General features: G+C 51.7%; 3 protein-coding genes and 1 long non-coding RNA gene across 4 annotated transcripts in view; 2 read left to right on the top strand and 2 right to left on the bottom strand.

Moving 5' to 3' along the window:
• The first annotated feature begins 8,390 nt into the window (after window positions 1-8,390).
• On the top strand, window positions 8,391-22,433 carry LOC127221650 (uncharacterized). The gene is made up of 3 exons (XR_007834461.1): window positions 8,391-9,387; window positions 10,147-10,222; window positions 22,271-22,433. It is a non-coding gene; the product is annotated as an uncharacterized LOC127221650 (long non-coding RNA).
• Window positions 22,434-32,388: 9,955 nt separating this feature from the next.
• On the top strand, window positions 32,389-39,081 carry Pak6 (p21 (RAC1) activated kinase 6). The gene is made up of 8 exons (XM_051183705.1): window positions 32,389-32,609; window positions 33,363-34,016; window positions 35,307-35,804; window positions 35,941-36,074; window positions 36,336-36,462; window positions 36,556-36,681; window positions 37,170-37,304; window positions 38,296-39,081. The coding sequence occupies exons 1-8, from the start codon at window positions 32,406-32,408 to the stop codon at window positions 38,461-38,463; spliced, it is 2,046 nt and encodes a 681-aa protein (XP_051039662.1). The 5' UTR covers window positions 32,389-32,405; the 3' UTR covers window positions 38,464-39,081.
• Window positions 39,082-43,461: 4,380 nt separating this feature from the next.
• Ankrd63 (ankyrin repeat domain 63) lies at window positions 43,462-44,900 on the bottom strand. The gene has a single exon (XM_051183704.1). It carries the CDS (start codon window positions 44,817-44,819, stop codon window positions 43,659-43,661), a length of 1,161 nt encoding a protein of 386 aa, XP_051039661.1. The 5' UTR covers window positions 44,820-44,900; the 3' UTR covers window positions 43,462-43,658.
• A 4,568-nt stretch (window positions 44,901-49,468) lies between these two features.
• Plcb2 (phospholipase C beta 2) overlaps window positions 49,469-67,824 on the bottom strand; it is a 19,558-nt gene continuing 1,202 nt past the window's right edge. Inside the window, exons 2-32 of the mRNA XM_051183703.1 lie at window positions 65,320-65,397; window positions 64,640-64,708; window positions 63,877-64,017; window positions 63,662-63,741; window positions 63,507-63,560; window positions 63,322-63,397; window positions 60,896-60,996; window positions 60,577-60,743; window positions 60,338-60,484; window positions 60,016-60,173; window positions 59,667-59,749; window positions 59,304-59,388; window positions 58,531-58,705; window positions 58,353-58,465; window positions 58,166-58,262; window positions 56,713-56,797; window positions 56,475-56,599; window positions 55,841-55,995; window positions 55,128-55,292; window positions 54,463-54,562; window positions 53,692-53,796; window positions 53,429-53,523; window positions 53,223-53,298; window positions 52,955-52,999; window positions 52,607-52,817; window positions 52,362-52,527; window positions 52,198-52,274; window positions 52,013-52,108; window positions 51,474-51,531; window positions 50,879-50,965; window positions 49,469-50,520 (exon numbers count right to left, since the gene is read on the bottom strand). Coding sequence (XP_051039660.1) covers window positions 50,317-50,520; window positions 50,879-50,965; window positions 51,474-51,531; window positions 52,013-52,108; window positions 52,198-52,274; window positions 52,362-52,527; window positions 52,607-52,817; window positions 52,955-52,999; window positions 53,223-53,298; window positions 53,429-53,523; window positions 53,692-53,796; window positions 54,463-54,562; window positions 55,128-55,292; window positions 55,841-55,995; window positions 56,475-56,599; window positions 56,713-56,797; window positions 58,166-58,262; window positions 58,353-58,465; window positions 58,531-58,705; window positions 59,304-59,388; window positions 59,667-59,749; window positions 60,016-60,173; window positions 60,338-60,484; window positions 60,577-60,743; window positions 60,896-60,996; window positions 63,322-63,397; window positions 63,507-63,560; window positions 63,662-63,741; window positions 63,877-64,017; window positions 64,640-64,708; window positions 65,320-65,397 — 3,474 coding nt within the window. The 3' untranslated portion in view covers window positions 49,469-50,316. The remainder of the gene's footprint in view (window positions 50,521-50,878; window positions 50,966-51,473; window positions 51,532-52,012; window positions 52,109-52,197; window positions 52,275-52,361; window positions 52,528-52,606; window positions 52,818-52,954; window positions 53,000-53,222; window positions 53,299-53,428; window positions 53,524-53,691; window positions 53,797-54,462; window positions 54,563-55,127; window positions 55,293-55,840; window positions 55,996-56,474; window positions 56,600-56,712; window positions 56,798-58,165; window positions 58,263-58,352; window positions 58,466-58,530; window positions 58,706-59,303; window positions 59,389-59,666; window positions 59,750-60,015; window positions 60,174-60,337; window positions 60,485-60,576; window positions 60,744-60,895; window positions 60,997-63,321; window positions 63,398-63,506; window positions 63,561-63,661; window positions 63,742-63,876; window positions 64,018-64,639; window positions 64,709-65,319; window positions 65,398-67,824) is intronic.

Raw genomic sequence — 67,824 nt, 5'->3', positions numbered from 1 at the left:
CCTTAATTCATAGTACTCGGTGTACCTAAACTTGGACTGTAGTAGACAGGTCAAGAAACTGTTCTGGCTGGGCAATGGTGGCATACATCGTTAATCCCAGCCCTCAAAGGCAGAGGCAGGTAGATCTCTGTGAGTTCAAGGCCAACCTGGCCTACAAAGAAAATTCCAGGACAGCCAAGGTTGTTATACAGAGAAACTGTGTCTTGAAAAACAAAACAACAAATTGTTCTGAAATCTAAAGGTTGGAAGTAATGTTAAAAGAAACATAAAGCAGATAATCAGAAGGCTATATCTGCTCCTCTGTTTCGGTCCATAAGTCTGTTTGGATGTGAAGTGTCACTGCTTGCTGCTGCGGGGCTTCTGCGCTGTGTGCAGTGCAGGAATCTTTTTCTCAAACCCCATCTACCCTCATATACCAGGCTAGTGTTGCCCGCTAGCCACGCACAGGCATGGTGCCTCCTCTCTGGCCCTTCCTTTTTCCTACTGGGGAAATCCTGGCTGGCTTAGGGAGCAGGAGCCACTCACATCACACAAGGCAAAAATCCTTGGCCTCCTCCTGTTTGCATTTGAGCGTTTGAACCTCTTCTGTTTTGTGCTCTGCCACATCCCTTTCTGAATGCAAGGCAACCGGTTGCTTCATCTGAATAAGTCAGAGGAAAATAGGAAGTTCCTGAGCTTGACTCAGGAACTGGAAAAGTAGCCCTGCTGGTGACTAGTGGCAGATCAGAGCGAGCCTGTTGTCCCTCTTCACAGACCTGTGCTTCCTACCTCCAGGTCTGTGAGAGCGAGCAGGAGACAGAGGGGCAGGACCATCCTTGGGCTCACAGGGAGCCAAAGATTCATCTGCTTGCCCAGCAGCCAGCACTGAGAGAGCATGGCTGAAGCTGCCCCATCATTGACTCCAAGCCATGAGCGAGAGATGCCTCACATGCTACTCACTCAGGCCTCCAGCTGCAGTCATTGCCTCCTGTTTTGCTGCTTGTTGAAACTAGTTCGCGAACCTCCTCCAGGGCAGCAAATGATGTCTTGGAATGTGGTTAAAAAAATTGGCCAATAAATATTTATTAAGCTCCACCATGGCCTATGATGGGATTTAAAGAAATGGAAGCCCTGCTTATTCCCTAGAAGGAGTTTATAATTCTGAGTTAGCAGGGTACAACAACAGAATATCTAAGGAAGTACACAAGAGATAGCAGTCATAAAGAGCCAGCATACGCACCCAGATGCCTCATGGGTAAAGGTGCTTTCCACACAAGCCTGGCAATCTAGTTCAGTCCCTAAAACTTGTGTGGTAGGAGAGAACTGACCCACAAAGTTGTCCTCAGACCTCCAGATAGCTCCAGATAGCCATAACATAGGTGCTCCTCATCCCCCACATCATGCACACACAATAATAATAGAGAGGAAATGTAAAGGCTATTTTTGTGTGTATATATATTGCCACAGTATATGTATGTTCATCACGGGCATGCAGGAGCCAGCAGAGGTCAAAGGAGGGTCTTGGATCCCCTGGCATTAGAGTCATGGGTGATTGTGAGTCTCCATGTGGGTGCTGGGAACCGAACTCAAGTCTCCTGAAAGAGCAGCAAAGCTGTTGACTGCTGGTTGAGCCATCTCTCCAGCTGGAGGTGGGAGTGGGGAGGCGTTTTAGAGAGACATTTCGAGGAATGCAAGAGCCAGAGAGATGTGAAACCCATCGTCTATGTTCGGACCCTCAAAGAGAAAACCAGTGGAGAGGGCATCCAGGAGCCACTACAACTGGGCAGCAGTTGGAGCTGCCTTGAATTAAGTAATCTGGAACTGGAAAAAGCAAAAACCAGAAAGACATGACTGACATAACAAAGCCTGGAGCTTAGCCGGCAAATGGTAGTAAATGTCTTTTTGTCACCCTCCTGTCTGGTCATCAAATGCTGGCTTTTGCCTCAGACTGGTTCCCTTATGAGAACAGTTGGCTACCACAGTTTGGGAAACTTGAAGCTGGAAAAAGATAAAAGACAAAAACAAAACAAACAAACAAACAAAAAACTTGCAGAAACCCTCCCAGCCAGTGAATATCCCCATGTATCTCTTGGCCAGAGTGTCACATATTTGGGGCCTAAGCCAATACCTGCCTAAGGGAAGAAAAAGAAGTTTTCCTCAGACTGTTTTGGTCTAATTGACAGTCATCCCCAGGGCTGGGAAGGGACTCTTCCCTGGGCATGAGTGGAAAGTACATGTTCAGATAACCGGGCTTCATCTGCAAAGAAGGAGGCGGAACTGGCTTAAAAGGGCAACCAGCAGTGTCTGCTAAGGAAGTAGAAAAGGGCAGGGAGAAGAAAGGATTGTTTCTCAGATATGATCTGTCACTACCTGAGTGAGTGAGTTAGCCTTGGGAAGCCTTAGTTTCCCCTCTCTAAACTGGGATCATCGTTTTTGTGCAGATTGCAAATTTCATGCAGATGGGCACTTGTGGGCTGAGTTATCTCCAGCAGTTCCAGGCACTCGGTAGGTGTTTGTTGGATGGGTGGATTGATTCACTGAGGTGTTGTGAAGTTTAGGAGAGTCGGTGTTTAACCACGTGAGTAAACTATTCCCAGTGTGGGGAGAAAATCCCCTTTAGCTAAGCTGGGAGTTTTCTAAAGGTTCTGGGTTGAGGGTGGTGCAGGGCACCAAGGCTTGCCGCTTCCTATGCTGATAGGAGGGCCCTGCACATCAGCTTCTGTGGCTCCCTGGCTTCCAGCCAATCCCTACTTGGCACTTCAGTTTATAACTGTCCTCTGACTGGCTTCCTCAGAGTTCACCCCACCTCTCCCTGGACCAGCCTCACTCACTTCCAAGGCCACCTGGTCAGGATCTGGATGGGTGCCCATCATGACAAAAGGCTTTTCTATTTCATCCTTTTCGTACTGAAATGCCAGCCAGTTTTTCTTTTCTTCCTCCCTGCCCTGACAGCAGTGGGTAACCCCTCCTGGAGACACTGCTCTCTGTCTAGGTTCCTCTGTGGGGATAAAACACTTAGCGATCAATAAGCTAAGCCATTGCTGGGCCCTCTGCCAGCTGCAGAACAACTGAGGCCTGAAAGCCGCTCCCACCTGAGGTGGTGGTTTTCCTGTCCCACAGCGGTGAACCCTCCAGTCACAGAGGCAGGCAGTTCCTTACAAGTGACCCACCCCTGCGCCGCATCAACTAAAAAATGCAAACCTCCTCAGAAGACTTGCTTCTGTCCTGAATTGCCCCTGTAAAAGCCGGCTTCAGACCCCAGATCCGGAGCTTGCCAGTCCCTCTCGGACTTGGGACCGGTTCTTCAAACTCTGAGCTGCAGGCTCCTCTCTACTGTCTGCTGTAATTGCACTCTCCTTGGGGTGCTCTGAGGAGTCAGCACAGAAAATAGGTAGAAAGAGCCTCGCTTTACCGCCTGTTAGATGCCCCCCATTGGGAGATTTTGTCTGTGCAGCCTCCAGCACTTGAAGCTGTTCCAAAGAATTCCATCCCCTATTTACCTACTTGGAAATTCCTGTTCCAGTCGAAAGCTCCTCTGGAGGAGAGTTCCTTACCAGGGTCACTCCTGACCCTGTGACAGTCCGACTCAGGATCATTCACTCATCTCCCCCATAGCATGGTGACTGAAAAGTGGGCACCGAGGGAAGATAAAACACGGGCAGTGCGCTCCTGCTGTCCGAGCCCTGGGTCCGTGCTTATCAGCTTATCACCGTGTTCTTTCACTCCCAAGCTCCCTGAAACTGGGTGTTGAGGGTGTGGAGGCTTCTTGGGGAATAGGCCGTGGTCCCTCACAGTTCTTCCCGCCCTGTTCCTGCCCATTGGCAGCCAGGATTACAACCGACCCCCGATATGGGAAGCTTCCTCTTCCTCTACTTCCAAGAAGAGAAGCAACCTCATCCCAGGTCAAGGCTGGGGCGGGGAGAGGGTGGAGCAATTGCCTTTGCCAGAAGAGGAGGAGTTCCCGCCTACATTTCCTCAGCAGCCGACCTGGCACCCACTTCTAGAGTAGAGAACAGAGGCAGGCCTGCCAGAAGACCACAGGAAACGGGGAGCAGAGCTAGACAAGGGCACACAGGCAACCTATAGCATCCCCAACGATAGGACACTAGAGGAGTCCCCTTCCCTCTAGGAACACCTTGAATGGACCTAGTGAGCATCCCTTTGCGCCAACCCTCTATAGGGCCTGATGGCCTTTGCCTCTGGTCTAGCCTTGAAGGCCAGGGGTAGGTCAGCTCTGCGGTGCATGGGCCTCCAATGGCAACACCTGCTCTCGTGTCCAAGCTGTTCCTCTCAGGCTTGCCCTGGCCTGGGCTGGGCTCGCTGGGCGGGTGTGGCAGAGTCCTTAACTCTCTTCCAGGCACTGACAGTGTAGGCAGGTAGAGACAAGCCCAGCTCAGTCAGCAACAAGGTCTGTGTAAAAGGTGGGTAGGAAGAGTGAGGAAAGCACCACAAGACCTAGACATTTGGGGTGGTGAAGAGGACGCACTGGAACCCCCAGGACTGTGTCTAACATTTTGTCACTTAGTGAAAAACTTTGGAATTATCGGTTTATGACGACAACTTTAGATGTCATTGACATGGCTTTCCCACACACACCCCCAAATGACAGTTTAAAACCATGAACTGGGACAACGCAAGTACAAGGGGTTGTTCCTGCCGAGCCAACTCTGTGAAGTAAGGGAGGCTACTACCGAGTCCCTAAGCATATGTTCATTCACAAAAACAGAAGCCAGCAAAGGGAAAGACTTTCGTTTTGAAGTTGTAAGGACACTGGCTTGGCTGACTCACACTACAGCAGATCCCTGGGAGCTAAAATTTAAAGGCCAAACCGTCCACAGGGGCAGCATCGCTGCTGCCTTGCCAGTTTCTGAGATAGCACACTCAGGGCTACTGCTACGGTGGGCCTGTGTCAGCAGTAAGGGGAACACCTAGTCCTGCAAGTGGGGAAAGTTAACTTCTGGTCCTGGCTGCCTCTGATGCCCCTGGGTTTTTGCTGAGTCGCCTCCTCTCCCAGGGCAGCAGTTGGCAGCTGGTGTCTTTAGAAGGAGGGGTGGGGCTTCCTCCAATCCATTTGAGCCCTGAATCATGTGTTCTAAGTAAGGGTGGCTAGAGCAAGGAGCCTCTTCAGATGCTCACTCATTCATTCAATAGATGACACTAGCAGCCGCTATACCCCATCCCGAGAGCTCAGAGGCTACTGGAGTGAGAGAGGTGACCGACCCCAGGAAGATAAGGAGGGTACGGGCAAACCACTGGCCAGGACTTGGGATGGCTAAGACCTCTCACTTGCAACAGGCAGCCAAGCCTTTGCAGGAATTCTTATGGCTGGCAGATCTTTGTGTGTGTGTGTGTGTGTGTGTGTGTGTGTGTGTGTGTGTGTGTGTATGTACAGACCCAAGTTTACAGACATCTCACCCCAGCCATGCATCATAACAGAGTACTGAGTCTGTGTAGGCCATCAGCTTTCAGAAGTCCCTAAAGATATGAGGAATCTAAGAGACAGCAACTGCTGACTCTCAGGAAGTGACATTAGTTAGAAAAAGTGGTAGAGATCACACACACACACACACACCACTGATGTATTTGTTGTTGTTGAGGGTAATTCTTGGTAGCCTGGCACCCAGTTCCCTTTCCTTCAGCTCATATGTGTGACAACAGAAGCGCTGGCTCCAGAATCTCCCTCCCCTTTGTCAGCGGGAGAGGTGGGCACATGACCTGAGCCAGCCAATCAGAATCCCCTTGGTCCCAGTGCAGGGTTGCAGTAGGTGCTTCGAAGCACCTTTTGTCCAGGTGTGAGCATCTGTGTAAACTGGGATCCACACTGATGCTTAGAGGTCCTGAGGCTGCCCTGATTTCTCTATTCTGTTCTCATTCTCCGGGCTGGTATTTGGAGAACGTGGCTGATCCGGAGCAGGGGTGGGGTGGGGTGAGGGGGGGGCTTGTTTTGTTCTCTTGGTGTACTCACAGTTATCTGTGACTGCTGTAGCAGAAGGGAGATGTGTCTGCATTGGGGATGCTGACAGTTTCTTCAGGGTTTCTGCTACTTCTTATAAATGGGCAGGAACCTAGAAATATTACGTTTCCTAAAGAGAGTGACTGTAATTGTTATCTCAATCAATTATTCTTTCAAACTTAGTATAATAACCAACCCACCTCTTAACTCCTTCAATCTTTGTGTTGTCCTTCTTCTAAAACAGACCATTCCTGGAAATTTGAAAAAAGAAAAAAATGATTTTTTTTTGTATGCCCACATTGCCTTAAAATGGAATTGGGGGATGTTGGATTATATGTATTTTAATTATTCTTCATAACTTGTGGGTTTCCATGTTAGCTCTGTATTCAGTATTTGAAAATTTAAACTCTTGATTATTTATTTAGAGTTTTTATTTTATGTATATAGGTGTTTGCCTGCATGTTTGTCTGTACACCATGTGTGTGTCTGGTGCCCACAAAGACCAGAAGAGGGCATCGGGTCCCCCAGGATCAGGTGTCCAGCTGCCATGTGGTGCTGGCAAACAAAGCTGGATCCTCTGGAAAAACAGCCAGTGCTCAAAACCACTGAGATATTTCTCCAGTCCTTCTTGCTCATTTTTAACTTTATAATTTTAAAACTAGAAAAATATGATCAGTGAAATTTTCAAATAATGAAAAAATTATTTTTTAAGTCCATTCTCAGGGGTAACAGCATCAGAGTTTGTTGCTAAACACAGATGTAAAAATATCTTTTACTTTTCAACAAACTGCTTTCTCATTATCTTGCAGCAAGTTGGTGTCTTTTCTCTTGAGTTGCAGATACAGTTTTTACAGATATAATTTTTAAAATGTATTTTATTATTTTTATTTTGTCACACACATGCAGGAGCATAAATGTCAGGGCACACATATGGAGGTCAGAGGGTAATCTCTCTCCTCCCACCATGGGATCTGATGCTCCAAGGAGGCTTGTCAGGTTTGTGTGGCTAGCACACAAACTCACTGAGCCATCTTGCTGGCCAAGTCCATCCTTCTTAAGTATCCAGGTACTTGCTTGCATCAGGAAGTACCTACCGTCTTATATAAGTCAACCCTCTACTTGTGAACTTATTATAGCTTCCATTTTTTTCTGATCACAAACAATACTAATATATGTGGGAGGTGGCAAGAGAGAGACATCTGATTCTGGCAGGCCTAGAACTCTTTATGTAGCCTAGGCTAGCCTCAGACAAACAGTAATCCTCCTGCCTTAGTCTTCTGAGTGCTGGAATTGCAAGTATGAACCATCATAGATTTGCTCCTGACTAAATTTGCGTCTGCCTGGGTTTTAGATTCTGTGTAGATCATTTATAACTGTTTCCTCACAATGTTATGTTGAAGGACAAAAAGGAAACACAGAGCTCTCCAAAAGGAACTGCCTACCCAGTTAAAGGGAAAATATTTCCTGTTGACTCCTGTATGACGTTTGTGTTTTGATTCTATGACGTGGGACACGTGTGCAGCTTGAGACCTTTGCACAGGCAGTGACTGTTTTAGAAGATTAACTTGGTGACTGGGTAAATAAGAAGGATCAATAAATAACATAGACCAACCAAGAGGAAAGCAGATTTCACTAAGCTCTCAGATGAATAGTCCCTGTGCCAAGAGCTTTGTTCATCGAATTCCCACAGTCCTCAGAGGAAGGTGAAAATGTCTCCATTTTATAGATGATAACATTGAGGTTCAGTTAGTTAAACAGCATGCCAAAGCCACTCAGCTAATGAACTGTGGAGCTGAGATGTGACCTCAAGACTAAAAATTCAGAGCTTAGGGTGTTAGCCAAATTTTAGAAAAATTTTAAGAATGAATATTCAAAAATAATATGTACATCTTAGTGCCATCTTGGACAGCAGGTGACTTTTTAGAATCAACAACTCCCAGCTTCCTCCTGTGAACAGGTGTTGGCCAGTGTGGGGTGGGTTGCCCACAATGGGGCAGCTGCTACATAGGTTTGAGACCAGCCTTCAGCAGATTTTAGTGGAAGCCACAGAGCAGAGGTGTTTCAATGGCGTGATGGATGGGAAAAGAAAAAGAACTGGTCAAGACTGGAACTTGGGCACTTCACAGATGGACACTAGAAAAATGAGGCAGGAAACTCAATGGGATAGAGGGGTGGCCAGGCTCACGAAATGCTATCCAGGGTACCAGCAGGTGGGCATCCTTAAAGCTCATCTCCTTTCCAGCCAGTGCAATTGTTTCTAGTCGTGGGAGGGGCATGCAGAGGCAGGGGAGAGAGCGGGAGGTTGGTACCCACAGAGCTGAGTACCCCACCCTCCATCATCCTTTTTGCCCTCTAGGACAAAACCAGATGAGAGCTAGTAAGGGGTGTGCATCCCAGCAGTGGCCACGCCTGCTAGGGCTGAGACCCACAGCTGCAAACCAGGGGTAGGGGCGGGAGAGGCGTGAGGCTTGGCAGTGAGCCAAGAAGGTTTGGCTTCTGGGGAGCAACGGTGACTACAGTAGGCTCCCATGAGCCCCACCCCTCAGTCCTTCCTCGCCCTCCCCCTCAGCAAAGGAAAGCAGTGAAAAACGTGTTTTTATAAATAGCTCCAGCCCCAGCTGATTTGTAAATTCAGTGGGTTTTTTTGTGTCAATGACATCACCCTCCTCCCCATGGCAACCCCCGACGATATCAAAATTGCCAGGCAACGTTGGAGCTGCTCGCGCCCTAAAGGAGCAGGTCGCTGCCTGAGGATCTAATGGAGAAATCCCAAAGTGAGCTAGGGTGCACGGTGGAGGAGGGGCTCGCCGCGGCCGGGGCTGCCGGGCCCTGATCGATCGGCCAGAGGAAGGCGGGAGTGGCTGCTGCTTGCTCCGCAGCCTGGACCAGCCCGGGGCTCCACGCCAGCTCCTCCTGACAGCATCAGCGGATCACAGCAGGTGGGGGGAGGGCACAGCTCGGTTCCTGACGTACCGGGAGCAGCAAGCAGCCATCCAGGTGACTAAGCCTGCCCACTGCCACTGAGTCACACGCCCGCCTTGGCTTTTCTTCCTTCCCCATTTGCATCTGATTATTTGGGCATCTGAAAACTTGGAGGTGTACCTGAGGCCCGCCCCTTCTAACTCTCCCCTCCCTACCTCGGCTGGGAGGAAGATGGAACTCGCTGGGAAGCTGCCACTACCCCCTAAGGACATGGAAGGCACGGAGGGAGCCAGAGGTGCCCAGGGAGAGACCGCAGCTGGCAGAGTACAATAGCAGACATGGTGATCAGGCTGCCCATGTGTCCTCTGAAGGTGCTGGAAGAAAAGGGGAGTCTGGTCCACACCGACTGGAGACCTCTTGTGTTTGCTTTGAGCTCACCTCTCAAGGGGATCTTTCTGTAAACGTGTGGCTTCCAGAGCCGTTGGTATTTGGAGAGCAAGGCTGGATTGGCATAGGCAGGCCTGTGCAGGTAGGTGGCTCTGTACTGGGTGTGGACCCACGTGTGTGAGAGGGTGAGGGTGTGTCACAGTGTGTGCGCCCAGCCAGATCTAAGGACAGTGGCTGGTTAGCAGAGAGCTGGGGATGGGGACTTGACCGCGGTTGATCCTGACCAATGCTGGGCGGGTCTAGTCTTGAATGCATGCTGGGGAAAAGGGACACCAAACACATGGCCTGAGCAGACTGAAGAACACCTGCCTGCTCAGGCAGGCCCAAACCCTTGCTGGGTCCACAGGGCAGAGACATGACCGGATGCCAAGGTAGGAAGTGGTCCTGAGGCCTGGCCAAGTGTAAGAACTAAACTCAGAAGGCTTGGGCCTGCAGGTCCTTTGCTCCATCTTCTTGGCAGCCCTGGGCACTCAGGGAACACCTTCCTACAAAGATCTTGCCACTCTCCCATGCAGAGCTGGTCAGCACCTATGTGTTTCCCTTGCTGAGCTCGTAGATGCCTTCAATGAACAGGCTGCTATCAGCTGGGACCACCCTGAAGCCCCCGGGGTCCTTTTCCAGGCATGCCCCAGTGTGTGTCAGGCAGAGGGGTGTGGGCCCCCTGCCTCCCCCACACAACTGGCAGGCTTTCAGGCACACTGGTGAGTAAGCTGCAGCGGGGAGTGAGGTTGTGCCCACAGGGACAAGATGACACCAACCAGGAACCTTCAGGAGAAAAGAGGCTGACAGAGAAAATCACTGAGGTTTCTCTTTTTCTTTCTCTTTTCTTTTTTGCCTAAAGGTAGAGCAGCTTTCTGGGCTCTAGACAAGCACCAGCCTGCAGTGGGAGAGGGTAAGGCTCAGCTGCCCAGGAGTGCCAAGGTAAGGTCTCCACTGTGGCATCAGGTTCTAGACGTTTGAGCTGGGGATAGGGTGTCCATACATTGAGGCTACTCCTTACCTAGGACCAAAAAAGCTAGCTCCATGTTCACAAAGAAACTGTGAAGTCCTGGGCTAAAGATTCCCAAGGCCGCTTGCCTGCTTGCCACCCCTCTTCAGGTAGATTTTGAAACAGCTCTGTGGAAACTGGCTTCAGCCTCTGAGCTTGTCTCTGCAGTCCCTGAATTTGCTTCCTGGTCATGCTGGACCAAGCCAGGGCCACCAGGACGCCTTACAAGAAGCCCTTCTCACCTGCCCCTCATGTAGTCATTCCACAAATATTTATGGCACGCGTCCTCTGCCTACCGGGTTCCTGTTCCCGATTGGCGCCCTTTCCCTGAACTTAGCTGACTGACTCTGACTCTGAAGGTCAGCATGAGGCCAGGGCCAGAGGCATACCTGGGGGCATGCTAGTGCAACCCATAGTCTTGTTTGGGCTCCTAGCCTCTGCTCTGGGTTCTTGGCTGGTGGGTTCCCTCAGGCCCCAGGAACTCAGGTTCATAAGGCACAAAGCTAGAGACAGCGAGGCTAATGCAGTGTAGCTTCTGATGTGGAATGCCAAGGTCAGAGAATTCTGCATTTCTGCTGGGGGTTAGGGAGTGGGGTCTTTTCCCAAGTGGGTTCTGATGGAAACTGAGTAGTTCCCAGGATGGGCTTAGGCGCTCACCTAGTTAAGATTGAGGACTGGCTTTTGGACTCTGTGGGCAGGTTAACCCACATTTTTTTTTCGGGTGGTAATTTGGGGGAACTCTAATGATGAGGGCACCACAGAGGGGAGCTGGCACCAAGAGCAAACCCTTCCAGGAGTATTTATTTGATTTGGGTGGAAACTCTGAGCCCCTGCAGGGTATATAGGAACTGCATTACCTTTCTGGTGACCCCGCCCCCTCCACATATACACTGAGAGCATTTGGGATTTTCCAAGCACAGGGAAGGCACAGGCCATAGGACCTCAGTTAGGAGGAGACTATAGGATGTTCTACACCTGGTTCCAGGATGAGGGAAATTACCTGGCTCTGGAAGTGCTTCTTGCTTCCTCCCAGAAGGTGATGCTTAACCTTGGGAGCCTTCGGGTCTGCAGAGCTGAGCAGATGCCAGTGCCCAGCTGGGGACAGAGTGGCAGATGCTATCAAGTACCCAAGCAAATGGTGGACCCTCGGGGAGGCAGCTGGCTTGGCCAGAAAGAAGCCTCAGGTAGAAGCCAGGCTATCGGCAGATAGAGAGACTGCTGGGGCTTGGGGGTGGGGTTCAGTAAAGACTCTGAGCTGGCTTCTGACCGTACCTATCTCTAGGGGAGATTCTCTGCACAGAGGACTGGCAGAGACACCCGAGAGATGAGCCAAGATCCTAGAAGGTGGCATTCTGGACCCTCCTAGGCCAGTTCCTCCAGTGACCTGTGTCTCCCTTGAAGAGGCAGACAGGACTCCTGAGAGACCTGTGGCTGGAAGCAGAGAGCTCTTCCTAGTGGCTGCATCCAGACTCAAAGTGGAAAGACCCAGCAGTAGAGCAAATGGTCAGACCTGGGCAGTACTGGGGCCCTACAAACCTTATTATCAGTCATTTGTAGTCAGCCTTGAGAAAAGAGCTCATTTCTGTGAGTCTTCGGGTATAAATGGGCTAGCTAGCAGCTTGGAGAAGAACATAGGAAATGGAAATTCCTTAACCAAGGTTGGCCTTTCTGTGCTATGTGCATGGACCCCTCCCACACACACTCCACCTCCATTATAGCTTGGACTCTGGGTCCAGGAAATGATAAGCAGAGAATTGGGACCAGTGAGATGAAGGAGATGAGGCTGTGGTGATCAGGCAGGAGCCAGGATAGCACCCAGCACAGGCAAAGAACAAAGATCAGCGGGACATGAGTACCCGAGATGAGCAGTAATATACCGGAGGGTCTTGAGGACAGTCAGGGAGATTCCTTTTGTGCAAGGGCAATGGCAGCCACGCTTGTCTTTTCCGGTATCTCATCTATTGTGTGCTCCTACAGCATAGCATAAGTAATTCGTACACAATGTGTTTTATTGGTACCACAGTTCTAGGGTCTGGGAAGTCCATGGTCAAAGGGCCCACATTTGGCAAAAGCCTTTGTTCGATATTAATCCACTCATGAGGGTGGGACCCTGGTGACCCAAATACTTGTCAACCCTGTTGCTTTGGAGGTTGCCAGTAGACTGTGGCACCTGGCAGGCTGCAAGGTCCGGACAGTGCTTGCCCTTGCTCACTGACTTGCATCTAGTGATTGTGTGGCTACTAAGTACCAAATCCATTTGGCTGGAAGAGGGAGTGGGGAAGATAAATGGGACAGAGCTCTGAGCCTGGGGAAGTTTGCATGCAGTAGAGGGGTGAAGAAGGGAGCTTGGGGTCAAGGCTACCAGAAACAGCTGAGCCACAGAGCCAGGTTATAACTTGATGGCTTTGCCCTTATGCCCATGCCTCTGCTGCCCCGCATTCTCATCCCTGAAGATGTCACCCATGACTTATTCATTCGAAATACTTTATGAATTTGAGCCAGTACTGAACTAGAACTTTATAAAGTACCCCCTACCAAAAAAAGAAAAAAAAAAAAAGCCTTATGTTATGAGTGGAAACTGCAGGTGGTAGCAACTCTTACCTCTAGGTCTGGGCAAATAGTGTTCAGGGATAAGTCAGCCGGACCTGGGACAGTGGTATCACTGTGCAGAGCAGAGTCAGGAACATGTGTCAGGCCTCATTGCCACTTCTGGTAACTTGGATAAATTATTTCATGCCTCTCCATTTCAGTTTCCTCTCCTAACCCACAAAGATAATTAGCACTCCGTGGGCTAGGGCTGTTGAGCGGGTAACCACGATGCTTTGGAAGCTGCTGAGACCATCAGAGGGGCAAGGTGCTGGCAGGAAGAGACCCACCTTATTTAGGGGACCCAGGAGAGGCTTGCTGGGTGACTGTGGAAGACCCTCCCCCAGAGAAGCCAAGCTATCACAATACTGATGGATCCAGGCCCCAGAGAGCTAGAGAGAATAGCAATACCAGATCCATTTGCCCCATAGAGCATATTGTGTGCTTATGCTCTTTACAGGTCTCCAGGCTATTGATAACGGTTCCTTCTAAGGTCCAAAGTCGAGGGTCGTGAGGATTTGGAGTGGGTTATACTCGTGGAAGGGACGGAGAGGCAAAGTGACCTGGTGCCACTCCTCTCTGGCCTGACATCTTTCCTCACAGTGGTGGCTGCAGCTCTTGAAAAGCTGTTTACTAACTGTCCCCACCTGAAGGACAACGTTTGGAAGGCTGCATGCAGACAGCACCACTCTGACGAGTGACTTGGGGATGCTCAATCCCAAAGACTTTTTAAACTTTTCCTACTAAATGGTAGTCCAGCCTAGTAATTCAGGAACTGTAAACCCCCTGTTCTGACTTGACCTAGAAACAAAGGCAGACCCAGAATATGACAGGCTTTTGTAAGCTGGGAGAAATCATATAAGTTTCCTCTCTGGACAAGAGGCCACAGGGCCTCAACCCCAGCAAAGGAACTCTCATACTGGTCAGTAATGTCTACAAAAGCTCGTTATGACATTGTTGCCATACAGAGACCCAAGTATTTACAGAGGGACGCTGATGACCATTTTTGGGCAACTGGAACTTCTCTGGGGATTCTGCTAAAGTCCTGTTTAATCAGTAAATCAGACATTGCTGTCCTGGGATGCTCTGCTTGTGTGGCCATTTGTGTCTATATCCTAGCCACTCCCCCCTCACCCCCCCACCCCTCTGGCTAAGGAAGAAGCATCATGGCTGGGTTTTTCCTCCTCAGTGCAGGTTTCCCAGAGCTTGGAAAGGCTTCCCTGAGTGCTTAGAAGAGGAAGCACAGAAACCTTAACCTCAAGTCAGCTATGCATTGCTGTTCCAGCCTCTGATCTCGGTAGAGCAGGGGCCCAGCCTCCTCTCCCCTAGGGCAAATAGCAACAAACCAGTCACCTTGCTGAAGGCTGCCTGCATGGCACCAAGACTCCCAAAAGCCAAGCAACAGCAGAGTTAAAACCGGGAGGACTGGTCCTGTAGTTTGGTTTCCTGGCCTGGAGCATCTCCGGCTCCATTTGCTTTCCTTTGACTTCAAATGAGGCATCATAAGGAATTGTACAAGAAAGCCACAGGGGAGGAAAGGACTATCCAAATGAGCTGACCCTCTTAGAGGCTGCAGCACTTTCCAGACAAAGGTGGTTCTCTGACAATGTTTAATCCAACTCTCATTGACTTATAGAGGAAAGCAGGCTCCGAGAGGAGGTGGGCCCTGAGGTCACACAGGTAACTAGAAGTCCTGCCTCCCTTGACCAGCAGCAGTCAAGAATGGCTCATAGCTCAACCATTGAGAGAGGTGGTCCGGTCTGACAGTGTGAGGCTGGACAGGTCCCTATGCATCCTCTCAGCATGCTGTCCTCACAGGGCTTGTGCTCTGCCAACTTACCCTGCATTCTGCTCAACATGGGGCCTCAGTCTGGTCTGTGCTTATTAACCAAGTATTTCCCCAAGGGCAGGCATCATTCCTGGCACTAGGCTACTAGTCAATAAACAGATCTAATTAATTTGTAAATGGATTGACTCAAGTTCCGTGTGTCCCAGGTAGTATCACGGCCGAGAATGCCTTGGACCAAGAAGGGGGCAATGATCAGAGTATCTGGAAGTGAGGGAATATGGGCAAAGGGGAGAGAAAGCATAGAGGGAGGGGTATCTCCAGCAAGGAGTGTGTGTGTGTGTGTGTGTGTGTGTGTGATATATTGGTGCGCTCAAATGCATGGACCATGAGGAAGCCAGAGGTTTATATTAGTGTCTTCCTCAATTACTTCTCTACATTATTATTTTTTTTAGAGATTTAGTTCCATATGTAGTGTGTGGGTGCTGTGTGTGTGTGTGTGTGTGTGTGTGTACATGTCCACGGAGGCCAGAGGGTGTTGGATCCTCTGGAGTTGGACTTACAGGTAGTTGTGAGCCACATGATGGGTGCTGGGAACTGAACTTGAGTCCTCTGGAAGTGCCAAGAAGACTCTTACCTGCTGAGTCATCTCTCCAGCCCCTCCCACCCTATTTTTTTGAGACAGGGTATCTCACTATACCTGGAGCTCATTATTTCAGCTGGCCAGTGAGCCCTGGGGTCTGTCTCCTGCTTACTGGAAGAGCTGGGGATACCCTCTGTGCTTGGGTTCTGGTGGGGGAGAGGTTATGAGTTCAGGTTCTCATGCTTGCACAGCAAGTTCTTTACCCACTGAGCCATCTTTTTAGACCAGGAGGAAGGAATGTAAATATGTGGCTGTCACCATTAGAGGCCACCAGGAGGAGGAGGGTGGTCCCCTATCAGCAGATCTGAGACAGGTAAGAAGACTTCAGGGTAGAACTTGTTGGAAGATGGTGTGTCCAATGTCCAGAAAGAAGAGGGGAGGTAGCAATGTTAGCCCATGTGAGGGGTAGAGCCAGGCTGGTGGGGAAGGAGAGCAGATGCTCAGGACTCCATGGGAGCATGTAAGAGCAAAGTGGGGACATCATCCCACCATCCACCAGCTAAGCAGGGGCACCGCTATAGGTGTGGCAATGGTGTGACCGGGACCCACACTGACAGTGTTCACAGGAATGTTCCAGTAAGCAAACAGGAGCTTTGCCCAATATGTGGCAGAGAGTTGGAAGAGGAAATACCCAGAGAACAGTTAAGCACAGACCAGTCAAGCCATGTCTTCAAATATCAACCTAGTGGACAAAGCTCCCTTGAAGCCATATAGCCCAGACCCTGTGGCCTTCATGCAATTGTATCTAAGTATGGTCTTATATTCAAAGTGTTGGGGTGGTTCTTGGTGGGGGGGGAACATCATACTCCCTTAGAAGCCTTGGTCCTCATCTGGCCAGGCATGGGTCTCCCCCACCCCCATACCATCTCCATTTGTCCCTCCCTGAAAGTCAGATCCAAGGATTCCACAGTCATAGCTCTGCACTAACCTCAGACCTGGGGCAGCAGCTGGGTCCTGCAGAGAGAAAGAAGGATAATTAAGAGGTTCTATTCAAGGGGGCTTCCAGCTGCTAGTTCAGCCAGTAGCAGTGGCAGCCAGAGAGCCAAAGGAAGTGACAGGAAAAGGCATTTGGATGGAACTTTGGGGGCCATTAAGAGTAGAGCCTGCAAAGCAATTGTAGCAGGAAGATATTAAATGAATCCATCATGTCTCTAAAAATGAGTGTCCTTACTGGAGAGATGGCTTTGCTCCCAAGCCTTCTTAGGTTGGCTCAGCTCATCATCCATGTTCCCGGGAAGGGTGCCATGGTCTGCAGAGAGGCTTTTGCTCCTGAACAGCTCCTCTCAGGTTTTCGGGTTTTCAGTCCCCCTTGGAAATGTCTAGTTGAACCCCGGGTTCAGTCTAGAAAGGGTCAGAATTTGAGACGAAGTAACCAGAAAGACTATCGTGGATAAGGCTGTCTCCTGCTGAGGCTAGTATGCACCTGAGCTCTTGTCACACCAGCAGATGGATGGGTGGTCACATCCATCAGGTGGCCACCCATGGACTTTCCCAATACCGACTGCACCCTAGGCAGGGCTGGAGTTCTTTTTATGGGCTATGAAGTAGATAGATCTGATGAATCAGTTGAGTATCAGGCAGTAACATTGTCTTCTGGAAGAATCCTGGGATTCTGCTGTGCAACATACCACAATGGGCTAGACTGCTCTTTATGGATGGTGTATGTGTTTAGTCTCGTTACTCCTTTATTAGCTGTGTTCACTCTGCTTGGAGATACTGGTCCTAAGGACCTTGCACCCTAATGCTTAGACCTTATCACTTCACCTTCCCAAGGGAAGAGAGCAAAGATTCCCCATTATTCTCATCAAGAAGCCAAAGCTGGGGTCATGATGAACATCTAGACAGGCCAAGGCTCCAGTGCTGCAGGAATCCTTGTTTCTACAGCTAGACCCTGTCTACCTCCTCTTGCAGGAGAACGGGAGGATCTGCAAAGTAAGCTCCCCCAGCTCATGCTGCACTGTGCTCTTGCCGCACCAGCAAATGGGTGGATGGGCTGCCATGGAAAGGCACTAGGCAGGACCAATCCCAGAGCAGAAATGAACAGGTATGGAACATCCTGAAAGAACAGGGTAAAAACCACTATTCTCCAGAGTGCCTGATTCTGGGGTGGGAGTTCTAGGGAGCAGCCCACTGCCCCTCCTAGACCCCAGTCTCCACAGGACTACTCCTCTCTGGAGTGTGCTGGTATGGCAGCTGTTTCCCTCTCCGGTAGTCTCTGAATGTGGGATTCAGGTTGTCAAGCCCATTTTGGTCTGTGATGGACAGTTTGAGGAGGATGTGCAGACAGGGTGTTGACTCATGTCTAGGAAACCCAGTACTTGGTTCTTAAGAGGGGATTCGGTGACCATCTTTACTTTGCACATCCAGAGGGAGGTTCTCATGTCCTACTCAGATATGGGGTGGATATATCCATGCACTGGACTCACCCTTTCTACATAGCTGATTGACTTCTTCCCACTGCCAACTGTTCAGACTGTCCTTGGCTTCAGGGTCTTCTGAACATCAGGTTAAGAGAGCAAACTTGGAGTCATAGGCACGTGAGTTCTCCACTCGGTAACTGGCTTAGGTCACTGGCTGCTGTGCAGAGTACCACTGACCATACCCCTTATATACAGTGCTCTTTCTCATAGTTCTGGGAACTCAGAAGTCCAAGGTTAGCATGCTGGGCAATCTGGTGTTCAGTGAAGGCTCATTTTCTGGTTTTTAAGTGGTTGTCTTTTCATAATAACATCAGGTGACTAGAGACTGGGGCCTACTCTGGGGCCACTTGTGTAGGGCACTAATCCCATTCATGAGGTGTTATGGGGTTTTTGTTGTTGTTGTTGTTTTGTTTTTCTTTGTTTGCTTTTAGAGTAAAAACCTGTGCTCTGGCAGCCCCAACAAGCTAGGCTCTGTCACCTCACTGATTATGCCAATTAAAGAAGAATTGAGGTTGGGAGTGGGGCAAAACATATTTATTCATTATGGCCACATTGGGAACAGGAACAAAAGAAGGGATTCAGTGATACCCCCCCCCCAATCCATCTCCAGGAGTACTAAAGGGCTAATTTTAAATAGAAAACAGGACGGGGGGAGGGGATTATAACTAATAGTCCCAGTCAAAGTGTGCTTCTGCCATTAGCCAATCATCTTTGTCTCAGCAACATCCTGCAAGGTGGGTGGATAGGTTGTCGGAAGCGGATGAAGTCCCTTCCTGGGAGACAGGTTCTGGCTGGCACCAGAGCTTCAGCTTATCCCTTCCCTTAGAAAGGAATTCAAGCAGAAAATCAGAATTCTTTGTGGTCCACTATCTCATAGATTGGATACCTCTAAGGGAGGGGCACAAGTGTTTCTCTTTAGAATACTTCTCTGTTAACCCAGAGAGTTATTTTGATGGTAGTGGATGTTTGTTTTTGGAGACAGGGTTTCTCTGTGTAGCCCTGGCTGTCCTGGAACTTTCTATGCAGACCAGGCTGGCCTCAAACTCCCAGAGATCCACCAGCCTCTGCCTCCTGAGTGCTGGCTGGGGTTAACTACCAGGGTAGTTCCAAAGGGCCTTCAGGTGCTAATCACCTCTAAGACCTTGCCTCCTAATAACCTGCTCACATTGGTGATTAGATCTCAACATATGGATGGCTATGCGTGTGTGGGCAGAAGGACCCATACATTTGCTTTATAGCAGGAATTATGAGTCCTTTCTTAGCCACTCTGTACCTCAGCTTCATCACCTGTAAAGAATAGTAGCACGATGCTTCCACCAGGGTTATTGTGCAGACAGAGTGAGGCTGTAAACTAAGAGCTTACCTCAGGCTCCACCCACAGAAGCATTCAATAATTGGCAGGTGTGATTACTACTGTTGTTAGAAGAGCACAGGCATCCAGAGATAGCAAACGTACAGCAAGCAAGGGAGCTTGTTAGCAAGCTCCTGGTTCCTAGGAAGCTTTTCAAGTCCTGAGCAGAAAGGTGCAGGGAAGGATAATGTGTTTGTATTTCTAAACCACAAGTTGATCTGTATCTTTCCTCTTTGGCCCTAACCTGGGCTCTCAGCCCTGGCAGTGCTAGTCAGATGTTACAACAGGCCCGACAGCCACTGGCTGAGAGAGAATTGGGAAGTGCTCACCCCACCCTCTGTGTCACACACAGCAAAGAGCCTTGAAGACTGGGCTGGCTGGCTGGCCAGTACTCCAGGAGCCTTTTCTCAAGGTGCTATCTGCACTTCCTCCAAGGCTCCTGCCTGATGTATGGATGGCAGCACATGAACTCCTCAGCAACAGACCTATGTCAAAGAGCAGCTCTCCTCAGGGGAGCAGATGCCTGCTGTCCCGTGTCCTTGGCACCACAGTGCGGGAAACAGGCCTAGAGGGAGGTGTGTGCACATTGGAGGGGACAGTGTCCTTCAGACTGTTGCTAGGGCTTCCCACACTCTTACCTTGATCTCTCCTCTGAGAGAGTTGGGCGTGGATGAAAGGAACACAGAGAAGAGGGAGAGACACAAACAGGAATCAACCACTCAATCTACCCTGTATATTCCAGTCATCCCAACTGACAGGGCATCACCCAACCTAGTGAGCCGAACTTGTCTAGAAGCAGCAGGAAACAAGAAACATAGCTTGATGTGTGTGGATCGTGGGCCTGAGAGGCCCCTGGTGGGAACTTTTCTCTAGCAAATCTTTTGATACCGGGTTTGGTTAGGTTCATCAACAGAGGAGTCTTGACCTCCTTGGTTGGTCTTGTTTGGAAGCTCCTGCCTTTCTTGAGGGTCCAGGCCTCAGCACCTCCCAAGGAAGCTCCCAAGGAGGCCTACTGTTTTCTAAACTTATTCCCTGTAAGGAAAGGATGAGACTTGGTTATTAGTTACTCTGGGACGTGTCAACCTTGGTTCAACCCAAATCAGGTAGTACCAGTTAATTTCTGATATTATTCTAACATTCCTATTTTATTGTAGTTCAACAATTCAAATTAATGCTTAGAGAGCCATGGTTTTGACATATAAAGGTATCTTATTAGAAGATGATAATTCATATGTACACATGGATCAGTAAAAAGTAATTTAGGGTGTTGATTCTAGATTCAATGCTACATTTCATTCCAGCATTGGATTGCAGCTCATTTCAAATCCACAGCAACCAATCTCCTCCCTTCCTCCACACAACACAAGCTCCTTCTTATAGCCAACATCAGGCAAGTACCTAGGTCCAGGGGTTACTGAACTATGGGTGCCACTTCAAGGGACCCAGTCAGCTTCCTGGCTAGCCACAGGAGGTCAGGGCTTTGCTTATAATGTCCAGAGGAGAGAGAATCCTCTTAGGAAGACAGAAAGGAGACAGAGTAAACAGCCACCAGACATGGAATATCCATATGTGTAGGGCCTGGAGAGCCTGTGATCAGCTGCCAAAGCTTCTATCTCACCCTTCCATGGCACACAAGGCTGGCACCATGCCTTCTCCGGGACAATGGGGGCATGGAGGTCTGAGGTGCAACCACACAAGGCTGACAGCTTTGTGGGGCTGGCGAGCACACATGGATCACCCTTACACATGTTGGTGGGAGGCCTGGAGTAAACTCTGAGACAAACTGAGCCCACAATGCAGATGACTTATCCCGAAACAGCACACATTCGGGCGGCTAAAGAAGCATAATGTCAATTAAAACCCAAAGTTTGAGACACCCAGTAATGGAGACAAAAGAAACAGTCCTGTACTGATCCATCCCCTATCTGTGACACCAGCAGTCACCTAACCCCCATATGAAGCAGCCATTTGGGTCCCAAACGCCATGTATTTCTAAGCTAGAATTCTCTCGGCACTCAGTGAGTAAAGTTCTGTCCGAGGCCCAAGTGGAGGACAGAAAAGGTCTTTTCCTTGTTTGGGGAGGAGATAGACATGTGGCCACTACCCCTCCCCCCAAAAAAACCAGGTAGAGGGTTCCTGATGGGACGTCATCGTCCTGTTTCTGTGTGCCATGGTTGCTGGGAATGTTCTCTGCCCCCAAAGTCCCTTTCCTGTAAGTAAAGCCACAGAAAGTTCTCAGGACTAGGCCGGGGTGACTGGGAAATCAGAATCCCTACATATCTTGTACTCCTGCCTGAACTAGGAGACCACCCCGGGACAGTCGCAGGGTGGGGAAACTTGTCCAGAGTTGGCAAACAAACCAAGGTGCCCAGTGTCAGGACTCCTGATCAGGCTCTGAGAGATGTGCTTGTGGGCCCGGGGCATCTTGGAGCAAATTAACTAGTTGATTGCACAACAGCGGCTTAGTAGATAGTCCAGGTCCTGACTTTGGTGCCGCGGGGAGGTCGAGGCAGGCAGGCAGTGGCTGGTGGGGCTGGGACCCAGCTACTGAAGGGAAAGCATGGGCACGCAGTCGCCCCTTAGGCGGAGCCCGGATCCCCTGTGCCCTTAGTGATCTCCCGGGAGCTCCCGCGCTCGCGGCGTCCTACCTGAAGCCACACCCTGCAGTCCAACTCCGCGCCAGGTGAAGCGGGCGCTGCTCCGACGTGCCGCGGCCCCTCCTTGCCGTGCCCGCGCCGAGGTCCCTCCCGCGGAGGGCGGGCCCGGCTCCCGCGGCCTCTCGGGGTTCTCTGCGGCTTCCCGCTTGGCAGGTGGGTGCCCCGGACGCCGCGGCGGCCGGGGATCCCTAGGGGAGAGACTGGCCGTGCCCGTGTCCCCGGTTCTCAGACCCCGAAGTTTGGGACTGGCCGGCCGCGGGACCTCGGGGCCCTTGGGTGCTTGCACGCGGGCTCCGCGACCCACCTCAGCGTGAGCGCCGCGTGGGACCGAGCATGCGGGGACACTGGCGACCTCGGGAGCGGCGCTGCGCCTCCCCTCCCCCACCCTCTCCAGCCCCACGGTCCGCGGCTCAGCAGACACCCGAGTTCGCTCTGTCGCTAGGCGGGAGGGGTGCGGTTCCCAACGTCCTGGACTCCAGCCAGTCGCAGAATCCGCGGGGACACTTAATTACATTGATCACAGTGTGCTTCTCCCTAGGCCGGCAGAGGACTGGCCCTGGAAGGTCCTAGGATCTTCCCTTCCCTTGGTGCTCTACAGAGCTGACTGAAGACTAGTGAAAGGAGAGGAGAGAAGGCCACAGGAGGTGAGTGAGGGGACACCTGCTCCAGACCTTCCTGGGAGGTAGGTTGGGAGGGACAGTGAAAGGGCAGGGGCCCTCCTGGCGCTGGATCCTCCAGGTACTGTTAGACTGTGGCGGTGGCCTGTGGAGGTGCTATTACTCAATAAAAGTCATTTGCAACCTCTTCTAGCACATGGTAGGCCAGCAGGGCTTCAAATGGACCGCCCAGCCTCTGGCCCAGCCTCTGATGTCATTAGGTTTGATAACTGCAACCCACAGCCCAGGTTCACGGAATGCATGCTTAGGGGAGAGGCCCCAGACACGGAGGGTGGTACCAAACTCAAGTTTGTGCTGATCGGTGCAGGAAGCCCTGATAATACACTACAGCTCTTCCCACTCAGAGAATGGGGTCTCCTGCTGGGATCACCAGGGACTAAGACACACAGTTCCTGGTATTCAAGCTGTATCCTCTGCATTTTGCTATATTCTAGTGCCTCCTCTCTAAAAATGTTAATGTCTGTAAGTGGGGCTCCGTGTGAAGTGGTGGAGATAACGCTGCCCTCATAGGATAGTTGAAATGTGAAACTGGAATGGTTTTGGTCCAACAGGCCAGGGGCCAGCTCACCAGTCTCCTGCTAGGAAAGTTTAAGCAAGCTACCTTGAGCCAAGGGCTTTGGAGAACAGAGTGGTCCACTTGGCAAGATTATCTTTTGAGGGCATTAGAGCCAAGTGATAGGCATGAAGCCAAGGCAGAGGGGCTAAGGAGGATAATAGGAGACCCTAACTGGCCATCCCTAGCATGGGGTGGAGGGACTGTTTCTGGAAGCAGACCCAGCTTCACAGACAGGAGCAGGAAGGGCATCTGTACATGTGACATGCATCCTCACATGTTCACATCTTGACCTGAGATACTGTTTCCTTGGCTGCTTCTGGGACACCAGGAACCTTTGGCTTGTGACTTCTGAGTCCATCAAGCTAGCTGTATGATAGGACAGGCTGTTTGCTGTCTCTGGGGATGCCTCAGGGGGGGAGGAGCTTAGAATCAGAGAGACTTTATGATTTCTCAATCCAGGAGAGAAGATTTTCTTCAAACCTCAGTTTCTCCACCTATAAAATGAGGCCCAGAATAACTGTACCAAACATTCTATATATGCAAGAATCAAAAGCACCTAGGACACGGCAGACATTTTACATGTGTCACCTCTTTCTTCCTCTTCCCTGATGCTTGCCATCTTTAAAATGGGCCCAGGAGTGGGACATGGTGGTACATAACTAATCCCAGCAACTGGGAGGCAGAGGCAAGATCTCTGTTGAGTTCAAGGCCAGTCTGGTCTACATAGTGAGCTTCAGAACAGAAGGGGAAAAAGGCCCAGCAAAGCAGGATCCGCCTATCTCACGGTGGTTTCGAGCATAAAAAAGCAAGGAAGTGAACAAAACAGAGATCTGGAAAGTTGAGGGCTATAGAAATGTAAAGCCATGTCAGGCAGGGGTGGCCCACAACTTTAATTCCAGCACTCAGGAGGCAGAGGCAGGCAGATCTCTGAGTTTGAGGCCTACAGAGTGAGTGCCAGGATAGGCTCCAAAACTACAAAGAAACCTGTCTTTAAAAAAAAAAAAAAAAAAGTAAAGCCATCTTGTGGTTGAGGACTGCTGAGTTTCTTCTGGAAAGGTACTGAGGACCTGAACTTCTAAGGAAGTCAGTTGAAATCTAACAATAACAAGGACCCTGACCTGTAGCGCTCTTAAGGAATGTCATTCTTCAGCCTTCTTAGAGCCTTGTGCCCAGGTCAGCACAGTGCTGTGTGCCAGAAGCAGGATGAGAAAGGACTGGGATTCTAGGTATAGCACACAGAGGTCAGAGGGCTGGGCTGGTGTGAGCAGCTGCTGGACCACAGTACTGTTAGAATGGGCTGGAACTGAGCCCAGACAAGGCCCAAGTCAATATTGACTATCCTCAGCTGGCTAGCCTGCTCTTCGGCCTCTCGTTCAGCTGGAGTGTTGACATAAGCTACTGAATGAGCTTCATCGAGGTATTCTTTTAAACAACAACCCATTATGTATCCCCTGGGGTTCTCTGGGCCTGTGGTGTGGGAATGGTATAAGGGTTTAGACCCACTTCATCTCCCTGGATCACATAAATGAGGTAGCAGAACCTCTGTGTCCTGCTCAATTTTCTTGGGTCTTCTACACCTCAGCACTGTGGCCTAGGCAGCTCCACAAAGCCAGCAGGCCACAGAGCAAAGGCTCGAGTCTAAGGTCTCAACCCTGAGGGTAGCAACTGAGAAAAAAAAAAAAAAAAAAACATGAAACTTCCTCCGGTGTGGTTTGGGAAGTCAGAATAGGGTGCTGGGGTGCCACCTCATTTGACCTTCAGGGCATGTAAAGAGAAGAGAAGCAAATGGCAGGCCTGGATCCTCGTGGGGGCTCAACAGTGAGGGGATCTGACAGACCTTGGGAAGGAACAGAGCTAGCTCTTTGTGGCTGACCATGTTTGAGCAGAGTGCAGCCAGACTCTCCTTGGGAATACCATGAGGATAGAAGCCAGGCAGAGGTTCATGGAGTGGACATCTCTTCCCTCTAGGGCAGCTAACCCATCCATACCAGCGTCTCCTTGGAAGGAGCGAGCTTACCTTTGCCAAAAGTGAAGTCTTGTCTACAGGGTGTGCAGAGCCCGGAGTGGGGCTGATGCATAATAAATGATATTGTTTGATATTTAGGCAAATTCCAGAGAGTAAAGGCTGAGAAAAGTCTTCCTGGCCAATGATTTGGTGAAGGCCATCTTCTGTTCACAGAAATTTCCAACCAGGGGGCTGATGAGGCCCACCCTTCTTCCTAGAGGAGTGAGGTGATGGGCCCAATATGAGCTACAAGGAAGCCACACAGGCCTGCTGGAGATATCAGTGTGGGGCCACCTGGGGGAAAGGGCCCTCTACAGGCTACATCAGGCCCAATAGTAGCCAAAATAGGTACATTTCTAACGCTATAGAATCCAGAAAGTTGCCTCTGTCTTGTAAAGTAGGCCCTTCCTCAAGAAAGCTTGGGAACCACCACTTGGGTGGGATGGGGTCCTGATGACAGAGTGAAGCCAAGTTCGCCTCAGGGTCTAGAACAGATTCTTTCCTTGCTGCTGTACTTAGGCTAAAGAACTTGGTTTTGGGGGCTGGATTATTCCTTACTTCCATAAAGACCTTCCAGACCTGTGGATAGGAATCATATATGTGACAAGCTCAGCTTAGAGCCTGGTACTTCATGACTCTGCCTCAGGGTGTCTTACTAAAATCCCCCTAACAGCTCCCCGAGGACAGAGGGTTACTCTCTTTGCTGTGCCTGGAGAAGCTAGCCAAGGGGGATGACTCCTTTCTCTTGTCAGCAAAAGATACAGAGAGGCTGAGACCCAAATATTAGGTCAAGGCCACAGGCCCCAAGGTCACCTGCTGAGCCATCCTAGACATGAGTTGAGAAGCACACCCTGAGCCTTCTTGTGAGAAAGCTGGGACCTTACTCTCTACGATGTCACTGGCACCTGAGCAGGGGGGCCGTCACAGTTCTGTAAACCAGATTCCCAGGAAGCTTCCTTCCAGTATCCCAGAACTTACTTGTGTAAGTGACCTAATAGAACTGAACCCAGTCTCCTTCCCAAGAGCTGCACACCTCTCGCTATTTACTTTTTCTCAGCCTGTGGCCCATTCTCTGAAGCCCTTTGGCAAGCTAAGCATGTTTTCCTTGGAAGGCATTCAAGGTGTGGAAACCACAAGTCACCCAAAGCTGGGTTGGCAGGGTAAGGTGGGTGACCACACTGGACACTTGCTCCTGGTAAAAAGAAAGACTGACAGGCTAGGACAACAATTGGCATTGCTTCAAGGACTCAAAGGTGACTCTCAAATAGCAGAGCCCAGGGAGCAGATGGGCACTGCAAGGGCTCTGCTATATGCTTTGTGTCAGCCTTGGTCTCTACAGTTCCGTCTCGGGTCTGAGGAGCTGCAGTCTGAGAACTACCTTCTCATCCTCCAAGTGGACACTTGACCTGTTTTCCCTTGTCCCTGTGTAATGGTGGCATCAAACAGGGAACCCTGTCCACTGCCCTGTGATCCAAATCTACGTTGCCTTCCTCCTTCCCCAGGGGCTTTGTTTTTCATATATGTCAGACTCTGGTCATCAAAGCCCCTAGTGCAACCTTTCTAAAACATTTTGCCCACCCCTTACAGAGTAGAAGACATACTGGTTCCATATAAGGTAAGGGTCAGCCTACAGGTCAGGTTAGCCCTGTTTACCTGGGCTGATTCAGGCAAGTTCCAGGTCAGGTGGAGGGAAAAGGCCCTGTCCCTGTCACTTTAGTGGTTTTCATTAGGCCATTGGCAGGGCCCTGATCCCTGCTGGGGAGGCCTCCAAGAAGGAGATCATTAACAGCGCTGCTCACGGTGCATAGGTGGGCACAGGGACACTGCTCGCGGTGCACAGGCAGGCGTAGAGATAGAGCAGGGCCCATGGAATCTGATCTGGGTTCAGTCCCCACCTATAACCCACACACATACATAGTCATTTCCTGTTTCTGTGATCTGGGGCAGGCTCTCTGCCCACCTTGAGCCTCATCTAGCTAGTGAATAATGAAGATTCCTTCCTTGCAGAATTGCTAGCCCTCAGAAGGGAGATCCTGCCTTTTCCAATTCTGAGTCTCTAAGCCCCTTGGACACTGGTGTCCCTCTTTCTGTGATCCCAGGCCTGTGGCTCTCTGAACTGTCACACCAACTCTCCTCCTGAGTTTATTGTGTAGGGCAGCGCTTCATCCATAAGGCCTCTTCCAGAGACTGCCACACTCCTGTCTGCCAGCCTTGCTGCCAGTATAGCTTCCGTCTCCAACTGGTTTTGGCTGGAGTCCTCCCTCCCAGCACTGGGCACCCTGCTCTGATCCAGTCATGGGGTCAGAGAGCTCAAAGATAATATGGAAAGCACTCCTTAAAGCCTGAGGTCTGGTCCTCAGCCAGCCTTCCTGTCCTGGGTTAAGTGTCTGGCAGAAGATGAGAGGCCACCTCATGTCTGCCTGTTTCTACATCAGGTCTGAGGCCACAGCCTCTTTATCAGGCTACATCTGTGAGGAAACTCCTTCTGCCTTGCTCATCTTTGACTCCAGCTCCTCTCTGGATGAGCAGAGGTGGATGCAGAGGTGGAGTGACAGTTAAAGACTGGGGTAGCCTGATTTGACTGAACACCACAGCCTGGTGGTCAAATGCTACTCCCCCATGGCTCTGGGAAATATGTGGGAAGGAGGCCCTAGAAATGGCAAGTCTTGACAGCTATTCTTAGCAGAGGACATTGACGTTCCAAGTCTCACTCATGGAGACTGGGCAACACTGGCTATCATGGACTACTCTTACATTTAAAAATATTTTGGTAGCTGGATTAACAGCTCAGTGGGTTAGAGCATGTATTGGCACCCAGGTTGAATATATAACTCCACTTCCAGGAGGTCTAACTCCTTCTGGCCTCTGAGGGTACCTGCATGCACATGCACATACCTATACACAGATACATATACATACACATATGTAAAAATAAAATAAACCATTATATAATAGGTAAAAATATTTTGATTCCCCCCTATAATTTCAGCACTTGGGAGTCTGAAACAGGAGGATCAACTGGAGGCTAGCCTGGGCTATATCATAAAAAACTTTGTCTAAAAAGTAGGTTGTTTTCCTTAGAAGAATGGAAAGGTGTCATAGGAAATTCCCAGAGTCCCACCAGTTAAACTCAGCAATTATTTTGGTGTATTTTTCCCCCTGCTACACTGACCAGTGGCAGAGGTGAAATTTTAAGTTGGCCCCCTTATTATTCCCGTTTCAACAAAGAAAACCTTGATGGGATGCCTCTGGGATGCATGAATGCAGACAGGTTTGGGCCCTAGCCTGTCAACAGTTCCATAACCGATCCAACGTGGCCCAATCTAGTCATCACATGGCTGGAGAGGGGGACAGCCAGACTGTACCCTCCACCCCTGAACCTACCACCAGCATTATGACTTTACCTTCCTCATGTAGGTTATGATCTGTGTCTAATTGACATAAGGGTCTGCTATGAGCTCATTTCTTCAGGTTCATTTTCCCCCCACATAGATATTTAATTGCTTTGGCTATATTTATTGAAAAGACCATCCATTCCCACCATGCTGCAGTGTCACCTTTGCCATAAATCAAGTGACCTCATGTGAGTGGCTCTATTTCTGGATTCTTGCTTCTGTCCCGCTGCTCTATTAATTGTGCTGTTTCTACAGCACATTAATTACGGTAGCTTTATGATAAATCCCAATATATATTTAGTATAGGCCTCCAACTTTGTTCTCTCAGATTGCCGAGGCTATTCCTGGTTCTGTTTCCTGCACATTTTAGAATCAGTGTGTCAGTTTCTGCCACAAGAAATATGCTGAGCCTGAAATAAGCCTGTAGGTTGATTTGGGAGTAACTGACATCTTCACAGTGTGAAATCTTCAACATATGAACATTCTTTAATATCTCTGATAATGCTTTATGGCTTCCAATGTGAAGAGATTTATTCCTGGATGCTTGCTATTTTTTAATGTAAAAATGATAATGTCATTTCCTTTTTCTCTTCTAAAAATTTATCTTTATTTTGTTTTGCATGTGTACATGTGTGCTACATACATGTAAGTGCACCACAGGAGAGCTGCAACGGTCAAACAGGGGGTGTTAGATTCCTCTGGAACTGGAGTACCAGGTGGTTATGAGCTGCCATGTGGGTGCTAAGAACCAAACTCAGGTCCAGGTCCTCTGCAAGAACAGCAAGTTTTTCATCTGTTTGTTTTGTTTGAGACAGGGTTTCTTTGTGTAGCCCTGGCTGTCCTGGAATTCACTCAATAGACCAGGCTGGTCTCAAACTCACAGAGATCCACCTGTCTCTGACTCCCAGAGTGCTGAGCTTAAAGGCATGGGCCACTAAGTCATCTCTCCAGAACCACCTTCTCCTCCTCAAGACAGGCTCTGTAGCCCAGGCCAGCCGCAAACTCACTATGCAGTGCATGCTGGCTTTGAATTCCTGATCCTCCTGTCTCATCTGGGATTATAGATGTGAACTACTTTGCCCAGCTCTGTTTCAGTTTATACTGAAATTCAATGAACTTTTATTTATGTTGCCCTTGAATTGAGGACTTTCTAAATTAATTTGGTTCTTGCAGACTCTTCTGGCTTTTCTACTTTCACAAACACACTGTCCCAAGCACAGCTGGCCTGACCAGATTTCAGATGAGCCCTGGCGGCCTTCCTTTAGGTCCTGTTGTTTAAATGATTAACTGTTATCTAAATCTCTATCTCCAACCTAAAACTCCACTGAGTGCTTCTACCAGTCTCCAACTTCCAGAGTCCCTTGGGTGCTGGTCTTTCTCCTTAGGTTTCTCTACTGCCTCTGGGGAGATCTTGTCAGGGAATAGCTGTTATGGTGAACTCCAGAAGATATGGGAGTCACAGACACCACTTAATGCTCATGCTTTCCCTCCCCATGAATGCCTATTCAAGAGCCAAGAGCTCATCTCTCCGTTGGCATGGAGGAGTTGGAGAAAGCAGGGTTCTTGAAGGAAGACCTCAGCCAGTACCTCTGTGGTTCTGGATGATATTTGCAGCTCTAGAAAATTTCACAGCTATGGAGGAAGCAAGTGGGTCTGTGTCTCAGTGTAGGGATCTTTTGTTGTGGTGAAATGCCATGACCAAAAGCAAGTCGGGGAGGAAAGGATTCATTTAGTTTACACTTCCGGATTGTAGTTCATCACTGAGGGAAGTCAGGACTGGAACTCAAACATCAGGAACCTGGAGGCAGGAGCTCATACAGAGACCATGGAGGGTAGATGCTTGCTGGCTTGCTCAGCCTTTCTTAATAGAACCCAGGACCAGCCCAGGAATGGCACCACCTACAATGGGCTGGGCCCTCCCCAAAAATCACTAATTATGAAACTGCCCTGCAGCAGGATCTTACAGAAGCATTTTCTCAATCGAGGTTGCCTCCTTTCAGATGACTCTAGCTTGTGTCATCTAGTCTGCTAACTACAGGGAGAGAGGGTCTACCTGAGAGGCTGTAGGGATTGGCCTGCTGCCTGAAGCAAGAGCCAGAGGCCCAAGCAGTCCAAAGAGGCTGCACAATGGTGATGTGAGGTAGAGTGTCTGGGTCCCAGAAGCTAGAATTTTATAGTCATGACCCCTTGAGAAGTAAATGAGAGAGGTAAGATATTTGACATCACTCATAGACCCAAATCTACCCAAGTGCCAAATCTACCCCAAGCTTAGAGAAAGGGGAGAGGGAACACAACTAGAGAGATGACCAGCATCTGTTGGGAATCTGCACTCCCACAAGCACCACTAGATAGATGGGTAAGGGGACACAGAGGCTCAAGTTGCTTGGGTAACTTGTTCCAAGGCACTCCTTTTTAGGGAAGAGACTCTCCAACTGCAACTCGATGCATAGCAATGTAAAGTCCTTAAGGAGTGTTAGAGAGACTGCTGATCTTCTAAGGGGTGTGCCATGGATTCCACTGCCTTACACATGGCAAGTTCCTGGGGAGGACACGGTGCTCCTTCCACCTTTCTTATTGGTACCCATTGCCTGCACATACTCTCCAGAACTACCAAACTGATGGGGAAAATACTCTTTCCAGAGAAAGGGCAGTCAGAGATTGCAATGGCCTGCATGCCAACTCTTCAACTGGATGAGTACTCCAATTATTCGCATGCAGAATCAGTGTAAGCTGTGTAAGGCAGTGTATTTGCATCCCAGCTACTCCAGAGATGGAGGCAGGGAGATACCCCTCTGGGAAACACAGCAAGACCCTATTCAGAGACAGAGACACATTGATTCATTTCACTTCTGAAATGTTTTGAGCTACGTTATGTGTCATTTATCAATATACTGATCCCAGCCTGGGACTCCCTAGGACAGACCGCTGGAAGCCCCTCTACCTTCCAGGTTCACAGTTTCCCCCTCTGAGGTGTAGTCATATTATCCTTTCCAAGCTCATGTCATTCATTCCCATTGACAGAGCTCAGTAAAGCCACGAAAGATCAGCAAGGTGTGGGGTTGCAGGCTAGACCACAAGAGACACTGTGCAGTGTCCTAGAATAGGGTGAAAATCCACAGTAATGGGACTCTGCCTTTTATGGAGAACTTGACCTGTGAGGTAGCTACTTTGGCCCCACCCAAGGCTGACATTTTGGCTCAGTCCTTTCCAGAATTAAGGCAAAGTGCATGTTCAAAAGGACCGCCCTTTTGGAATTGCCAAGTGGTATGATACCTACTCTCAGCCTGGGCAACAGTACTGCAAACTGGCCAGCTGGCTTCTCGTTAATGCTAATGTTGTTTGTCACTTTAATGGGTTTCCTGTTGGTCAGGCAGCAACAAACAAGAGTTGGATGTGACAAAATTTTTAACATATCATTTGATTCAGTTAGCTAGTTTTTCACATTTATGGAGTGGGGAGGAGGATAGTTTAGACAGGATCTTGTTATATTGTCCAAGCTAGCCTCAAACTCATAGCAATACCCCTGCCACAGCTTCCTGAGAGCTGAAATTGCAACCGTGTCCCAGCTCACATTTTTGTTCTTGAGTGGGCTTGTTTCAGATTTTCCTTTTCTTGTATTCTTATTGGCTGAGAGTCAAGGTCATACCTGTTTCACAAAATAAGTCTGCCAGCCTCCTAACCCTCCTGCCCTGTTTTTGTAATTCTTTGATGTGGATTGATATTTGTAATAGGCTTTGGGTTTTTTAAAAAACACTCCCTGGTGGGCGACTCGGCACAAACAAGAAGGTGGACACCTTCTTTCCCTTGTCTGTAGTCTGTGTTGGCTTATTTATTTTATTTGCAGCCCTTTTGTTGTTTCTAAAACTGTTCTGCTGGGAGCCAGCCATTTCCCTGAGTAAGTCTGAAGAGAGTGAGGGACTCTCCAGGTACAGAGATGTTATACTGAGGGAGAAATACAGGACTGAGACGGTACCCAGCACCCACCGAGCCACCCCAGGATCCCTGGGACCAGCTCAACTGACCCTCCTGTCACAGGCACCATGTTCCGCAAGAAAAAGAAGAAACGTCCTGAGATTTCGGCCCCACAGAACTTCCAGCACCGTGTCCACACCTCCTTTGACCCCAAGGAAGGCAAGTTCGTGGGCCTCCCCCCACAATGGCAGAATATTCTGGATACCTTGAGGCGGCCCAAGCCTGTGGTGGATCCTTCTCGAATAACTCGGGTGCAGTTGCAGCCCATGAAGGTAAGGGGACAGGCTTATTGCCGCTGTGTTCAGCCTCTCCCACTCCACAGAAAGCTATCTGTGAAACCCGAATTTTGAGCCAGGTGTGGAAGCTTTTATTATAAGCCCAGCACTTGACAGGCTGAGGTAGTCATATTGCAGTGAGTTGGAGGGCAGCCTGAGCTACAGGGTGATGCCCTGTCTTGAAAACCACCCCAAACCCACCAAAATTAATTACCTAATCAGAATTTCAGCTAACACCAGTCTTTAAGAATGTCTCATCCACCATTTAGATCTGTAGCCCCAGAGGAGTTGCGGTTATCACAGACCAGAGGTCACATGGGAGATTTAAGAATTGGGTAGGAATTGGGGTTAGGAGTCCTGTTGTAGGGTGGGGTGTGGGGGAGGGGGGGCAGAACTGGTTTTCTCAGGCATCTGTTTGAAGACCATGGGAAGAGTTAGCGCCTGAAGCGCCCCTCCTGAGTTCTCCAGCTCCCTAGGCTCCGCTGGCCACCCACTTTTCATGCTGGACCCACCCATGGGTACCCACATATCTGTCCCGCTGACAAGGGCTTTCTCCCTTTCTCCTTATGGACTGCACAGCGGGCCTTGCCCACTGTGAGCACAGGCAAATGTCTGGATACCTAAGGGGTGGGTGGGTGACAAAGGAGGTGTGTGGGTAGATATTCCTCCCCAGGGCCCTCAGGGAGGCTCTGAGCCACTCTCTGCCATGAAGGGACTGCTTCTCCACACCCTTTTGTCTTCCTTCCATAGACGGTGGTACGGGGCAGCTCAGTGCCCACGGAGGGCTACATCTCAGGGCTGCTCAACGACATCCAGAAGTTGTCGGTTATCAGCTCCAACACCCTTCGTGGACGCAGCCCCACCAGCAGGCGGCGGGCGCAGTCCCTGGGGCTGCTAGGGGACGAGCAATGGGCTGCTGACCCAGATATGTACCTCCAAAGTCCTCAGTCTGAGCGCACTGATCCCCATGGCCTCTACCTCAGCTGCAATGGGGGCACACCAGCAGGTCACAGGCAGATGCCATGGCCAGAGCCACAGAGCCCACAGGCCCTGCCCAATGGGCTGGCTTCCAAGGCTCAGTCCTTGGGCCCCGCTGAGTTCCAGGGTGCCTCTCAGCGCTGCCTGCAGCTGGGTACCTGCCTGCAGAGTTCCCCACCTGGCACCTCACCCCCTATGGCCACAGGGAGGCATGGGGTGAAGGCTGCCAAGCATAGTTCAGAGGAGGTCCGGCCGCAGTCCTGCCTGGTGAGCTCAGCCATCGGCAGGCCAGGTGGAGAAGGCAGTCCTAGCCCTAAGAATCAGGAAGGCAGCCTCAAGCACAGGCTCTTCCGAAGCATGTTCCTGTCCACTCCTGCCACAGGCTGTGCAAGCAGCAGCAAGCCTGTCCCTCTGCCACAGAACAAGGTATGCCACCTGGGGCCTCCTGATGGGGTCACTCTAAAGAGAGCAAGGAAGTCCTCCCAGCAGACATCTATAGGGCAGTAAGTACTAGAGATGCCAAGCCAGCAGCCAGCCTGGCCTCCCCCACTTACTGGGTCAGGATAAGAATGAGAGAAATCAGCATGAGCATCTTAGCTAACAACTATAGCCTGATTTCACTGCCTGAGTCCATGTCTTCCCAAGACTTAGCACGGGGGATTCAAGCTGTAAGCCAAATCATTTCAGGTGGAAGAGAAACCTCTGTGCCTGACATTCCTGTTCTCTGAGGCCTGGCAGCCCACTGGGGGGGGGGGACCCTCCTTTAAAAGCATCCTTAACTAAAGGCTCAGGGCAGAACCTCAGAACCCAAGCAGGGATGTGAACCCTGGCCTGGCAGGACTTAGGCAGGACCTAGATTTGGGAAGTCTGAGTAAGCAGGCCAAAGTGACGATTCCAGGAGATTCCCTTGAGTAAGGTCATTGCTGTGGCCGTGTGCAAAGCCAGTGAGTATTGAGACGTGTGTCTCTGTGATGTACTTAGGGACACCCTGAGTAGTCCTCTGTGTAGCCCCTAGCTGGTCCCTCTCCACATGTTTAAAAACACAGTGTGGTGAGGGGGTGGGCTTCTACTCCAGGGCTGACAGGAAGGCTTGAGCTTAGGAATAAGAGGGGTTTCCCTGGCATTCAGGGATGGGCTGTCCCTCCTCTGTCTCATCTCCCCCACCACCGAGGCTGTGAGACTAGCTCCTCAGTTCCTTCTCCAAGGGTTCCTTTGCCAAGAGCCTGTTGGTGGGTTTAACCTCCTAGATACACAGCCTCCCTCTGTAGGCGCAGTCAGGGCTGCCAGATCCCGGCCATGGCTTCTTCCCTGACTTGGTTCTGGGAGCCAGTCCCAGCTACCCACAGCCCCTTCCACTCACATCAGGGGCCTCTGACCCAGCTTCTCAGAGAAATCTGTCTCACAATGGCCTCCCTGAGTTCTGCCTGTCAGTAGCCCAGGAAGAAATACCCAGCTTGAGATCACCGCAGGACTTTGTCTTCCCTGGAGCAATAACATGGGTATAAAGAGATGCTCTTGGGTGGGAGCTTGGGGGTTGGGGACACATCTGTTGGTCTGGTTGGACTCAGCTTCATTTTTCATTTGAATTTGAAGCCCTGGGTGCCCGTGCTAGTGTCCAGACCACAGTAGCCAACCCTGCCTCTGGGAAGCTTGCATCAAATATTCCCTGACCACACCCACTTTATTGTATCTTTCCATCTGTCCTTGTCCCCACAGCTCCATTCTGCTTTCCGACCACCACAAAAAGATTCCTCCTCAAACCTGGTGGCCAAGGCCCAGTCCTTGCCCTCAGACCAGCCCATGGGGACTTTCAGTCCTCTGACCACCTCGGATACCAGCAGCCCCCAGAAGTCCCTCCGTACAGTCCCAGCCACTGGCCCGCTTCCAGGACGCTCTTCTCCAGCAGGCTCCCCCCGCACTCGGCATGCTCAGATCAGCACCAGCAATCTATACCTGCCCCAGGACCCCACGGTGGCCAAGGGGGCCCTGGCTGGAGAGGACACTGGCATTGTGACACATGAGCAGTTCAAGGCTGCGCTCAGGATGGTGGTGGACCAGGGTGACCCCCGGCTGCTGCTGGACAGCTATGTGAAGATTGGAGAGGGTTCCACGGGCATTGTGTGTCTGGCCCGGGAGAAGCATTCGGGTCGCCAGGTGGCAGTCAAGATGATGGACCTCAGAAAGCAGCAACGCAGGGAGCTGCTCTTTAATGAGGTGAGGACCGGGTGGGGCGGCAGTAGGGCATATGTGTGTAGTGAGAGCTGGGCACCTGGGAGCAACATGGCAGAACGGCAGGGTGGTCTGAGCACGGGATACTGTGTTAGGCACTCAGGCCTCTCTCTACCCTCAGGTGGTGATCATGCGTGACTACCAGCACCTCAACGTGGTGGAGATGTACAAGAGTTACTTGGTAGGCGAGGAGCTGTGGGTGCTGATGGAGTTCTTGCAGGGCGGGGCCCTCACAGACATCATCTCTCAAGTCAGGTGGGCAGTTGAAAGGGCTGGGCTGAGGGAGGAGCACTCTGCCATTGTCTTGGCATGGGGATCAGCTGCCTCTGGCCCATAAGGCTAGTAGTCATCTTAGACTCCTGCATATTTGGGAGTCTTAGGAAAATGGTTACAGCCTGCTTAGGTATGCTGGCCGGGAGTTGTGGGCCCCTTTGCCTGGGACTCCTCTCTGCGCAGCCCAGCCACCCTGATGACACAGCTTGCTCTCCCATGGGTGGCCCTGTCTTCCCTGTCCAGGCTGAATGAGGAGCAGATTGCAACTGTGTGTGAAGCTGTGCTTCAGGCCTTGGCTTACCTGCATGCCCAGGGTGTCATCCACCGGGACATCAAGAGTGATTCCATCCTGCTGACCCTTGATGGCAGGGTAAGTCCTCCCTTGCCATGGCTCAGCTGCATCCCATCCTCTGTAGCACCCCCTCTCCTCCTGATCTCTATCCACTTCCTTTTCAACTCCCAGGTGAAGCTCTCAGACTTTGGATTCTGTGCTCAGATCAGCAAAGATGTCCCCAAGAGAAAGTCCCTGGTAGGAACCCCATACTGGATGGCTCCTGAAGTGATCTCCAGGTCTCTCTATGCTACTGAGGTAACCATTTGCTCCACCTCCAGGCCTCCCTGGAGAAGCTTAGGGATGGGTAGCTCCTCTGTCTTGTCCCTGTTAAGAATTCCCACCACTAATAGCCCCAGTTCTGAGGCCCCCACTTAACCAGTGTCTGTCCCCTACCTGCTTTTTGAGAGAAGGTCTCTCTACGTAGCCCTGGATTTTCAGCGGTACCCCAGCCTCTGCCTCCCAAACACTGGTGCCTCACCACCACGGCCAATCCCACCTGCCCTCACTACCAGGAGCAGACCCTGCCACACGCTGTCCTCTTCAGCTCAAGGGCACAGTGGCATATGGCCAGTGTTCTCCATGATGGATCATTTCTATGGTCACTGGCCACTCATGGGCAGCTGGCCAGGGGACGAAGGAGGCAGACTCATTGAGGGGACTTGGCAGGAGACAAGATGCTCCATCCAACACACTGCCACCAAGAGCCAGACCCTAGCAGTGGAGTCAGGGCTATTCTCCTGCAGGTGGACATCTGGTCTCTGGGCATCATGGTGATTGAGATGGTGGATGGAGAGCCTCCCTACTTCAGCGACTCACCGGTGCAAGCCATGAAGAGGCTCCGGGACTGCCCCCCACCCAAGTTAAAGAACTCTTACAAGGTCAGTTATTGTGCAAGCTGTGAACTCCCCGACCTCATAGCCTGAGCCATCTTCCCCTGAGATAAGAGGATGGGAACATGGGTTCCATGGAAGCAGAAGGGTATATGCTCTTGGTGGTTTTCTACATAAAACCCGTGCCGGGTGCAAAGTCACATTTATATACAAACTCCCATGTTTATTCCAACACATTCCCGCCTGTAGCTGCAGCAGGAGAATCACTGCTCGGGAGGCTCTTGACAGGAACCCACCCACACCTGTGAGGAGAAAGAGTAAGGACCTCACTGCTCCCAGCTGTGTCCCAAGGAGTCCAAATCCTTCCACCCTACTTGTCGAGGCCATCACATGAATGGGCTTGTCCTCTTGTATGACACATCCTGACCATAGCTGGGCCATTGCTTTCCCCCTAAAACCAGTGTGTATTTATTATTATAATTAACTCTTTCCTGCCAAGTCTGCTGGCAGATCGGCACAGAACAGCTAAGTGGTACTGCCACCCGGTGGCCAAAGCAAAAAGCAATCCTAGAGGCTTGAAGCACAGCTTGGTTCTTGGAGACTGCCCTGCTAAGCCTGAAAAGAGCAGGTCCAGAAGAGTGGCCCATCAGTGAACTGTCCCCAGGAGGCAGCCTTCTATAGAATCCTGACAGCCTCACAGATCCGGAACTGGATCACCGACACCAATTCCATGCCCCTTTCACAGAGCTGCAGAGGCTGAATGCCAAGAGCCCCCCAGAAGCAGGCAGGGGTAATGGGCCATGTATGGAACCCAGCTCCCCAGAGTTCCAGATATCCTCATTCCATTGCTCTGCAGCTCTCATGCCCGGGGAACTGGCCTCCTTTTCCTACCTCCTTATCCAACAGTCAGTGAGCCTGACAGGAACCAGGAAGTAAGAAACCAGAGAAAATGGGGTATAAAACAGTGGAGGGGCCTGCAGTCCAGGCTGCATGCAAGTGACTGTGAGCCCTGGCTTCCTCTCACTGCTCTGGTTCACAGGTCTCCCCGGTGCTTCGAGACTTCCTGGAACGGATGCTGGTACGGGAACCCCAAGAGAGAGCCACAGCCCAGGAGCTCCTGGATCACCCCTTTCTGCTGCAGACAGGGCTGCCTGAGTGCCTGGTGCCTCTGATACAGCTCTACCGCAAGCAGACCTCCACTTGCTGATTCCACACCCAGGGTGCACCTGCCGCGCCCACAGGCAAAGGCCACCGGGCAGCCAGTCCACCGGCAGGGCCTACCTGCCTTGTTCTCTCAGTATTCTCTCCAAAGATTGAATGTGAAGTTCCAGCCCTTCCCTCTTGCCCTTTTGCCCACCGGGCCAGGCCGGACCTGCCCCCTCAGTCTCACTCCCCATCGTCCCAGTTGCCTTTGGGATGACTGACCCCTTCTGCAGGTTTGGCCCTTTGTTATTTGCACAGGGATGTTTCTAAGAAACATGGAGAGTGGTGCTCCTAGCCACCAGCCAGCAAACAGGCTGCTGCAGATTTTTAAAGGTAGTTTCCACTAGTGTCCTGGGCCACCAAGAGGGTGCACACCCCCATCTCCACGTGGATACTTGCTATTCTCAGCTACAGCTTCAAAACCAGGAGTTCCAGAGGGAGGGCCAAGGGGAAGGATTTTATTGCCTGAGTCCTTCTTCCTCCCTTGGCTGACTCCCAGAAGCTCCACTTGCACCTGTCTCCTGTCTGTCCCCTGGCAAGCCTCTCCCCAGAAAGCCTCCACAGAACTGTGAATTGCCTGTGTGTGGGCCATGGGAGTAGCAAGGGGGCTCTTCTGAGAGAGAGAGTGTGGTCGATGGTAAAAGTGGCTCCGATTTTTTCAGAATGGAGAGAACATATTTTTTTTCTCTCTCTCTCATGTCTGTGGTGTGTGTGTGTGGTGTGTGTGTGTATGTGTGTGTGTGTGTGTGTGTGTGTGTGTGTTAAAGCCCCCCAATAGCCTAGGCCTTTCCAGTTATCCATAGAGAGCTTCAAAAGAGCTGCCCCCCCAAATCTTCTTTTCTACCAAGCTCTACTTTGAAGAGCCCTGCTTTGGGGGCCTGGCTTTCTGCCTCTCAAGTCTCATGTTGTTACCTAAACAGTGAAGGGCTGTGTATATGTCCAGTCTAACACATGCTGGGGCCCTTGAAGTTTCTGAGCTTCTCCCACATAGAGACAGGAATAGTAAGGGAATAAACTTTGTTTTACCTGGCAGCAACTTCTCAGTAGCCAGTGATATCATCAGGGACCCTCTTCAGAATCCTGGGCTGGGACAGAAAGGTGAACCACCTCCTTGGGGGGGGGGGTCCCTCATGCCAAGTTGGGTCCTTTCCATGTGTGAACCAGCTGCCCCTGCAGATGCTTCCCTGCCCCCTTGCCCCCCTCCCTCCCCACCTTCCTGGCTGTTGTGAGACAGGGAATGCCAAGGAAGAACTCCAGTGTCTGGACCCTATCCAGATAATATTTTTAGATTCCTCTGCTCCCTGACGACCTGCATTAGGGAAAAAAAAATTTTTTTTTTGCAAGGTCTTTTTTTAAGGGTCAGAGTTTTAAAAACAAAAGCATCTTCCCTAGAATTTTTTTGTGAATTGTTTGCACTTGTGCCTGTTTTAAATTAAACTGAATGTTCGAACCTCTGGGTTTCCCATCTCTGGGACTAGAGCCAGGCTTTCTTGGAGCTGGGTGCCCTTGGAATGGGAGCTTGGCGGGCTCCTCCGGGATCACTTGCGTCCACAGGACTTGTACACCTAGAATGAGGGCAGAGAAGTGGGGGAGGGGCAGGACGTGAAAGGCCCAAGGAATGGAAGCAAAGGGATGAGAGGGCTCTGGCCAGGGCTCAGCCTCCTGAGCCACCGGGACAGACCCCTTTCAACTATGGCTTCTCCCTGGCCTGGTCCCACAGACCAGCTCCCTGACATTTCTACCTGAAAAAACTAAAGGAGTGAAAGTTCAAAAGAGCAGGGAAGTGGCCAGAAACCAAGACACTCGGGTTCTAGCCCTGGGGTTGGGAGGTGGGTAAAATTACCTTTTAACTATTAGTTCTGGTGGTGATTCCAATCTTCCTTTTTGGAGCTCTACACCCAAAGCAATGCTCACTGAAACCCTTAACCAGGAGTGAGGAGCCATAACCAGCCCCAGCCCCACCCCAGCTCCGCCAGCCAGTTCAGCAAGAAGCAGAGCAGCTCCCTGCAGCTCTCTCCCTCCAGGCTCTAGCTGTAGAAAGGCCAAGGCCCAGGGCTGATGCAGGTAGGAAGCGCCTCCAAATCAAGTGTGTGCTTCCATCTTTTCAAAGGAAGCCAAGAAGCAGGAGTGAGCACGAAGGCAAAGAGAGGCCGGTTCTCCAAATGGAATAACACTGGGTTTATTAGCTGCGCTTACTCCCACTATCCCTGACACCTTACAGATCACTCCAAACGCATATGCCAATGCCCTTCAGCCGTCCACACCAAGCAATACTAAGCGCCAGTGGCCTGGTTGACTCTTCACAATGAGGACAATAACATGAAAAGCAGAATACACAGCAAAATCTTTTCTACAGCAGGTGGGGACAAAGGGGACCGCAGCCTCAGTGCATTGACAGCTGACAGAGCAAGTTTAGGGAGAGTGAAATGTGCTGGAGTTCTCCATGGAGCCTGCTAAGAGTCTGTGCAGACAGCAAGGACCACAACTCAGTTCAGATGGGAAAGATCTACTGCAGTGTTCCAAAAACATCACTTCAACCACACAGCTTCCAGACACTCCACAGACCACAGACAGGAGCAGTTGTTTACCCAACAGAGATGTGCCAAGGTGACATTCCCCCAGAATACCCACATTAGCAGTCCTGAGAAGATGACAGCACCCTGACACACGATGTGAGAGCCAAACTTCATGGTGCTTGAAGCCAAAATATTTGTATTCTTACACCATTAAAAAAAAATGCCGTTAAAATTAAACACGGTTGAAAATGGAATGTGAGCAAGGAAGGGTTAGAGAAAAAGCAGTATTCACTTGGAGTGTCCCTGCCCTGACCTCCTCTGGCTTTTCAGACATTGTGGTATTGTTCATCCGCCACTCAGGGGACTGAGGAGAGGCAGGTGTGTGTGCTAGGGGGTGAGGGAGTGTCTGTGTGTGTTGGGGCGGGGTGGCAGATCTCTCACCACAGGATGGAAAGCAACTGTCATAAGAAAACAATGCACATAGTAAGGTCAAGACTGAGAAGCCACAGAGGTTGGCAGCTCCAGCTGTTCTAAAGATAGCAGGAGCTCTCTCAACGGTAGCCTTGGCTTGGGGTTCTTGGTAAAGGGGTTCTTGGTGGGGTTCTGGGCACTTCTTACACCCGATGCTGACTTTCCTTGTACACTATTCCTCACTTCATTGAAGTGAAGTGACTTCAAGTATCCGGATTTAATATTCCACAACAGGAACACGCTTCGTGGGTAAAATACCCACAGAGGAAGAAGTTAAACATCAATGATCTCCCATAGTAGCGAAGAGTTCCCTGGGCACAAAGAGGAGAGCACAGAGGTGCCACCAGGGGGCAGCAAGGATCACCGTCCAAAGTGTGGGCTGGCGCACGGCCTCGGATGCTAGAGAGGCAAAGAACTGGGGAGGTGTCTGGGCTCTGCAAAACCTGACTTCCTACCCCTCAAGCGCAGGCCCAGTTTTGCAGCGCCAGCATTCTCTCTTGGCAGTTCCCTCGGAGTTATTGGTGAGAAACCCTCCCACAAATTCAACAGATCGACGTCTTTAAAAGACTTTATCGCCGGCAGGCGAGGGGCCACACGCTCACTCTTCCGGGTTCACAAACAGAAACCGGAGGTCATGGCCAGAAAACTTTCACTGCCTTGAAGCAGGAGTTTTCACCACACCCTGCTGGTACAGGTCTCTCACCAGGAGCTAACACTGACACTGGGTCGTAGAGCATGCGACCTGTCAAACCGTTTTCTTCACCGCCAGCGGAGGCGGTACGGAGTTGGACGGCAGGGGCGGAGAGGGAGAGGACAAAAGACTTAGCGGTGGGGGGGGGGCTAACTTCCTCTCCACAGTTGCTTCTGACTCACTAATCTGCCCAGTAATAAAAGCTGGAAGCTGGGTAGGGCCTGCATCCCATGCGGTGGGGCACAGGCAGGGGTCCTTGGTCTCGATCTAGCATCCATCATCTGCCCTGCCCTCCATTACCAACCCAGCAAGAAGCAGGAGACGTTTAGCAGCTCCCTCCTATGCGCTCTCTGGAGTTTGATGTAATTTAGATCCGGACCTGCGGTTCGTGTGGGCTTCCGACTCCCGCGCGCCGCCGTTTAACGTTGCAAACACTCCAGTCAATTATCCCCCTCGCTGAGGTGCTATTTAAAGAGACATTGTCAGGTTTTTAAGCCTTGGATCAGACCTGCTGCTTTCTGCCTCATACACAAAGGCTCAAAACACGAGTTCTTTTGAGGGTTGAAAGAAATACAATTAAGCAAATCCTTCCTAACTGTTCCAACCTCCTGGAGCACCCACGTGCAGAATGGGGGAGCTGGGAGGAGGAGGTGGGATGCTAAGTCCTTTCCATTTCAGGCCTCTAGGACTAAGCGGAAATATAAGTAAGGCTGAGCCAGGATGAGTGAAGCATTGAACCTCAAAGATGAACTTCAAACGCAGTCATGCTGAGAGTCAAGCTGGCCCAGGAGCCAAGTGTCAGTCAGTAGAGGCTCCGAGGAGCAGCAACCCTATAATATCAATGAAGTTGAACCCTAAAATACCAATGAAGTCAGAAGACAATTACTCCCCAGAAGGGACACTGGCGAACAACACCTAGACAAAGCCCCAAAATATTCTCATTGCCTTGAAGGAGGAGTTTCTACCTCAAAAAGCCTTAACCACTGAATTCCTTCATAATCAGCCCTCTGATCCAAAAAGCAAATGGGGTAACTTTAATTCTCCCTTTCCCCAACACTTACAGTGAAGGGAAACTTTGGTATTATGGTCAGCATTAGTAGGCATGGCAGGTTGGACCTTTGTTCTCCAAAGCCAGCTCTACTATTGCCAGGCTACCAAGGTGATGGGAAAAGTTAGAAATAAGCTCACAAGAACCAAAGCAGAACCTAGGCAGTTGAGCCGCAGGGCCCCTTTTCTGGCTAGAAAGCTGAAGCCTACAGAAGTCTTTCGAGTCTTGTCCCCCCCCCCCAAGGACAAGGGAGTCAGGGTGTGGGAAGGTGAGTTCTACACAGGAAATACCAAACAGCACAAAAAGATGAGATCTTTCTTAACTCTGGTGGAGGACTGGTGGAGATCTCCCTTTATCTGTGAGGACAATCTGTATGGGGGGGGGGCAAGTCACAGAAAAAGGGAAGGACTTGGAGAAAGGGACATCTCAGTGACCAGAGACAAGAGACCATATGGACATTGCAGGCCTCGACCTTACCGCTGAGCCTGCAGTACCACAGCCTCAGTGCCCGCCTGCCAAGGCTTTGGCCCAGGCACTGTGAAAGGCAGAGCGTTGGTCTCTAATTCCGAGCCACTCTCTGGCCCTGAAGCCTCCCCGACCAGGCTGGGGATGTCTGGGGCTGTGGACCGTCGCCGCAAACCCAGGCGGCCAGATCCCGGGCCACCCTCGGGATGTGGACTAAGGCCAATAGGGGCTTGCACAAAGGTTGGGGGCGCTCCCTCCAGCACCTCTTGTGAGCGCCACCGCCCACTCCCCGAAGACTGGGGTGAGTTTGGTCGGGCCATCAGAGCTCCTGCCCGAAGGCGTGCTGTCTCCTCCTCCGTCATGGTACCCAGAGCTAGGCTCATGCTCCGGCCCAGCTCCGGCCTCTCGCTGCCTTGTGCCCTGTGACGGCCCGAGCCCTTGACAGCAGAGACAAGCTCATTTCCGTGGCCGTGGCCGTGGCCGTGGCCTCCGGCAGCTCGAGCAAACCGTGCCAAAAGGGGCCGCGGTAGACGACGGGGGCTGGGTCGTCGGCGCTCTGGGCTGGGCGCCGGGGCGGGACGGCCAGGGGGACTGTCGGAGTTGGAGCCCCGGGCTGCTGCGGCTGCGGCTGCCCGACCCCAAGGCCCGGTGAGTGCCTGCACACAGGTCCCGTGACCGCGGGAGGCGGCCAGCTGCAGCGCCGTGAGGCCCGCACGGTTGGTGCGGTCAAGGCGCAAGCCCAGGCGGCGGAAAGAGCGCACCAGGAACTCCAGCACCGCCCCGTGGCCGCACGCCGCCGCCCACATCACCGGGCTGTTGCCGGCCGAGTCCGCCGCCTCCGGATCGCCGCTGAACTGCACCAGCAGCTGCACGGCGTCCAGGTGGCCTCGCTCGCAGGCCAGGCTGAGCGCTGTGCGGCCGCGCTCGTCCCGCAGGTTCACCGCCGCACCCTGCTCCAGCAGCAGTCGCACGAAGCGCGAGCGCATGGCGGGGTCCGGCAGCCCCACGGCCACCATGAGCGGCGTACGACCTTGCTCTGCGCGGCAGTCGATGATGCTGCGGTCCAGCGCGTCCAGGACGAAACGGGCCAAGTGGACTTTGCCCGCCTGCATGGCCTCAAGGAAGGTGCGCGTGCCCGCCCGGGGGCAAAGGTCCTTAGGCTTGAGCATGGCTCCAGAGACCGTGCTCGGGAACTCCGACCGCTCCGCACGGGGGCGCCCCTGTTCCCTCACCCTACGGGACTACGGCCCCGGCCCGGACACCAGTACCACTCTTTCCTCTCGTAGGTGGCAGCAGCCGAGGGTCCTGCAGTTGCCGCTCAGGTGTCCCTGCTGCTCCCTCTGTCTCGCAGCTCCGGGTTTGTCTTGAGCTCCTCCCTGGGCCTCCCGCCTGGAGGTGTGGGCTGCTTGCAACTCCTGGCTCCCACTCAAGCTCGACCTCCTCAACTCTCGGGCCGTTTTCCCCGTGTCCGACGTCCCCCTAGGACCTTCGTGGCTTGGAGCAGCGCCACTCACCGGCACCCCGGGCAGCCCCGGCTCCCCTGCTGAGCGGGTGGCTCCCGCCAGGCGCGCCTGCCTCCTGCCTCGGCGGGGAGCGCCGCTCCTCCAGCTCCCCGAGCCTCTCCCCACCTCCTCCCCTCTTGCGGGGGCCGGGACGCTTGCTTTTTTTTTTTTTTACTTGGGGGGCTCAGCCGCTCGTGAGGTGCTCGACGTCTAGATACCTGGCTTTATAGCTTCGGGGGTCTCCATGGCAATGGGTGCCCGGGAAGCGGGCTCCGCCGTCAGGACAAAGACGGACAGGGCGAAGGAGACCGCCCCTGACCCCCACCCCTCCGTGGGCCACGAAGTTGGGGAGCGGCTCCTCCTCCGCGCTCCCCTGGGAATGCGGCGGCGGTTGCGGGGCGGGGGCGGAGGCTGCTCGCCGGGGGCCACATGCACCCGGCGGGGCCAATCCTAAAGTCGCAGTCTTCTTTCCCCGCCCCCCGCCTCCGCCTGAGTCGGTACCCTCCGCTGCTTAGAAACTGGCGGGAGCTCCTGCCATCGGTTATAGGTTAAAGGGATAGGTTATAGGTTAAAGAAGATAGAACTGAACAATACATGAGCTTGACTGGGGTGGGGGTAGGAGGCCAAGAGACAGAGGAGTAATTAGGGGTTTGAGGCATTCGTGCTCCGGACTGAGGGCGCTCAGTCTGGTTGATAACTGCCATCCAAAGTGCAGGGAATCAGTCACACACAATTGTGCCTCCCGCACACGCTCACTCAGAGCAGGGCGGGGGTGCGTTCTCCAACCTCAGACGTCTCCAAACCTGACAGCGCGCCTGCATGCCAGTTCCATGGTCGCTGTGGTTGGAGCAGGCTGACTAGACAAGGGCCGCTGTGACCCAGGGCAGATGCCATAGGAAGGACCTGAGGGTGCAGGCATTAGGACTATCCGGGCACTACCTCCTCGCTCCTCCAGGACAAGCTATGGTCCAGGAAAGGACAAAAGAAAAAAGCAAGAATTCCCCCGCAGGACTGGATTCTCTTGACATAAAATCATGTCTAGGCCACGGGGCTCAAGGCCTGACGGCTAACCAAAGGGGAGAGCCTGAGATCCATTTTCAATCAGATGTGTGGAAAAGCCACTGGATAACTTCTTCCTTTGGGGAACCAGCTGCTTGGCTGCGGGGAGGGGGGCAATACTGAAAGCATCAGCTGATGTGAGTTACAATGAATGCCTCACAGCTTCCAGGTCCAGAGGGCACGAGGATAGTTGGAATAATGGAATTTATGTGTAGAGTGCGTGAAGAGCTAGGTATTTTTCCCAGCTGGTAAAATTTTTGTCCAATATACACAAAACCATTGGCTCCCGGTATTGCATGAAACCACGTGTGGCGCTGCACAGCTGTAACCCCAGCACTTGAGAGGTAGAGGCAGGAGGATCAGAAGTCAAAGATCATCACCCCTGGCTACGTGAGACCCACTGGATCCTGAATGAATGAGATTCGTCTTCTCAGTCAGGAAGACAAACCCAGGCTATGACAAGGGGAGGCTGTTGCCGAAGGATCGGCTACAGGTGCTAAACACAAAGCTCAGCCAGCCAGTAGAAGGAAGGATGGAATGATGGGGAAGAGAGGAGTCTGCTGAAGACAGCAGCCAAGGTAGTTGGTCCTTCGAGGATGAGTGATGTGGGGCTGCTAAGCCATAGGAAGATGGTCCAGACAGAGGGTTACAGACACAAAAGCACCTCACAGGGACAACTGTAGGGAACAACATTGAGGGCTGTAGTCAGGGGACCCATGCTGTAAGAGACAGCAAACTCGGTGAATTGAGGCGTCCCCAGCTTGGACTATGCTTTGTAGGCAGCTCCTGAAACACAGCGTTTTGTGAGGAGGACTCTTGCTGCTGTTGGAGAAAGGATAAAAGGCCAGGAACACCCCCCTCCCACCGGGGCTTTCTGGAACTCACACTCTGTTGTTCTTTGAGAACCATGTACATACTGCACACCCTGTTAGTGAGCCCCCACGTGCATTTCTTGGCACGAGAGCTAGGTCTCAGCCTGTGGCATGTACTAGCAGTGTCACTCCAGACCTGCATTTCCCCATCTTTAAGAGGAAACAGAGACTGACAGCTCAGCCTGCTCCATACAAGACCAGGGGGCCAGTGTTGAGACAGCACCGCACCATTATTTAGAGGGTGGCCCTTAAAGTCCGTCCCACCTAAACCAGGTGACACTCTCCACTCCCAGCGAGGAAACACGGAGGTTCTCCCTCTTGACTCAGCAGAAGGAAGGTTTAAGGTTTTCCCTGTCTGAGTTATGAGAGAAAACATTTTCTTCCCTTCTGTCTGCCTTTGGGATCAGGAGAAAGGTTAAGCTGTGTACCCCTAGGAGGAGAAAAGCAACAAAACCCAGGGCATTGGCCAAGTCCTTCCTCCCAATGGACCAGTCCAGCTTTGTTCGAGTCCCTATTGCCTGTGGTGGAGGGAAACAACTGGGGAGGGAGTAGTTGGTCAAGTCCCCTTCAGAGCCTCGCTGCATCTGTGCTGAGCTCCTGTGCTGAGCTCCCAAAGCCCAGGCCTCAGGCCCTGCAACCTTTGCCCTGACTTTCTTCCCTTGGGCTCATTATGTTCTGAAAAGAAACGAAGCAGCAAAGCTGGAAAAAAAAAAAAAAAAAAAAAGCTGAGACTCCACTGTAGAGCACAGAGGCACCAACAGCCGGAATTAGAAGCTGTCGCTGAGGGAGCTGAAGGCTGACAGGAGAAGGAGCTGTGCTGGCAGGGGGCAGGCAGGCACTAAACACTCCCCCCCCCTCCACCTGCCCAGCTTCTCCTCCCGCAGGCCCCAGGCTGGCAAAAGAGCGTCCTCCCTCCCAGAAGTGCCTCCGCCTGCAAGTCTGTCTGTCTGTAACTGCCCCTCCCCGCCCCCTCCTTTCCTCCTCAAGTGTCACTAGCCCCCTCACGCTGTCACATTGCACTAGCTAGCTCCTCGGGGTTGAGCCTAGTGGCACGTGCCTGGGAGCAGCAGGGAGCTGCGGGGAGGTGCAGGGGGTGGGGTGAGTCAGCAGAGGATCTGGTACTGAGTCAGCCAGGGGCTGGCTAAGGGGAGAGGACCCTTCTCCATGCAGAAGGTGAATGGAAATCATGAGTGAAAAGGGGCCCTGGCCCTGTGGCACAACAGGGATGGAACCCAGGTGTCTTTCACCTGAACAGTGCCCAAGGGAGAGCATCAACTCTTCCTCTGTTACCCCCCCCCCCCCGTGGCCAGAGATTAACTTCCCTCCAAGGCCTAGAGATAGCATTTGCCCAGGGGGAGAACAGGTCCTTTCTGTATCAGATTGAAAGTAGGCAAGTGGGTATCCAGGCTGTTTGAGAAGCCATTCAGAGGCCCCTTCAGGAGGCAGGATTGCACCCCCTTCCCATTCCTGGGCTGCTCAGTTCAATCCTGGCCTGGCCAGAGGAAAGCTGAAGGCAGTTTCTCCTTGCCCTATGGGTTCATGGGTATTGACTATGGCTATTGCCCAGTGGGCTGAGCTGGTTCTGATGGATGCCCATGTACCTGGCTCAGTGAGGTCCCCTCAGTCTGGGTCCTAGCCCCAGGAGGTAGGAGGGAAGACAAAAATAGGACTTTGGGCCATGCATTGAGGTCTGGGCTTGCTCTAGAGTGTAGATGTTCCACCCTGGTGGTATCCAGTGTGGCTATGACAAGGAGGCCAGCTGACAAATGTCAGACATTAGTTGTAAGAATGAACAGGCCTGTGGTCAAGGACTGGTGGGGACCCCTGAGGTCAGGCCCTGAGAGGGACAGGGGAGGGTGTCCCTGTTCATTTTCCAAGGGCACAGGTGCTCACAGTTAATGGCATCTGTTGTAACACTCAGATAAGAAAACAACCTCTTCCCAGAATCGCCCCACCCTGCCAGCCCCATTTGGGATTTGGGAGCTGAAGGTGCAGTGAATGGCTGCCCACAAGCCCTGCCTCCAGCAAGAGTCAATGGAAGCAGGGCAGGTCCCTGAGTGTGCTCTCTCTAGCTCTTCCTAAAGATAACCTAATGGTGTGGGGTTACCAAAAGGGCAGGTGCATTTTTGTACTGGGAACTTCTGCTCCAGCCCTGAGGGTGGGGGCAAGGAAGGCCACATCTGTGTGGGAGTGGAGAAGGGGAAATGACATCATCTTCCAATGGTTCTGGCATCAGGGCCAGCAGATAGGGTAGCAACTCCTGTTGCACGACAGGGTCGTTTTATGGGGCCACAGAAGGCTCCCAGGGGACCCCCCCCCACCCCATTTCCAGTCCCCTGCTGTATTTTCCTAAACTGAGAACAGAGGCCAGCCTAAGGCAGGAAATTCCAGGTTAGGGTTCTTTGATAGGCATAAGAAGGAGAAAAATAAATAAACCACATACATCCAGGAAAGAAAATGATGGTGAACTCCCGCAAGCAACCCGTCTGATAGGGCTGGGGTCCCAGATAGGAAGTGCCAGACTGAGACTCAGAAAAGGGTGAACCAAGTTCAGAGCAGGGAGAGAGAGCACCTGAGAAGCTGCAGTCTCCCTCCACACTCCAGTGTTTGAGCAGCTGAGCAAACTTCTCCATGCAGCCACCTGGCCCCATAGGCAGGAGGTGAGGCTTTCGCTGCCATTCTGGAGGTAGCCATCCCCAGAGAGCTTTGAGGCAGTGCAGGGGTGTTAGCAACACTCTATGCTCAAGGCAGGCCTGAGGTGTGGCCTGGAAGCCTGTGTAGGGTGCCCGCCACATCAAGGAGGGCTTGGATCTAGCTCTGCTGGAGCCAGATGCACAAGAGTAAAGGTTTTTGGGTGAAAAGCCAAGTCTCCAGGAAAGGAAAATGGGCTCCAAGTGGAGGGCTATTAGTTGCACACTAAGAAAGGCAGAGAGGAGACCAGAACCCAGTTTCTTCTCTCTTGGTCCATACTCCTTTGCCGTCAAAGACTACCTGGCACTATAGGAAGGGTGGGCAGAAGCCAGCTTAGAGAAAGACTTGGGTTCGAAGTGGGCTCTTGTCCTGATGGTCTCTTCTTCTTGCCTTTATCAGGATGAGAAGGGGCTGCAGTATCCAAGGAAGCCACAGGCTCCCACGGTCTCTGTTATTAGGGTTCTTTTCTTCTAGGGAATGGGACCATGTTCCAGAGAAGAGTGTGAATCTCCTTGCTAAAATGTCTGAGTTAGATGGTGGCATCAGAGACGGCTCTCCTGGGTGTCTGCTTTGTCCATGGGTAGTTCTTGTGGACACAACTCCTTGGAGGCCTCACAGGCCCTCTCAGGCTTGTCCTCTGTTTCAGAGGGGAAGCAGGCCTTGAAGCAGGCCCTCACTGATTCCTTTACTTCACTCTCCAGGCCCTTCATCCTGGCCTCAAACTCTGCCAGTGCCTTCTCCTGGAACTGTAGAAACAGCAGGGGGCCATTACCTGAGTCAGAAAGGGGCCCTACCTACCCACCTCCAACCCTGGACTACAGAATACTAAGATGCCTAGTCTAGTCAGAGCTCCCAAGAGACTGGGGTGGGTGGGAGTACTGGAGAACCGGTCATCAGAGAACCTCCCAGGAGAAAGATGAAGTAAAGAAATCTGCAGCGATGTCTCACTTGAAAGGGCCTTGGGACTCCATGGGAACCTGTGACACACTGGTGAGATGTGCTGGCCCCCTTCCCTGACCTCTTGCCCAGAGCTCCTGGGGTTGGGCCCCTTCCCACCCTAGAGATCATTTGGCTCCACTGGGGCCAAGTCAGACATCTTCTCACCTGCTTTTCCAACTCCCGGATCTGCTCCAGGCAGGCTGTCTGCTTCCCTTCCAGTTTCTCCTGGTGCCGCTCCAGGGTCTCTGTCATCTGGGTAAGGGTGAGAAGCGGAGGATCAGGATGGTACAGGCAAGGTTGAACTCCAGCTCTAAACTCAGCCAGCCAGCAGTGAGACTTGGGACAAATTCCTTAACCTCTGGGCAGTTTTTTCCCCCCACTTTGTAAAATGAGGTAATAGTACATGGCTCGAGGGAGTGTGAAGGATTACACTTGGCATACACAGTGCCTGCCAAAGTCAGGCCACAGGCCATGCAAGGCCTGTTCCTGTGGTCAGCAAAGCTTTAGGTCCATTCTCGACAGGGCTTTCCTTCCTCTTTCCATTCCCACCACCTCAGGAAGCCTTCCTGTCCTATCCCATCCCATTCTTGCATGACTGGATAACTCATGTTTCCCAGATACTTCCCTTCAGACCGGCATCCCAGCCTCTACACCTAGGCCAGGACCTCAGAGTACTTCCTCCCATTCCTAGACGCTTCTGGACAGAGTGCTGTAAGGGCTCAAAGGAAGGACACCCACATTCCCACCCAGCCCTGCATACCTGCTTGACAGCCTGTACCACTTCCTGGATGTGGGAGTTGTTAATCTCTCTCTTGAGCCTGTTGATATAATTGGGATTTTATAAAGGGGCACGCCTGGGGACCAGAGCCCTATGGGTTCGGCAAATAAGAACTCCATCACTGAAGCAGCAATCGGCAGAGACTCTAACTTGGAAGGAAGATGGAGAAGGAGCCATGGGAGCCTACTTTCTCACTAAAACACACTGACTTAAAGGCATCCAGGTGGGCACAGGTGGGGAGTGCAGCCGTCTAAGTGGCCAGCCTCCTATCCCTGGGCTCCACCTCCCTCTCTTTGTGCATGGTTCCCACACCCACCCAACCCATTGCTCCTCTCTGCTTAAGCAGTGTTGGCATCTGTGTTTTGCTCATGGGAGACTCTGGGAGATATAGCAGTGGGACCAACTCGTTAAGGGCCAGGAGAGAGGCAGATCTGTGGGAAGCAAGTTAGGATCCCTTGTCAGGAAATCCTCTTCTGGCTGGAGTCGGATCTGCTCAGCGGGGCCTCCCCTTCAGGGTTTACCTCTCCTGGGCCACCTTGTCTGTGGTGACTTTGGTCATGGCCTGGATCCGTTCCAGCCTCTTTGCCTCCAGTTTTTTCTTTATCTCTTTGGTGTCACTGCAGGGAGACAGGGAGAAGGCGATAGTCCGTAAGCTGCCGCCTTTGTCAGGAGGTAGGAACAGGCAAGTAAGGCAGGGGAATCTCACATTTCTGAGGTCTCCTTGAAGGTTTTGAGTTCAGCAGCCTGTTTCTCTCTGGCCAGCTCCATCATCTTGGCAATTTGCTGTGAAGGAAGAGGGACCGGCTTAGCGAGAAGCCATTGGCTGCACAGAAGGGGTGGGGTGGTGGCTGCTGCCGCCATGTCCCACACCTCGGTCACATGCTGTTCCTTGCACTTGAGGATAGAGCGGTACTGCTCCTCGCCCTGCTGTTGCAGCTCCTGCTCCAACCTGTCCTTCAGCTCCCACACGCGTGGGTCTGCACCCTGTGGAAGCTCGCTAGGCGCCACCACCGCAGCCTCCTCACAGGGCAGGGTCCTGCGAAGCCATGTGGGAACAGGACCTGAGCCAGGCGCCAATACTTTGGGGGAGGGCAGGACACCTTTGAATCCTTTACCTCTTCTTGCGGGAGCCCTTCCCCGGGCGGAGCTTACAGCCAGCTGCTGGAGCCCCAAGTTCTGCCAGCTGTGTCATGCCACGCTGCAGCAGCTCCTCCCAGCGCCTTGCTCCACGCCGCTCCAGCTCTCGAAGCTCCTTCTCATGTCTCCGCTGCAACTTCACCACACCCTTCAGCTCCTGCAGCTCTTCCAAGCTGGCAGTCTGTGGTTCTGAAGGGGCAAGGCTAAGGCATCAAGCTGCCCTTAGCATCCTCCCTGCCCTGCTGACATCCCCATACACACCCCAGTTCGAGGCCCTCCCCCCCCCCAGATCCTGCCTCAAGATCACAGGGCTCAGCAGGCCTTACCTGCCACTTCTTTCGGAGCTTCCTCCTTGGCCTTGGCCCCAGGTGCTGTAAGAGCACAGGACCGGACAGTCAGGTGCCTTGGAGGCACCTCAGTTTGGATCCTGCAGGGTTGCAGTTTGAGCTCTCCGCAACGCTACCCCTTTCTAGTGCTGAGGCTTCAGACCCAGATCCTCCCTCCCCAGATGAAAATGTTAGTCTTTGGGGGGCTATGACTATGGTGAGAGAGGTGAAGAGCTGTATACAAGGCAGCGGGCTCAAAACTACCTACCTGTTGACCCATTGCCTGCTGACACTGATGCCCCATTGGACTGGCCGGCAACAGGAATCCCCGACTGGAAGGGCTTCTGTGTGAGGATAGCCTGTTAGAGAGGTGGCTCTAATACCCCTTTCCCTGAGCAGGGGACTCTGCCCCTCCCCTCCCGGCTCATTCCACAGCTCCTGGAAGATTTGAGCAGTTGTCTGGGTAACACAGACCTCAGGCAGGCTTCCTGTTGCCTCCTTGAACTTCATAGACTTCTTGTCATGGGCACTGAAGTACTTGATGGGGTTAGCAAGAGCCACAGTAAGATCTGGGAAGCACAGGACACGACCAGCCTGGTATGTATGAAACTGGGCCTGGAAGACTCCACCTACCACCCTTTCTTGCTCCACTTGAGATTCTGGTTTAATGAAGGGAAAGGGGATGGATGGTCTGGGTCCCCTGGCACGCCACACACACACACACCCAGGTCTCCTACCTGCCCACGTGTCAGGTACATAGTCCTTCATCTCCAGGAAGACAAAGAGGGCAGGCATGGTAAGAGGCATGTTGCTCTCACTGCGCAGGCACAAGTGGTGGTAGCCTGTTGAGCATGATGCAGTGCGTGGTGATGGTAAGCCAGAGCCCGTTCCTGCCCACGACTACACAAACAGCATTTAGGATGTCTGGCTTAGGGTAAAAGGCCAGAGTCTTATGTGCAATGTTATGCGTCCCCATTGTGTGACTTTGGGCAGGTTAGGCTACCTCTCCCAGTCTCTCTCCTCGTCCATCAGCCTCATGTGCTCATTAGGAGAATTCATTTTAAGCTCCTCGCACATTTATATTACATGATTACGTATTTACTTTGTGTGTGCATGCAGAGGTCAGAGGACGGCTTGTGGGAACAGGCTCTCTCCTTTCACCATATGAGGCCCGCCCAGGGTCAAACTCAGATCATTAGGCTTGGCAGCGAGTGTCTCTACCCACTGAGCCACTTCCTCAGCTCCTCTCACACATTCTAAGTGCCCATGGATGTCAGCTGCTCAGGAATCTGTAACAGGGACTCCAGAAAAGCATGGACGTTCTGTGAGGTGGGCAGAGTTCCCACAGGTCAAGGAGAAAGTCTATCCCTGCCCCAGTCCTTAGATAAGCTTGTGACGTGAGACTGGTGAGGCCTCAAAGACCCTGCCTGAAGTGGCCCCCACCTCTAGACAGGATGCTGGTCTCTATCTCAGAGTCTCAGCATGTAGGTAAGAGGTCTATTCTTTACCAGAGTGTAAGGCATTGATGGGGATGATTCGCTGTCCAAGAAATTTGCTGCCTTCTTCCATCACAGCTATCCTGAGGGAAGCCAGCTCAGGCATCAAGATCTTTAGGACAGGAGAGAATGAGGAGTGGACATGGGGGGAGCCCAGCTGCCCCTCTCCCATCTCCAGATGTCTCGGTGACAGAGTGAGAACTTGGCAGGCATCACCAGATTTGATGAGGATAGGCAGAAGCCGTACCCTCCACATACAGGCATCTTACAGTTTGTGCCAGAGAACTTGGCAGGCATCACCAGATTTGGTGAGGATAGGCAGAAGCCATACCCTCCACATACAGGCATCTTACAGTTTGTGACAGGCTCACATGGGGGAAAGGGTTACATGTGTAGCCCAGGATAGCCCTTGGCACTTTGCCAACCAAGGAGACAAAAGAGCCCCATCATCCCCTTACAGAAATTCATGTTTCCACCCCCTAATCCTATTGTGTACAAGCTCTCCTGGCAACACACACACACACACCTCTAACGAACTTGCATTGGGAAAGTCAGAAAGTCATAAATGAGGGACAGAGAGAGGAAATGGCAGGTCAAGAAGCCCCTCTCCCATAGTTTCCTCTTCTCTGTAAGCAAAGGCCAAGAACAGACCCCAATGCCAGCCCCATCCCTAGCACCTTCTCAAAGACAAAGGGTTCCTCTTTCCAGACAGGATTGATTGAGTTAGTAGTAGGTGACAGCTTGGTACGATAGCGCCTCTTGGGGTCCCCTGGGAGGCCAAACATTTCCACTTCCACATAGGTGCGAACACTGCGCTCTGACAGGAACTGCCCAGAGATTACCTAAGGGTGAGGGCCCAGGGGAGACCAGCATTAGATACCCCACTTAGGCTGGTTCCTAAGCCCCTAGGGCCTTTGTCTCCATAAGGCTAAATATCTATCTATCATGGGAATTAAGGAAATCCCCTTTCAGCACTGGCCATCAAATAGAGGCTATGTGGCTCAAGATTTGAAGCCAAACTCTAAGGTCCTGGCTGCTTCCAGCACTCAGGGAAGAGGTGGGCCACCCACATTTCTCTTCAGACAAGAAGGGAGCAGCAAACATTTCCCCCCTGGTGTGGAGCCTGGGCTCCTGCTGCCCAACATGGCCCAGTCCCTCTCCCCTCCCCCACTGGAACCTCAGCCCTTCCCCTTGGTTTCCATGGGGACCAAGAGGCAGACTCCAGTGCTGAGGAGGAGGCAGTTTCCAAGGCAACTTGCTCCAGCATGAAGTGGCTGGGGCTGAAGTCTTCAGGATATCAGGGAAGGGGGTTGGGGTAGAGGGGTGGGCTTCTCTGCCTTCCTTCTCAAGAGCCCAGCCCTCCCAACCACTTGTCAGCCCTAGGCCTTGCCGTAACGGAAAGGGTGGTGGCTACCACCACATCAATGCGGTCCACGGAAAAGGGGTTGAACTGCTTGTCCAGCCTGCGCATGAACTCATGTTTTAGGAGGTATCCACTCTGCCCGTTGAACTCAAACAATGCCATGTTCTGCTGCATTGGCAAGTCTGAGGGATGAGAGCACACAGTGAGAGCATGCAGTGAGGACCCCCGAGCCTGAATCCATTCTCAATTTCCTTTCAATACTTTCAAGCCTTTCGAGTGAGGAGATTTGGGTAGATCAGGAGGGTGAGGGTTTCTCACGTCCCAGCCCATGTCCTTGGGATACCTAGCCTCTCAGAAGGGTCCTCAGCCTAGAGTCAGCAAGGAGCAATATGACTGGACTGCAAACTCCAGTGGATCTGGGATAATTGGCACAGGTGTTTCCAAAAACACAGCCAGAACCCATGCCAGCCTTGGTCTCTTATGTATGTTCCAAATTATGAATAGGCGTGAGGGAATGTTCCCCTCTCCAAAGTGCTCACATACCAGGACATGGTCCCAGAGCCTACCATGTCCAGTATATATCAAAGATCCCCCAGGAAGGAGTAAAGATGGGCTAGACAGGGCCCAGGAGAGGGTTCTTGGGGTCTAAGAGTGTTCTTACCCATTGTCTGGAAATTAAGGGCAACCATCTGGCATCCAGCATTCCAGAACATCTGGGGCATGTAGTTAGAAGAATCCATGCGTGTGCCCTTGGGGTACACTCGGCTCATCTGGCGTTTATTGTAGCTGTTGCTGAGTATAGGACCTGGACAAGGCCACTTGTGCCAGCAGGACCCCAGGCCCTACCCCCCCAAGTCCCATCCCACTAGGGACATTGGCTGGCGAAGCCTCAAGGATACTCCACAAACTGCATCGAGGCCTTGGAGAGCAGCTCATTGGCCTTGAGCTCCGTGAAGGAAGAGATGACATAACTTCTGTTCTTCTCTATGCAAGGGAGAAAGGGAGGGGAAGTCCACATCAGGCTGTCCTCCCTCTCAGTCCTGTCCATCTTTTGTGGTACCTTCCTCCATACAGCAATGCTTCCAACCCTGGATTCTGCTGTGGTCTGGTGGTTCAGCAGCCAGATTGGAGAGGAATGTGTGGGGATAATGTGCTGAGGTAAAGGGACTTAACAGTGGAAATGCAACGGGAGGGAGCCTGAACCAATGCCCTAAAGAGTGAGGGATACATGCCATGATGGGCATGGAGGGTGTGGCAGACAAATGAAGCTGAGTCTAGGGTATCAGGAACATGTAGTACACACACCTAGTGAAGGAATAGCTGGAAAACACAAAGCTCATGTGTTATTATTGGTTGTTCCTGAGTATAGGTGATGACCAAGGCCATTTTCACTGGAAGGACCCCAGGCCTTCCTGCAAGCCCCCAGCGAGGGGGAGTGAAATGTACGAGCAATTGGCAAGGGCACAGAGGGACAGTGGTATGTCAAGGGCAATACCCCATCCCTCCAGAGCACATTCTGGGTGTGCCCAGGTAGCAGAACAGTTTGTGAGGTCAGGCATGGGAGTTAGTGTCACAGAGATCCAACAGCACAGGAGTGTTCAGAAAGTGCTCGTGTTGGGGAGACACACGCAGGGTAGGGGATGCATTCGAGTATATCCTGAAAAGATCAGGGCAAATAGCAGGTAGAGGAAGAATCCAGTGGACTAAGAGAGCATCAGGAGATGTCTCTGCCTTCCACCCCCCTTGTGGGAACTCTCTCTCTCTCTCTCTCTCTCTCTCTCTCTCTCTCTCTCTCTCTCTCTCTGTGTGTGTGTGTGTGTGTGTGTGTAACTCTCTCTGTGTCTGGACAGGGTTTCTTTATGTAGATAAGAGTCCTGGCTGTTCTGAAACTCACTATGTAGTTTCTAATTCAGATATTCATCAGCCTCTGCCTCCCCAGTGCTGGAATTAAAGGAACTCTCCCAGGAACTCTTACCTCCAGGACTAAGGCTCCTAGACTTGGAGTAGTACTTGGTATAATTCAGGCCTGGGAGCTGCAAAACTTTAGGTAACTCCAGAAGCCCCGGACAGGTCTGACTGAGGTGGCCTGTCATAACGACCTGCCTGACACTGACACTCTCCAGCATATTCCGTTTGCTGCCAAGTTCTTCAGTCCAATGCTAGGAGCCATTGCCACTTAAGCAAGCCCTTTGCCTGACTCCTCAACTGGGTATTTATAGACAAGGACTTTAGCGCAAGGAGGGGGCTGGTCCCCCTTCCTTTCATCCCACTCTCCAGGCCACTCTTGAATTAGGGCAGCCTTCTGAACCCAGTCTGCCTTCTCTCCTCCACTCCCTGTACTAATGTACTTACGTGCGGAGAACTCGAAGGAGATAAACTTGGCGGGCTGGATATAATTGACAAGGCTGGACATTTCCTCATAAGCCGTCACCTCCAAGCCTGCTGTGCCCTAGAGATCAAGTGGGAGAGTGAAGGAACAGTACAGAGCCCACACAGAGGGTAGCTCAGTAGAGACAGCAGAGGGGCTGTCCCCACACACCTCATCCGACTGCATCTTCTTTATCTCTTCTTCATCCAGGCTTCCTGACTCCTCCTCTTCCTCTTCATCCACCACCTCCTCCTCCATCTCAGTCCGGTCCGCACCAGTCCACACTGCCACACAGCTTTGTCAGCGTTGGCTCTTTCCAAACCCCACCCCATTCCTGTCACTCATTCACCTGTGTCGTCCTCTATGGGGACACTAGAGGGGCAGCTGCCCTCAGCCTCCCCACCGGGCTTCTGTCCGCCAGGGCAGCCAGGGGATGCTGGCCCAGAAAACTGGTTCTTCTTATTCTTAATGAGGATCTTGCCCCGGAGGTCCTCAGGGCTGGGCAGGGGGATGCCAGGTTTCAGCTGTGGAAAGAGGAAAGGTGGGCACCATTGCTTCTTTGTGGTGTGTGCTTCCCACCCCCAAGCTGTGTCCCTCTGGTGGGGCCTATATGTCTGTTGCCCCCTTGCCTTGACTTCCTACTTGACCAAAATTGCCTATACCTTGGCAGTAATGTCTCTTTTACCAGTTCCTTCTGACTAGAATGAGCTTTTCCCATGCTCACTGAGTCTTTGTCATTTAAACCATCACATCCCTCCAGGAAGCCTTCCCTGATCCTTTAACTCCTAAGCACTGTTTCCCATAGCAACCACTGGCTGTATTTGGCCTGGATACTTGTCCATCTCCTCATGAAGAGGGGCAGAAACCTGGGGCAGCAACTGTGGAGTTTGGGTTTGGTTTGTTTGCTTGTTTGTTTGTTTTAGAGGGGGTTTCCACTATGTAGCCCTGATTGGCATGAAACTTGAGACCTTCCTGCCTCAGCCTCTCAAGTGGCATCACTAGTAGACCCCTAATTCTAGCATACTCTCTGTCTGACACATGGCAGGAGACAGGAGCCCAGACTTACAAACTAATCAAAGAAACTCAAGTATCTCTGCCCTCCTATCCCAAGGCTGCACTCACAGGAAATTTTTCCAGGGGATCTGTGAGCAGGGTGTCTCCAAACATGGTCCTGCAGTACTCGGCCATCTTAGCCTGTTGGCGGGGTCTGGTAGCAGGGAACAAAAGTAAAGGAGGGGTTAACTGCTTAGCACCAATCTCTTGCCCATCTTTTGTGTCCTGTCCTGATGGCCCAGATCAGAGGTCCAAGAAGTGGAGGAGGTAGGAACACAGGAAGGAGAAGCTGAGGCCCCAAGGAGGCTGTTTGGAGACCAGAGAGCTCAATGAGAGACTAGGGACTGGGGACAGTTCATGTGTGTAGGTGGGGTTCAGGCAAGAGGCTGGGCTGCAGGCAGAGAATTAGGCTAAATAGGCGGGGATACTCACGAGTCCACATGGTTTTCAAAGGACAAGATGACAGGATAGGGGGAGGTCTTAAAGGCACTCTCTGCAATGGCTTCGATTGCTTCCTACAGGAGAAAGGAACTATGTAAAGAGGGTGTCCCCTCTCCCTTGATGCCCCTCCCCACAGGGCTCCTCCCCTCGGCGGCGGCCCGTCCTGTGGTGCCTCTCCCTACTACTTAGTTTTATCATAGACCTGAAACTAGACAGCCCCTGTAGCCTCGAAGCAGCTTGAGGCCTTGCAGATAATTCAGCTTCATTTCACTAACTTCAGAAAGCTCCTCAGTCCTTTTCTGACGGCCACTGTGACCAGTCTCCATACCCCAAGACCCACCTTGAACAAGATATCTGTGGTCATGGTGAAGCCATGGGTGATAATGGGCTCCTCATCGGGGGGCTTCCCCTTCCAACAGTCCAGTTCTACACACCGGCAGCCAGACAGCAGCACCTGGCGGTACATCTCAGCCGAGGAAAGGCCTGAAAACTGGCCAGCTGAGCCAGTGGAGAGAACGAGCAAGGATGTCACACCCAAGCAGGCCAGTCCCCTCACTCACAACCTCACCGTCTGTCCTGTTAGCAGGGCAAGCCGTAGTTGAGAAGCATCTCTGGAGAATCCAGGGTCCGGGAGCAGCTGGGCATGGGTTTCCAGGACCCACCTGTCAGGTAGGTGTTGTGTGATGAGTTGATGAAGTAGTGATTCAGAGGCTGTGTCATGTCATGGTGGAGCAGCAGTGCATTGTGGGCCAGCACACTGTTCTCTGGCCCACAGAGAAACCAGACCATGCCCTCTGGTGACAGCTGTCCTGAAAGACAGTGGACGGCAAGCAGTCATGGCCGCAACTCAGCTCCCAGGGTGGGATGAGACTATGGGAGGTAGGGTTTCCTCAGTCCTCACCCCTCTGCACATTGATGCCGCTGGGCTCATACTTGTCGATGAGGGCCTGCACCTGCTCAGGCCGGGCTGGTGGGAACAGCAAGGAGTTGAGTCGAGAGTCTCGCTGCTTCTGATTGATGAATTTGGTCAGATGCTCCTTGGTCATGTAGGGTTTAGCTTTAGCGTGGCTGCAGGCCAGAGAAAGGGCACAGATGTAGTCTTTGGGCCAACAGGCTTGGGCTGCTCTCTTCTCTTGTTCAACCTTGTGATTCCCAAAAGGATGGGGTGGTGGAAGGGACTGCCTCCTTGCTGCCACTCCATGCCCACCCACAGAACTCACTAGGAAGTGAAGATCTCATCGATTTCTGGCCGAGGACAGAGACTCATGAGGAAGCTCTTATATACGGACTCTGGGAAATCCTCAGGGTTGATGGCATCATTCTGGAAGAACACTCACCTTGTTATCCTTCATCTCGCCCGCTCAGAGCTGAGACTCACCACAACCTATCCCCATGTCTGGGAAAGGTGGCCTGATCAGAGACAGTCCTCGGGAAAGACAGGCAGCAATCCCACGGCACGCACATCTCAAGTTGCTTGCCATATGGCAACAGCACCTGCTAGTTTGGCTTTCTTTAATGATTTTGGATAGTGGCTAGTTCCATAGCTGGGACAGGATTGAAACTAACATGAGCTTATGAAGAGTAAAATGCCGTAAGCCAGGGGCGCCACTTTCCTGCCCAAGACCTGGACTTCCACTTCTTTCTTTCTTTCTTTCTTTCTTTCTTTCTTTCTTCCTTCCTTCCTTCCTTCCTTCCTTCCTTTCTTTCTTTTTTCCTTCTTAAGTGAAGGACAAATTATCTAAAGAGACTGAATGTAGACAAATAATGCACCTAACAGTAGAACCCTGAAATATGAGAGGTAATATGACAGAATTGGATGGAAAAGTAAAACAATTCAATAGTAGCAGAGTATTTGCCTAATATGCACACACACACACACGCACACACACCAAACAAACCACAAATAATTGGGGGGAAAAAGAGAGAGACACACACAAAGGAATAAAAATCACACTCCATCAAAATTTAAAATATGCGTGCTTATAAGGGTACCATCAAGAAACTGAATGCTAGCCTGAGCTGAGGAAGGAAGGGAGGGAGGAAGGAAGACAGAGAAGGATAGATAATCCACAGAATGAGATAAAATATTTACAAATAAATTCTATTAAGTGATAATTCAACAACCAAAAGATAACCCGAAGGATGAGGAGATGACTTAGCTGTTCAAATACTGGCTGAGCATGCAAGAGGACCTGAATTCAGATCCCCAGTACCCACATAAATGCTGGTCTCAGTGCTGTGTGTGTGTGTGTGTGTGTGTGTGTGTGTGTGTGTGTGTGTGTGTGTAGCCCCAGGGCTGGGAGTGGGCAGATCCCTGAAGCTCACTAACAGCCAGCCAAACATGAGCTCCAGGGTCAGTGAATGCTCTTCAAAAAATAAGATGGGAGTTGGAGAACCGGCTCAGGGGTTAGGGGCCAGCATTGATTTTGCAGAAGATCTGAGTTTGATTCCAGGCATCCACATCAGACAGCTCACAGCTGCCTGAGATTACAGCTCTAGGGGGGATCCTGTGCTTTTCATTGTGTTCCTCCAGAAAACAAAACAAGCATTAAATGCCATTCAGGATCACACTGGGAAATCAGCTTGAGGTCTTAATTGGGAGGTGAGGGTCCCCCTCAGCCCAGATCTGCCTCTGAAGCTGATCAGTGGCTTCTACTGGAACACAAGGGAAGCAGACCAATCTGGAGGGCACAGCTAGGAATGTGGGGAGCTCAGGAGAGAAGGTGGGTGGGCGTTAGTAGAAGCTGGCTAGAGCCACCTCGGAGCCCCGCCCACCTTTGCCTCAGCCCGGCATCCAGTGTGCCTGGCTGCATGTGGGGCCAGTTGTGCTGTAGAAGCTGGGCCTACGACAGAGTATTCCTTGGGTGGCTCATAAGGACGGATGCTTAGAGTCTTGGGTTTGCTCATTTCTACTGCTCTAAAGTCTTAACCAGGAGAAATGTTTCACGGGGTGAGGGCTGTAATTACACAAGGTCACTGGCCAAGGTGAACAAGGGCTTGAGGACTAACACCACTCCCTGAGCCAGGCTTGAACCATGGCTATGAGCTGCATCTACCCAGAGAGCTCTTTTTTTGGTAAATCACATAAGACATCTCATGGGGTGACCCTGCCTCTGACTTGTAATTAAAAATTAATTGCTTAATTAAAAAGAAGTGGAAAATGTGTTTCCGAATTGAGCAGAAGTCTGTGCCCTGGCAGCTTCCACCCTTGGCCCTGCTCCTGTCCCCAACACCCTGCAGGACTGGTCCCTTCCTGGAACTGTCAGATCCCACAGGCTGCCTCCTGTCCCTGCTGACCCTATTTTACTCTCCCACAGTGAAGGCATCCCACTCCCGTTCCCAAGGCTAGGACAGGCAGGCTGGCCATGTGCTGCTGTCCTCCCCCATCACTGTGGCTAGCAATGTTGGACACAGGCCTTCCAGCTCTGAATCCAGCACTGTACCCCTTGCCCTGGTCCCCTTTATGCCTAGTGTCAGTAACCAGAGGTTCTGCTAATCGGCTTTGGGAGCTACTGACCTGACAGGTGATGATGTCCTTTCTACCCTCCCCATCCATTGCCAGGTTTTTTTTTTTTTTTTTTTTTTTTTTTTTTTTTTTGTGGTGTGAGTGAGAATTAGAGCTGACTAGGGATGGAGAACTACCAACCTTGCCTTTTGGGAGGTGACAAGCACTGAGGGCAGCTTCTACTCGTTTTCGATCAGCAGGAAACATCTGGAAAAAACTGAGGGAGCAAAAAAAAAAGTACAAGGCAGCAGAAGAGTCATAGGTAGGGAGGGAACTTGGGTAGCTGGGTGACAGTAGAGAGGGGTGGGGAAATGCAAGAGACTCACTTTTTCACTGGAATCTTCCCTTCGGGATTGAGCTGCATTTTAAGCTTCACCAGGCTGGAGGGATGAACAGTAGCCCATCATGCTGGGGGGCTGGCAAGCCAAACCCTTGAGCTCAGGCGCCGGTGGGGGGGCAGAGGGCAGAGGAGGGTACTTACATCTTGTCTAGGAAAGTACTTCGTGGAGCGTTGGCTGTCATCGGGTGTTTAGTGAGAGCCAGTACATCCTCAGCCCAGTCCTGAAGAACACAGAGCCTAGAAATCATGTTTCTGGCCACCAGTGCCCCTGAGCCCCTTGGCCCAGGCCTATGACTCTCACAGGAAGGCCAGGCTGCCCCAAGTGCCAACGCTCTACCCAGGCATTGCCAGTGCACCTTGCCCACGTTCTCCTTGTAAGAGACGAAGTTGTGGAAGGTGAGGTCCACCATGTCAGGGCCGGACACCACGGTGAGGGCTTTCATCAGGAAGTGGTTATCTGGAAAGTCCATGTTGAAGACCTCCCGGAGTTTCTGGCTCTGTTGGAAGCAGTGACATGCTCTCAGGCCCGCCCAACATGTCTTTTCCTATATCTCCTATATCAATCAGCCACTTGAACTGCAGGCCACTGGGGCAGAATAGCCATGGAACCTAGGAACCATCCCCCTGCCCTTGGCTCCAGCAACTGGCATGGAAAGGGAGGCCCATAGGAAGAGCTTGTCTAAGGCAGTGGAACCTGGGAATTCTGAGGATTCTGTTTGAAGAAAAATTCTTAGCTCCCTAACTCAGGTAATCCGACTTCAACTGTCAATCACTTCAGTCTTCTTACCAGCTTTAGGCAAATGTAGGCAAAGCAGTCACCAAGCAGTGGGGAGCAGGGGGTAGAAGAAACACTTCCCAGACAGCCTGGCATGCTTTGGGGCAGGGATTGGCTTTTCCTCCCACATCCCTGCCATCTTGGCTCCCTGTGCAGTCTCCATGCTCAGAATCCAGATGTGCCTAGCAGCAGCCACCGCATCACTCTGCCTTGGCCTGAGCTAGACTTCTTGCTGCCTAGCACCCCAGGACTCATCATCTGGTCCCAGAGATGGACTTCCTCAACCCCAGTAGAGACTTGTTCCTTGCCCTATGCAATTAGTGGCTGCTTCTGGGCCCACGTACCTTGGGCATCTTGGCAAACTTGCCAAAGCGAGTATCTCGGATGCTCGTGATATCCAGAAACTCCATCTCCTGGTAGCAGTTCCCAGTGGGAGCAAAAGGGTGGGGGCACAAAGGTCAAGTGGAGAATGAAGAACATAGAGTGGAGAGAGCTAACGCATTCCTTCAAATCCTAGCTGCTGCCTTCTTTGGATGCCAAGAATACTCAAGACTACCTGGACCCTTCCCTTTACGTTCTACTCATCTGTTTCTCTCCATTTATGGGATCCTCTTTTCCTTAGCCTACTCCTTCTCTAGAATAAGAGCTGCAGCCTACCTACACTTTGTCTTCCATCCTGGAATCCCCCGACCTCCTTGTGTCCCTCCGTCTGGCTGCTGAGCCTACCCTCTGAGTGCCAAGCTCTGATATGACTTGGTGCCACCAGTAGATCATTGTCCCTCAGCTCAGCAACTTGTCATTTCCCACTCTTTCCAAGAGATACGAACTCAGGACTGAGTAGGCCCCAGGCAGACATGAGTGAAGTGACTGCAGCTTCCTTCCCTTGCCCATGAGAGCCCCAGGAACTCCTCTCCCAGGCCATTCTCTACTCCCCTGCATCCAGGCCCCAATCCTGTACCACCAGGGGTCTAGCAGAATTCATTGGTTCAGTTGGAGCTGATGGCCATGTTGGATAGTGTCTTACCTTACTCTGATATGTCCAGTACAAGTAATAACCCTTGGGATCCACACGGAGGATGACTGGAGAAGCAATTGAAGTTTCCTACAAAGAGAAAGAGTCAGCTCTCTGCTCTGAGATTTCAGGTCAACTTCCCTGGCCCAGGCCAAGGATTCAGACAGAGTCCAATGTTTTTCCTAGAAATCAGAAGGCATTTCCCTTTGTTCTCTGAGCTAACAGGGGAAGGATTTGAGGACGGGAGATGGAATTGCTAGAGGAGAAGTGGTACACTTTCTGGACCCCAGCAATGCCTTTATCTCTCTGTGTTCTCGAGGGTAATGGCTTCACCAAGGGATAGAATCTCTCTAAGATTCCTTGCTACCATCCTGGACGGCCTGATCCAGTGGGAACTGAGAGTCTGAGCTCTGTACAGCCAAGGCTCTGTACAATACAGCAGAAGTCTCTGCATCCAACCATGAGCACTGCCTACCCCCCATCCAAATAATCCAAAGAGACACCAAGTACCTTCCCACCTCCAAAGTAAAGTACTCAAGTCTCCTCAGCCTGAACTGTCTCAACCCTTCAGAACAGGTTTTCCTGAAATGTGTTGTTATTAATATGGGGGTGTGGTCAGGAACTGTTCCCAGATACAGAAACACATTTGGAAAATCCCTATGAGCTCAAGGACCCCAGGGAAGTAAGCCTTGAAGTTGGAGTTTGCTAAATAAATACATGAATGAATACAAATTAGAGCTGGCCTTCTAAATTCCTATTCCACTCACAGAGTACATAGGCCACCTTTTATTTCAATAGTCTTTGCATACATAAACAAGATATTACAACCGAAGTTTCCAACAATACATGATTATTGCTGCTGACACACCAGACCAAATACGGGATCTGCCAAGAAAATAATAAAAGAAAGGTTCCCACATTAGCAGTCATTAGAGTATGGGGGGGTATTTTGTAAAATAGCTGATTTGGGGGAGAGCTGTGTAATGAACTGGGTCCTTTCCTTCCCAAGAAAAGGAGACCACTTACTCCCTGACCTTAAGACTATTTTGTGTGGGATAGAGCAGACCTGAGTCTCGCCCAGGAAACCAAGCAATTGCCAGGCGGGCCGCCTCTGAGTGCACAGTTGTGGCTGTATGGGATGAGCCTGTATCCTCAGAACTTGCTGGGACAGCAAACAGTGTGAGTATTCTCTGGACCCAAGTGGATGGGTGTGAGGGATGAGCGATGGGCCCAGCACTTCAGGAATAAGAAACTAGCAAGAGGGAGCTGAAAAAGTAATTGTGAGTGACCCCTAAATAGAAAAGCACTAGGGGATACCAAGCAAATGAGCCCCAAGACATGGAGGAGAGTCTCCCCCAAGAAATCATCAAAAAGATCACCAGAGGCAAAAGAAATTTTAAGGTCTGTCAGACTTAGAAATTCCAAGGCAGCAGTCGACTCAAGAATGAATTCCCACACCTCCCTGTGCCCCACTCAGAAGGACCTAGAAAAGAAAGAGCTAAGAATCCCACCATTGGCCCTTCTACTGAGCCTGCAGCTGCCTAAGAAGGAGGAGAGCAAAACACAATGGAGACGCAAGGCTGGAGTTTCACTTCTAATTTGTTTCTGAAACAAGAGTGGTTTGTTTGTTTGGTTGGTTAGTTGGTTTTGGTTTTCTCTGTAGCTTTGGAGCCTGGAACTGGCTCTGTAGACCAGGCTGGCCTCGAACTCACAGAGATCCACCTGCCTCTGCCTCCTGAGTGCTGGGATTAAAGGCGTGTGCCACCACCACCCGACTTAGCACTGGGTTTGTGGGGACTGTTGAACTACTGTCCAAGGGTTAGGGTCATGTCTGACAGCTTGCTGAGTTTCTTCCCACAGCTAGGAGAGGTCTTACCTCTAAGTGTGTTTTGAAGGCACTGTGGGAGACTAAATAGAGTCGGGTTTAGTTGTAGCCCTTGCAATACAGTTATCAATATAGTGGGATAGATCCCTGTCATCTACTAACTTGACTCAAAGAAACCTGAGAGCAGAACCCTGGCTCATATGTCATGTGTCCTGTGACCAGGCTTGGGACATTCCTGCTCATGCAAGCCAGGATCCAGGGATCACACAGTGCTCTGACTTGGGGAAGTGAATGGGTCAACCAGACACATAGTTTATAGAGAGCCCCATGACATGGCCCTACCCCTGGTGACCAACTGCCCACTCAGGTTACACACACTGCCCAGAGGAACTGAGAGCAGTCACTTCACTTTTCACTGTGAGTCATTCCCTTCCTCCCGTAGGCTCCCGAGGTGTCCCTTCATCATTCCACACCAACCAAGACACTTCTAGGGAGACAGAAAGCATCTCATCCTAGGGTCTCATCCCCTCAATTTGGGCAACCAGGTGCCTTAACCTAGCACAGCCCCAAAGAGTGGAAGACTCAGGTTCCCCTCATTGCACAGAGAAAACAGACAAGCCAATTCAGGGAGCTGAAGTAAGCCGTGTGCTGCTGGAAACCTCAAGCCTTCCTCAGGATAGGCTAGAGCTGTC

This window comes from Phodopus roborovskii, unplaced genomic scaffold (genome assembly GCF_943737965.1).
Source record: "Phodopus roborovskii unplaced genomic scaffold, PHOROB, whole genome shotgun sequence".
Lineage (NCBI taxonomy): Eukaryota > Metazoa > Chordata > Mammalia > Rodentia > Cricetidae > Phodopus > Phodopus roborovskii.
Note: the sequence above shows the minus strand (reverse complement) of the source record. Positions and strands in the feature narration are given on the sequence as shown.

Excerpts from the sequence above, each read along its gene's own strand:
- Pak6 (XM_051183705.1), top strand. The coding sequence starts at position 32,406 with ATGTTCCGCAAGAAAAAGAAGAAACGTCCTGAGATTTCGGCCCCACAG. Across the intron at positions 32,610-33,362 it reads TGCAGTTGCAGCCCATGAAG|ACGGTGGTACGGGGCAGCTC; the intron begins GTAAGGGGACAG and ends TTCCTTCCATAG. Across the intron at positions 36,463-36,555 it reads TGCTGACCCTTGATGGCAGG|GTGAAGCTCTCAGACTTTGG; the intron begins GTAAGTCCTCCC and ends TTCAACTCCCAG.
- Ankrd63 (XM_051183704.1), bottom strand. The coding sequence starts at position 44,819 with ATGCTCAAGCCTAAGGACCTTTGCCCCCGGGCGGGCACGCGCACCTTC.